Source organism: Nomascus leucogenys, chromosome 25 (assembly GCF_006542625.1).
Source record: "Nomascus leucogenys isolate Asia chromosome 25, Asia_NLE_v1, whole genome shotgun sequence".
In the NCBI taxonomy this organism is placed as follows: Eukaryota; Metazoa; Chordata; class Mammalia; order Primates; family Hylobatidae; genus Nomascus; species Nomascus leucogenys.
The window spans coordinates 28,303,753-28,373,452 of NC_044405.1; the positions used below are offsets into that span (position 1 = coordinate 28,303,753).

The following is a 69,700-nucleotide window of genomic DNA, read 5'->3' on the forward strand; positions in this document are numbered from 1 at the left end:
AGGCGGCGGGCGGGAGACAGGCAGCGGGGCACGTCACCATCTTGAGGCAGGTGTTCTCAGTGAAACCTCCGTTTTCACTCTTAAGGGCTTCCTTTGATGGGATGTGTCCCTCCCAGAAAAATCGAGGCTAATCTCCTTCGGGTCATCTGATTGTGGATATTGGGCTCCTCTGCAGGACACCTTCCCAGCTACACCTGGGCTCATGTTTGAGCACTTAGGTACTGTGGCCTGGCCAGGATTACAGGTCATGCAAACCTCATCCTCCCCATTTTGCCTCTCCCATCCTGGGCTTCTCTGCCAGGGCTTCCTACAGGCTGAGCCAGAGGAGGAGAGGGCCTTGGGGGCATGCAGAGAGCTCAGCAGAGCAAGAAGACGTCAGCCAGGCTGGGGGTCCTGGAGACTCAGGCAGGAGCCTGACATTTAATTCCAGTTCTGCAGGAAACCATCTTGAGCTCTGGGCAGGAGAGGGTTCCCTGTGATCAGACTCCGAGCTCCGGGCAGGAGAGGGTTCCCTGTGGTCAGATTCCATAAAAGAAGAGCTTCTTCCTTCCCCTCCCATTCCCAGTCACCCATGAGACCCGTGGCTACCTGGTAGTGGCATGTGGGGCAAACGCCTGTGTTGACCACCTGTGAGGTTTGGTTTCCTCCACTAGAAAACTGGAGAGCTGAAAACATGTCCTTGTAGAACATGTGAAATGACCTCCTGGGGTGCCCGACACTGCCTGTGCAGGCTCTGGTGATGCCTCAGTGGCTTCCTAAGACACACCCTCCTTCACCCCCCACAGTCTCTGGTGCAGAGATGGACGAGCTGGGGGACTCAGTCAATTTCCCCACAAAGTGTTGCAATGGATTGAGAACACCTCCTGGAGTGTCTGAGGCCACCTGCATTTTCAGAAGAAAGTTCCACTTTCTTCTGAACAGATAACGAATGGCGCTTTGACTGCCATTGTTATCTGCCACACCGAGTCAGGAGAGGCTGGGCCATGATGTGACGCAGTAACAAGCAAACCTCCAGAATCTCACAGTTTAATCACGCTACAGCGTATTTCTCTCTAGGGCAAGCAGCACACTGATTGTCAGGGCCCTCCTCCAGGGTCACTGGGTGGCTGGGTTCCCCATCTCCTGGTGCCGCCCTCACAGACATGCCTCCAGGGTCCCACGGCAGAGACGGGCCTGTGGAGGAGGCATGCAGCCTCTGAGTGTGTTGGCAAGCCGACTCATGGTCCTTCTGCTCAGAGCTCATTGGTCATGGCTGGTCACACGGTCCCAACCTCACCTCGAGGGACGCTGGGCCTGAAGGAAAACACACAGAATGTTTAGCGAATTCTCCTGCCCTTCCTCTACGGAAATGTGGGACAGCTGGGCATGTCTAAAATTAATCGGTTTTTAAGAATGTTCAGTAAGATCCCATCCTGGGAAGAAAACCCTATTTAAAAATATATCATATAGAATATATAAAACATATACACATACAGATATAGACTGTGTGTGTTTTCTATTGCCATGTAGCAAATTACCCCAAACTGAGCAGTGTAAAACAACAAACCTTCATTATCTTACAGTTTCAGAGGTTCCAGGATTTGGAAGAAGCCCAGCGGGGTGGCTGTGGCTCAGGATCTGGCATGAGGTTGCCGCCGGGATGTCAGCCAGGACGGCAATACCTGCGTGTGCGACTGGGCTGGGGGATCCGTTTCCAAGGAAGCTTGCTCACATGGCTGCTGGGGAGAGGCCTCCAGTCCTCACAAGGCCATTGGTGGAGGCTGCAGCTCCTCACGGGCTATTGGCGGGAGGCCTCTGTCCCTGGCCTCATGGGCTTCTCCACAAGGCTGCTTGAGCATTCTCCCAACATGGCGACTGGCTTCCCCCAGAGTGACCCCAGGGAGAGCAAGGTGGAATTCACAAAGCCATCTGTGAACTAGGCTTGGACATCACTCACTGTCACACGGGCCAACTCTGATGCGGGAATACCAGGACGCTGTGCTGGTCAATTTCATGTATCCCCTTGACTGGGAAGAGGTGACGAGACATTTGGCCACATGTTCTCTGGGGTATCTGTGAGCTCTCTGGGTGAGATCAGCATTTGAGTTGAAGGACTGAGGAAAGCCCATGGCTGTCCCCTGCGTGGGCGGGCATCCTCCAATACCTTGAAGGCCTGAGCAGAACAAAAGGCTGAGGGAGGGAGAGCCAGCTTTCTCTGCCTGAAGGTCTTCAAGCTGATGGGATTTTGTCCAGCCTTCAGATTTGAACTTGGCTGCAACATCAGCTCTCCTGGGTCTCAGGCCTTCAGACTCAGATGGGGACATGGGCCCTCCTCCGTCTCCAGGTGGCAGATCTCAGGACATCTCAGCTTCTGTAATCACATGAGCCAGTTCCCTGGAATAAATAAACCCGTCTCCTACTGCTTCTGTTTCTCCGGAGAACCCTGATGAATACAGCTATGGAGCCTGGCGGGGAAGACCCCGGAGACATCCTGGAGGCTCCCACAGTGGGGGAGGGGAGGTGCAGGGTTTTATTTCCAGCAGGATTTTTACTAGAGCCGCAGAATTGATGACTAAGGTCCACAGATGAAAACGGCAGAGGTTGCAAGCAACCCCCAACCCCACCACCCAACACAATCTCCACATTCTAAGAAACTCATTAGGCCCAGACACATGGCCTGCGGGGCTGAGCAGGACTGACCCGCCAGTCACCCAGCCGCAGCCCCAGTCTCTGTATAGGGATACGGAGGTCGGAGTCATCAGAGCTGGTGGCTCATCAGGGTACCAGCCCAGAGGGTGGAGGGGAACGAGCAGGAGAGCACACACGCCTCTGTCCCCACCCCATGTCTGGAGAGACAGCAGCCTCACCCCAGGGCAGGGGAGCATGAGCGGGACAGAAGATTCGAGCTTTCAGCTGGGCTGGGCTGCATTTTCACAATTAAAAGTGAGCAGACGGCCGGGTGCGGTGGCTCAACGCACTCTGGGAAGCCAAGGCGGGTAGATCACAAGGTCAGTAGTTCAAGACCAGCCTGGCCCACATGGCGAAACCCTGTCTCTACCAAAAATACAAAACATTAGCCAGGTGTGGTGGTGGGCACCTGTAGTCCCAGCTACTCAGGAGGCTGAGGCAGGAGAATTGCTTGAACCCAGGAGACGGTGGGTGCGGTGAGCCGAGATCACGCCACTGTACTCCAGCCTGGGCAACAGAGCAAGACTATCTAAAAAAAAAAAAAGAAAGAAAGTGAGCAGACTCAGTGGAGTCTGTCCCAGGGGCTGTAAGGGACAAGGAGGGGAGTGTGACGGGGCTTGGCTGAAAGCTGCGATTGGCCAAAAGAAAGTAGTCTGTACTCATCCCAGGGCTGAGGCTGGGCCAGCAACAGCATGTAGACAGCACGGCCCAGGCCGGTGTCAGCGTGTAGGCGGCACGGCCCAGGTCGGTATAGACAGCACAGATGCAGCCAGGCTCTGGCTGCTCGGCCATGTCCATGGCCTGCAGAATTCTAAGAAAAACAATGACAGGTAGTGTGTGTGTTCGTCCATTCTCGCATTACTATAAAGAAATACACAAGGCTGGGCGCGGTGGCTCACGCCTGTAATCCCAGCACTTTGGGAGGCAAAGGCAGCTGGATCTTGAGGTCAGGAGATCCAGACCATCCTGGCCAACATGGTGAAACCCCATCGCTACTAAAAATACAAAAAAAAATTAGTTGGGCATGGTGGTGTGCACCTGTACTCCCAGCTACTTGGGAGGCTGAGGCAGAAGAATCACTTGAACCCGGAAGGTGGACGTTGTAGTGAGCTGAGACTGCACGACTGCACTCCAGTCTGGCGACAGAGTGAGACTCTATCTCAAAAAGAAAGGAGGGAAGGAAGGAAGGAAGGAAGGAAGGAAGGAAGGAAGGAAGGAAAGAAGGAAGGAAGGAAGCAGGGAAGGAATGGAGTGCCTGGGTAATTTGTAAGGAAAGAGGTTGAATTGGCTCATGGTTCTGCTGGCTGTACAGGAAGCATAGCAGCATCACCTTCTGAGGAGGCCTCAGGAAGCTTCCAATCATCGCAGGAGGCAACAGGGGAGCAGGTGTGTCTTCCATGGCCAGAGCAGGAGGGAGAGAGAAGAGAGAGTGGGGGCAAGGTGCCACATGCTTTAAAATGACCGGATCTCACGAGGACAGTACCAAAGGGATGGTCCTAAACCATTCATGAGAAGTCCACCCCCATGAGCAAACCACCTCTCACCAGGACCCACCTCCAACACTGAAGATGACAATTCTGCATGAGGTTTGGGTGAGACAGAGCCAAACCTTGTCAGTGTGCATGTATTTGTCTGATTTAAGGAGCTAATTTATAGCCCAGTAAATAAAAAGAGAAGATGAAGAAAGGAGTTAGGAAGGGAAACGTTGAGACAGAGTGGGCTAGAAACCCGTCCGACTACTGCAAACTGGGGCTGGTGCTGTTTCCCCGCAATTACGAGTAGGTGGGGCCTAGGGTGTCTTTGCAATCCTGTCACTGCCGCTCCTCGTGGGGTGGGGGCAGGCTCAGTAGCCCCTGCCGAGCAGAGGGCCTCTCCAGGCCTTCAGAGACAGAGGGCCTTGGGAGGATGCACCCCTAGCCAGTGCAGGGAGGCCGAGGAAGCTCCCACTCAATGGCAACCACATTCATTTGGCCTCATAGTCCACCCCAGGACTTGGGCGGTCCTGTTAGCAATGACAGGCAGCAGAAGGCGTTTCCATGTAAATTCCCACAAAGCTCCAGCTCTCTTGCTCCGGCTTCTATGACTGGGGCCTGGGACACTGATTCAAAGGACCTTCAGTCAGAAAGGGGACCTGCCATCTTCACGGCAGCACCCAGAGAGCAGCTTCCACGGGGCTGGATCCAGGAACCCAAACCATGGCCCTGAGGCTCTGCCCCTCTGCCCAGGCTGACGCCAGGTGTCCTGCCCAGAATAACCAAGGCAACCGGTGACCGTGTCTGGTTCAGATCTGCTCCCCCGCTGTTCCCAAATGAGCTTCGCGGGCCAGAGGTTTTGACTTGGAACTGAGCGAGGTGAAAACTGTGAGAAGGGCCCCAGGGCAAGGAAGCCCTTCCCTCTCCCACGGTCAATTCTGCTGCAAAATCTATTCCTGTCCCTCCAGGCCACCAGCGGAGGGAGAGCCAAGGCCCAGGAGGCTGTGTGAAGAAACCCCGGCCACCCCGTGTCCCCAGGGCCCACATGCTCCACTCTCTTCGGTCCAAGAGTCCCTGGGGCAGCGGCGTGACTGGTCCATAAAGAGTGTGTCCACTTCTGCACCACGCACGAGCAAGGGGCTGGGGATCCCGAGAGCCTGGAAATGCACAACCCTCCATCACAGTGCTCGCCCATTTGGCTGGAGAGGTGCAGACACTGCCCAGCCTCTGTCCTGCCCTTTGCAAGGCAGCAGATAAGTCTCCCTTTTCTATAGGCTGACCCTATTATAAGGAGGCGCCTGCTCCCTTGCCAGCCGCAGTGATCAGTTCTGGGAGCTCACACAGCCCAAGCTACACCACTGGAAGTCCACTGGAAACTTGTCCACAGAGTGAAGGGAAAACCGGCCTCTCCCCATCAGGGCTGCTAAGCTGGGATTTCCAGAGGCCATCCCCCACTGCATGGACAGAGAGCTGACACCCTGAATGAAGTCAAGTAAAGACAAGCAGGGCTGAGACGCCGGGAGAGAGACAGAGCTTTGAGTCCATTATTGAGGTCCTGGATCCAGCCATGCCTACAGCTGCACCTGGGTGAGATAGTTCTAATAAGCCAACAGGTTCCCTTTTGGCTTACGTTCATCTGAATTGAGATTCTGCACCAAGAGAGCTCTCCCTACCACAGATAGAACAGCACTCCTCCAGTAATGCTGGATTAATACAACAGGTGCACAGATAGGGGTGTGCAGATGTGCTGTGGAAATAAGGCGGCAGGCAGGACTCAGGTCTTAAAGGATGACAGCAGCTCTCCAGGCAAAGGCCCTCAGAGGGTTCCAGGCAAGAAAACTGCATGAGCCTCAGGGAGAGGCAAGGGAGCAGGTCAGGGCACACGCAGTTCGCCATGGCCATGAGGGCCGCGTGCAGGCTACAGGCAGTGGAGGGGGCGGTGGGTGCAGGAAGGCAGAGGGTGATGGTGGGAGCAGCACCTCCACTTTCCATCTTGGAGCAGAGAGGTGGTTAAACACCCGTGACACACACTCACAGCAACGAGACATAATTCACAAATAGCCCCTCCTGTGTTCTCTCCCAGCAGTGTGAGGGAGACGCAGAACCAGTGTCTCCTCTTAAAATCCCCGAACCCTCCTGCTCACTGGTCCTGAGCAGCAAAGAGGGGCCTGCCCCTGGTATAGCGCCCGTAGTCACTGCCCAACACTCTTAGAACAACGGCCGTGTTTCTGTTCTGCACTGGGCCCCGAAGCCCATGTCAGCAGCCCTGCCGGCTGCAGGCCTCCCAGATTCTCTGATCTTGACCCATGCTGCAGCCACTCTGCCTGTTTCCTGGGGCTGGTTTACACCCCGAGATGCAGGGAAGCCCCAATTGCGGAGCCCCAGGGAGGCCAGGAGCTGTTCACGACTCCAGGAAGCCACGCTGGGCCTCAGTTGACAGAGGAGGTGACACCTCCGTGTGGGCCTTGCCTGCTGGTCGGTGTCCTCAACCCAAGGGCACAGGCGCCACTCCCAGGCCGCATAGGCAGAGTAGAGCTGGGGTGGCTGGCAGGCTTCAGGGACCCAGCCCCAATGAGTCGCTTGGAAGGCATTTGCCCCAGAGCTTCCCTGGCCACCGCACCTCCTCCTGCCCCAATCCAGCCCCTCCTGGGTCCGAGCCTCAGGAGAGGAGCTGGCAAGTCAGGATGCAGTTCCTGCGCTCTTGCCTGTGTGTGTGGGCCCGGAAGCCGGGCTGGTGGCCGAGGATGGTGAGCACAGCCCCAGCCCCTCGACCTAGCGGGAGCTTCACAGGACAGTGCTCCCCCCACACCGTAGTGTTGCTTCTGTGGCCCCCTTCAGGGCACAGCAGAGGGAAGGGGCTTCTGTAATATTTAACCATAAACCAAGGCTGCGGGGAACCCAGTTTGCAGTAAACTTCCATTTCTCTCCCCTGGATGCACAGGACTCCACTCAGCCAGGTAGAGAATCTGCACTCACCTGGTTTCCGGAGCAAGGAGGCTGATGGCATCAGGGACTACCTCCCCTCAGCTTCCTCGGGCCACGCAGGAGTCCCCGGCCTGCCTCCTCCAAGAGAGTGTGCGCATTTTGCCCGAGACAACACGGGCCTCAGACTGGGTACCATGCCCAGGCACACACGGGCACACTCCCCACCCACCTCTGGGCCATGTCCTGCCAGAGTCCACCCTCCTGGGCACAGGGCAAGCTCAGCTCTCAGCTCTCCTTGCCTGGCTGGCAGCAGCTGCAGGAGGTCACACCAGCAGCTTGGGCTCCCGAGAGCCTCGGGACCCCAGAACCACAGGTGGCCTGGCCTCTGGGGTTGGTCAGGGGCTGAGCGTGAGACCGCAGCTGGGTGGCAGAGGCCCCAGCACGGAGGATTCCAGGCCGTGGTGGCAGGTCCACTACAGGCCGACCTGGGCCAGGAGGAAGGGGCCCGCCGCCCAGGGTGTCTGTTCTAAGGAGTGCAGGGACAGGGTCTCCCCTGCAGGCGAGGCCACAGAGTGGGCCACCTCCTCCTCCCTGCCCCCTCCTCCCATGGGGCTTATCCTCCTCTGCGGGGCTGGCATTACTCCCCCAAAGCCATTACCCCCCTATGTCACCTCCTCCCATGGCCACTTGGAGAAGTGGTCATTGTGGTCACTCCCCACTGTGGTCACCTCCCGCCAGGTCACCTCCCCACCAGGTCAATTCCCCACCAGGTCACCGCCCTACTATGGCCTCCTCTCCCAGGAGTCACTTCCTCCTGCGGCCAGCTCCCTGCTGTGGTCATCTGCCCCCAAATAACCTGACCCTCTCAGGTCATCTCCCCGCTGTGATCACCTCCCCCAAAAGCCACCTCTTCCCGTGGTCACCTCCCACCAGGGTGTCTCCCCCCAGGTCACCTCCCCATCAGGTCACCTCCTCCTGTGGCCAGCTCCCCGCTGTGGTCATCTGCCCCAGGTATCTCCTCATCAGGTCATCCTCCCCTGTGGTCACCTCCCCCAGAGGCCACCTCTCCCTGTGGTCACCTCCCTCCCAGGTCACCTTTCCCCCAGGTCACCTCTACCCCACACTCATGCTGACCAACATGAGGTGCCCTTCTCCTGCTGGGAGCCCGCCCGGTCACCAACACTCCCCCTGGGGCTCTCTGGCTCCTGACCTGGAGTCACCAGGGCCAACCCCGTCAGACATGCCGGACGACTTTATGTGGGTCACTTAATGCCTCTGAACCTCAGCTTCCTCTTCTGCACCATGGAGACAAAAACATTTGCTCTTCAAGCCTGTGGTAGGGACCAGGTCAGAGTAAACAGGAAGACAGCTTTCGGCCAGGCGGTGCACCTCAGTGCCCGTGAGCGTGAGCGTGTGTGCGTGTGCACGTGTGCAGATGTGTGTGGACGCTCTCTTCGAAGCAGCTCCTGGCCCCCTGCAGGTGACCCTCAGCCAGCCCCAGGGCTGCCCCGCCTCTCCCCCCCGTGGACGCCCACCTCATTCGGGGTGAAGTGGGGGGACTAGGGTGTGAGGGGTGCTTTAGGGGGCACACTTCGACCCCTCTCTCTGCAGGCCAAGTCCTGGGGCTCAGTTTCCTCCTCTGTGCCCCGGTGACATGGTGCAGGCCTTGCGAGCGACGGTGAGGGTTCATGACCCAGGTGTGGGCAGCCAGCCCGTCACGGGAGGCCACCCATCCGGCCACAGTGCCTGCGGACTTTAGGTCCGGCACTGCCGATATGTCGCCTTCCACAAGGCGGGCCCCGGTCTGTGCGGACTGTGCACCGGTCCTGGGGCTGGGCAGTTCTGCAGCAGCACAGCCCACACCGGGGAATTTGCGGGCAGAGGCAACAGTGATGCCCGTGTTCTGTGCGGGGACTCCCGAGCTTACAGAACCCAAGACCACAGGGCTGCATCTGCTTGGCCAACTGGGCCAGGCCAGTGCGTCGTGACCCGGACGTCTCTCTCTCGCAGTCCCCTTTCGTCTGGCCAGGGAGCTGCCAGGCTGCACCCTGTGGTGGGGATCAGGAGAGGGGCAGTGCCGCCCATCCCCGGAAGGCTGAGCCTGCTGCAGCCAGGGAGTGAGGAGGCGGGAAGCCGGGGTGCTGCCCTGAGGATGCCCTGACGCGCTCTCCTGGGGCTCCGAGCGGCTGCCACGTGCGTCCAGGGTTCTGGCCACAGGGTGGGCAGGGGCCCTGTGCTCCTCACTGAAGTTCCCTGAGGCTCTGGAACTGAGACCATCCACCCGCCGGCTCCCTCTCTCCAGCTCCGGTACCCCTGCCTACTGTGACTTCCTGCCCCGGACTCGCTCTGCCAGCTTGGGGCAAACCACTTCCCTCTGGGGTTTTCACTTCCCTCTTTCCCAAGTGGGGAAAGACCACCTGTCCCCGACCCAGAAAGGGCCCCTGTCCGAGGGCAGCAGCAGTGCCAAGCTGGCATGTGAGGCTCGGGGCAGGCCCGGCCCCCAGAGGCACAGGGGGAGGCTCTGTGGGATGCTGTGTCGTTTCTAAGTACAAGGTCAGGAGAGGAGCCGCCTGACCCCAGAGGGGGGGAGAGGCAGGGCAGGAAACCGCCACCATCTCAGCCCACAGGGCTGGCTGCTGGGAGTTGCTCATAGCCTGCTCCTCCAGGGCCCCCAGGCCCGAGGCCACGCTGGGGTGTAGCTGTCTGCTAGGCCCTCTGTGCTCCCGGTCGACAGACCCACAGGGCCTGCTTGGCGGAAGGGGAGAGGTGTTGAGAATCAGCCCCCATAGGCTGGGCACGGTGGCTCACGCCTGTAATCCCAGCATTTTGGGAGGCCGAGGCGGGTGGATCACGAGGTCAAGAGATTGAGACCATCCTGGCTAACACGGTGAAACCCCGTCTCTACTAAAAATACAAAAAATTAGCCGGGCATGGTGGCGGCTGCCTGTAGTCCCAGCTATTCGGGAGGCTGAGGCAGGAGAATTGCGTGAACCCGGGAGGCGGAGCTTGCAGGGAGCCAAGATCGCGCCACTGCACTCCAGCCTGGGCGACAGAGCGAGACTCCGTCTCAAAAAAAAAAAAAAAAAAAAAAAAGAATCAGCCCCCACAGAAAGCATTGCCAGGGGATTTTGTACCAAACCGAATGCACGGGTGGACGGGCAGGGCCTGTGGATGCGTAGGCCAGAGGGAGCGGAGCGATGACAGGGAGCCCCCGGGGTGGGCACGGAGTGCAGTCCTTTCCCTCCCAGCAGGCACCTCCCACAGCCTCCCCACCTGCCCTCTGCCATCCAAGGTCGCCCTGACCCATCTGCTGGGGTCCTCACCGGCAGCGCATGAGTCTGGCCGCCAGGACGAGTGCCTATCAGCAGCCTAGACCCCGGCCGCTGGGAGGTCGGGCCCTGTGGCCCAGGAGCAGTGCCTGGTGTACCAGGAATGAGCCCCTCTCACCACAGCCCCATACCCAGCCCCGGTCACACCACTGGGGACCAGGCTGGCCCCGGACACAGGCCCACCAGTTCCTCCACCCTTGATTAGGCCCTTCTGTGGTTGGGGTGGGGCAAGCCCTGCCCTGCCTTGCCCCAGAGGCCTTCCACCTCCATTCCTGCCCTCCCTGGCCTGCCCTGAGTGGCCAACTCCTCACGAGGTTTGCCCCCTGCTGAAACCCTCCCCATGCCCGGCGGGCACCCCTGCCCCATCCAGCAGGAGCAGCCCCTTCCAGCCAGAGCCTGCTCTCACAGTGGCTTCCCTTGCCGTGTCCAGGGCAAGGCACCCCTCCCGCCCCCAGCAGCCCTGTGAGGCTAAGGTCCCAGAAGCTTGGGGGAGACCCAGGAGCCATTTCCCAGGACGGAGCGGGGGCTTCCGGGCAGCCTGAGGAGGAGGGAAATGGAGCTTGTGTGGGTTCAGCAGGAACAGGCGGCCCGTGTCCCCGCTTGGGTCCAGCCTTCTGAGAGTCCCGCATGCCGAGGCCCCCACCTCCCTGGAAAGCACTTCAGTGCAGCTCCTTGCTGCAAGAGCCAAGAGCCCCCAGAACAGCTCTGAGGAGGTCGCAGGACATAAGAAGCCCCAAGGCTGTTTCTGGGGGCCATGGGGGAGGAGAGCCCAGGGACACCCCACGAAGAGGAGGAGGCAGAAGTGGGCAGGGAAGGGAAGGCTGGGGAGTCGCGGGTCCCGCCCGCAAGCAAGGGCTCTGCGCCCTGTTTTCTGCGTCTCTCCATCTGCCTCTGTCTACCCCAACAGGGAGGATGTGTTTATTTAAGGATGCCGCTGCTCACAGCAGAAGTGTCTGTTTCAAAGCAGAAATATGATCCTGTTTGGGTGGGAGGAGGGAGTCATTCCATGAGGAAAATATTTCTTCTTTACAAAAAGAGGGCCCTGGAGCATGGAGAGGGCAGGAGAGCAGACACCATGGGGCAGCTGAGAACTGGAAGCGGGGATTCTGGGCTCTGGTGCTAGGACCCCAGCCCAGGCTCTTCCCTGATAGCCACTGGTGACTCAATGCGTGGGTCTTTTGTCCTTCACAGACAGGAACTGGCGTGTTTGGGCTTCTTAGTTTCCTGTGGCTGCAGAAATTCATTCCATCACAGTTCTGGAGGCCAGAAGTTCAAAATCAACATGTGGGCAGGGCCACGCACCCTCCAGGGGCTCCAGGGGAAGATCCTTCCCTGCCTCGTCCATCTCTTCCAGCTCCTGGTGGCCCCTGGTAGCCCCTGGCTTGTGGCTGTGCCACTCCAGTCTCCGTCTTCACATGACCGTCTCCCTCGTGCCCATGACTCTGGGTCCCAATTTCCCTTCCTTTCAGGTGTCCCTGTGACAGGACCCCTGTCATACAGGGATTAGGCCCACCTTACTCAAGCATGACCTCATCTTAACTTGATGACATCTGCACAGACTCTATTTTCAAATGAGATCACTGCAGGTGCCAGCGGTTAGGACCTGGACATACCATTCTGGGGGCACAATTCAACCCGTAATACCCTCCTTCTTAAAAAGAAAGTGAAAGTGGAGGTCGACCTTGAAATGCCAAGGCCTTCCTCCTGCGGGGGCGGGGTGGGAGAGGGGCCTGGCCACCTGCTGAGCCCCCCGCTCTCCGGCAGCATCTCTGGTGGTGGGAGGGGCCCTGGGGGGCAGCACAGGCAACAAAACCCAGGATGCCCTAGAGGCCTGTCACTGCCCAGGGGGCTCTGAGGTCTGGTTGCAGGACCAGGGTCTGACCGGCTCAGACATTTACCGCCTCTGTGATCTGGACTGAAGGCTTCAACCTTTAGTTCTCCCTCTGTGAAGTGGGCTGACTGAGAGGCCTTGGCGAGGTCACCAGGAGAGCTTGCCCAGCGAGGGAAGGAGGAAGATGGGGCCGGCCACTCCGCTCAGCTGCAGGACGACACCCTTATGTACTTCCCAGCTAACCTGAGACCTCAGTTTCCCCATGTGCATCCCTGTGAGGACAAAATCTCTGCTTTGCTCCCCACCTTACCCACGCATGAGGCCTCACCCTTTGACACAGGAAGATGAGCCCCAGGAATGGGAGGTGGGAGAAGGCAGTCTAGCCAGCCTCTACGTCCAGAGGCCCACACCCCCAGCCTTGCATCTGGGGAACGTCCCAGAGTCCAACCATCTCCCATCTGAGGGGCTTGGGGTCCTGCAGCTGCAGACGACTGCACCCTCAGGGCCAACACCCGCCCTGGACGGGCAGACGTGCACCCCTGCTTACGCCAACTGCTCCATCTGGGTGCTGGGCAGGGACAATTCAGCCCTATCACAGGAGCACTGCTGGGGGCTCCCACCCACCTCTGGTCCCCCGGCCACGTGTGCCTCAGTTTCCTGACCCATAAAGCAGGGAGGCTGCGATGACAACCTCAGGGCGGAACATCCCCAGGGGCCTGGGCACAGTGGCATTCAGGACATAAACCACTGTGGGCAAAGCCTCTGCGACAGGCCTCTGAGCATGTGCAATCAGGAAAGTGGGGAGAGGCCAGTCGCTGGGTCCAGGAAGCAGAGGGGAGGGTGCTGAGGCCACCTGCTGTGAGTGCTTCCTTGGGGTAGAAATGAGACCAGAAGCCCCTAGGGATGACAGCCTGGCCACGGCAGGGGCCCTGGGATACAGATGGATCCCACATGCAGAGCCTGTCCCCGAGAGACCCCAGACCTGGACGGTCAGCAAGGCCTGGGGTGAGAAACAGCTCGGTCCCAGGTAGGAGGGGTGCCCAGAGCCACCACAGGCTCTGTGATGGGAGGGCCAGGCAGCCATCACTGCCCACTGGGCTGAGCCTGCCCTGCACTTCCCGCTCCTGCTCCTGGAAACTGCCCGGTGTGGAGGCCAGAGAGTGACCCAATTGCACTGTGGCCCAGGACACGCGAAGGCAAGCTTCACCCCGCTCGGACCACTGCTCCCGACCGTGGCCAGCCCACATCACTGGAGCCCAGGCTCTTTCTCCCGACTGGGGGCACTGCTGGGGTGTGTGCTGGGGTGCGCCCCCGTCCCCCACAGGACCCGGCTGTGCGCTCCACTCACTAAGGTCAGCTCCAGCCATCCCCTGCAAGCTCTGCTGGACACCCCCGCTCCCTCACCCACTGCTGTAACCTTTCCACCACTCTTGGTGCCAACCCTACACCTGGGAGCCACAAACGCCTCTTGGATCCCAAGCCTCCAGGCAGGATGGTTCTGAATGGGGTAGCATCTCCCAAGCCCTGGCCAGCCCTGAACCCCCTGCACCACCCCAGCAGGGCCCAGGGAGCTGTGGTGCTCTGAATTCTGAGTGGCCGATGGCGCATCATGCCGGTGAGAGGTAATAATCACTGCCTGACTCAGACACGCAGACTGCTGGGCTGTCATGCCTATTTCAGGAAAATTAATTATATCCCATGCCGAGAGCAAACTCGCCCATTAAACGTCTTCAACGCACCTGCCCAGAATGCCATGGCACGGCCTGCCTGCACCCCTGGGCACGGGAAAGGGTGGGCAGAGCCCCCAGGTTCCCCGGGTGTCAGGCGGGCTTACAGGGTGGTGTCCAGCAGGGCTCCAGGCCCTTCCAGCCAGGCCCAACCCCGTCACCACTGACACTGGAAACTGCAACCTCTGCCCAGGGAGTCCCCTTTGAAAGCCAAGCCTTTGATCCAGCTGAGTGCCAGAAAAGGCCTTGGGCTGGCCCTGGGGCTGGCCTGAGGACCTGGCTCAAGGACCCGGCTGGCCCTACTGTGGCATTAGAAGACTCTGCACCAGTAGGCCAACCGTTGCCCACATGGGAAGGCTGCCCTATGCCCTCTGGACAGCTGGCCCTGCTGGCAAGCCCATTTCCTTCTCCCACTTTCTCTATGGGGTCTGCTAAGATGGACAGCAGGCACGTCCAGGACCAGAGGCCGGGAGCTGGGCTTAGCTGCCCTGGGCTGAAATTCAGCCCAGGCCTCTGGGCCCCGAGCTTCACCTTTCCCTGGCAAGAGTTGATGTACACGTTGGCGTAACCAGGCTGCACACATCCCAGGACAAGCTTCCCAACTGTAACTAACCATGGCTCACGTTTGCCTGGGTCTCCCCACCAGGCTCGCCCCAGGCCTGCCCTTGCTATGTCCTCAGACCCCCGGGGGCAGGCATAGCTGTCACCCTCCTGGCAGGCAGAAGAGAAGGGCTTAGAGCAGTTCTACAGCTCAGCGAGGCTGCAGGGCTTTGCAGGGAGGAGCCACCAGGTGCCAGACGTCACACGTGAGCAAGGCAAGTCCTACAGCCGGAACTGGCCGGCCCCTGTGCAGGCTTGGGACTTGTAGGCACACAAACCACCCCATCCTAGAGAAGCTGTCATTCCACATCTACCAACTGAGGCTGTTGCATTTGTTAGTTTTCAAATGTGTTTTGTCATTGTTATCACAAAAATAAATTTTATAAGAAAACCATTCCACCAAACACAGTAAGAGTGATGGTTTCAGGCAAGCCCACAGCCTCCCTAATGCTTGCTGTGGCCCGGCGTCTACCATCTGACCACGAAGACGTGGACGGAGGCACGTGCACCCCATCCCCTTCCCACGTGGAGATACAATGGGTAATTAACGCACAGTCGACCCAGGAGATGACATGAAAAGAGGACATTCCCAGGAACAAAGAGGAGACCAGACAATCCGACTGGACACAGAGCAAGAAACACAGGCATGTCATTCACTACACTCAATGCTAAAAGGGCTTCAGCAACCTACGTGTGGGTAAAGAAACTGTGGTGTATATATATATATATATATACAATGGAATACTACTCAGACATAAGAAGTAATGAAGTAATGGCATTCGCAGCAACCTGGATGAGATTGGAGACTATTATTCTAAGTGAAGTAACTCAGGAATGGAAAACCAAACATCGTATGTTCTCACTTGTAAGTGGGAGCTAAGCTATGAGGATGCAAAGGCATAAGAATGACACAATGGACTTTGGGGACTCAGGGGGAAAGGGTGGGAAGGGGGCGGGGGATAAAAGACTACAAATCGGGTTCAGTGTATACTGCTCGGGTGATGGCTGCACCAAGATCTCAGAAATCACCACTGAAGAATTTCCTCTTGTAACCAAATACCACCTGTTCCCCTACAACCTATGGAAATAAAAAAGTTAAAAAAAGACGGTTAAATGGGCTAAACTCACCAAAGAAAAGCAGAGATGGTCGGACTGGCTAAAAATCAAAGACTTTAAAGTATGGTGTCTGCAAGAATCACACCTGAAAGACAAAGACAGACTGCAAATACGGAAATGGTCAAAGATACAGCACGCAAACCCTGACCCTGGGGCGGCTGGCATGGCCATGAACATCGCAGGCAGCAGAGACTCCAGGGCAAGGAAGATGGACACGTGGAGACAGTTCATCAGTGAAGAAAGGGTCGGCCTGTTAAGGAGACACACAGTCCTAAATATGCACGCACGTGATGAAAAGCTTCAAAATACGCAGCTGGAACTGAGAGCAGTGAAGACACAAATGAAGGCACGAGCTTCGTCCGCCACCTCACACTCTTCCCTCAGCAATGAACAGAGAAAGAAGACAGGTCAGTGGAATGTAGACAGCTCCAAAGACAGCATCTCCAGCTCGCTCGGATGTCTGGAGGCTTCCCCAACCGCAGCAGAGTACGCGCTCTTCTCAGGGCACATGGAGCAGAACCAAGCAATCAGCTGTAAATTAAAAATTAACAACTAAAACATACCTAAAAATGGCTAAGTATTAAATAATTAGAAATGAAACACATTTCTAAGTGACCCACAGCTAAAGAAGGAAATTACAAGAAAACCAGAAAACATTTTGCTTTTTTTTTTTGAGACGGAGCCTTGCTCTGTCGCCCAAGCTGGAGTGCAGTGGTGCGATCTCGGCTCACTGCAACCTCCGCCTCCCAGGCTCAAGCAATTCTCCTGCCTCAGCCTCCCAAGTAGCTGGGATTACAGGTGCATGCCACCACAGCCGGCTGACTTCTGTATTTTTAGTAGAGACAGGGTTTCACCATGTTGGCCAGGCTGGTCTTGAACTCCTGACCTCAGGTGATCCACCTGCCTCAGCCTCCCAAAGTGCTGGGATTAAAGGCATGAGCCACCGTGCCCAGCCTAAAAACAGGAAACATTTTGAACTAAATGAAAATAAAAACACAACACACCAAAACATACAGGATGTAACTAAAGGCGTGCTTATTGAGAAATCAGAGCTTTAAATGTTTATATCAGAAACAAGACATAAAATCAATGACTTGATCTTTTAAAAAGCTAAAGAAGAGAAAATTCAAATCAAAGTAGAAAAGGGTGATAATAAAGAGAGGAAATCAATTACATAGAAAATGAATAAGCAATAAAGCGAATCCATGGAACCCAAGGGTGGATCTTGACAAATTAAAACAAATTGATAAACTTCCAAACAAAAAGATAAAAGAGAGTAAATACAAATCTTTCATATCAGAAACGAAATGGAAGACATTAGCACAGATTCTACACAACAGAAAGGTAATAAAGGAATATTGTGGACCAGGTGTGGTGGCTCATGCCTGTAATCCTAACACTTTGGGAGGCTGAGGTGGGCAGATCACCTGAGGTCAGGAGGTCGTGAACAGCCCCGACAATATGGTGAAACCCCGTCTCTACTAAGAATACAAAAATTAGCTGGGTGTGATGGCAGCCACCTGTAATCCCAGCTACTCCGGAGGCTGAGGCAGGAAAACCGTTTGAACTTGGGAGGTGGAGTTTGCAGTGAGCCGAGAGCGTCCCACTGCACTCTAGCTTGCGCGACAGAGCAAGCAAGACTCCGTCTCAAAAAAAAAAAAAAAAAAAAAGAGAGAGAGAGAATATTGTGGACTTTATACCAATAGACCTGACAACCCGGAGGACAGGATCCTGTGCCGAGACAGACGCGAACTTCCAAACCCACTCGAAAACGAAATCCCAGATCTGAATGGCTCTCAACCTACTGAAGAAACTGAATTTGGGATTCAAAACCTTCTAAGAAACTAGCCCCACATGCCTTCCGTGATTTAAAGAAGCATTTAGGGACTCAAACATTCAAGGAAGAAATAATAACAATTCTACACAAGTAGATAGCGTCAATACAAGGTGCAGAAATTGACAAGCTGATTCTAAAACGTATATGGAAATGTGAAAGACCTAAAAAAGCAAAAATAATTTAGAGAAAGAACAAAATTAGATGATTTCTACTACCTGGTTTCATCAAGATTTAAGCTATGAGGATAATAATAATCAAGACACGTGCTGTGCTGGCCAGGTGCGGTGGCTCACGCTTGTAATCCCAGCACTCTGGGAGGCCGAGGTGGGCGGATCACAAGGTCAGGAGATGGAGACCATCCTGGCTAACATGGTGAAACCCTGTCTCTACTAAAAATACAAAACATTAGCTGGGCGTGGTGGCGGGTGCCTGTAGTCCCAGCTACTCAGGAGGCTGAGGCAGGAGAATGGCATGAACCCAGCAGGCGGAGCTTGCAGTGAGCCAAGATCGTGCCACTGCATTCTAGCCTGGGCGACAGAGCAAGACTCCATCTCAAAAAAAAAAAAAAAAAAAAAAAGACGTGCTGTGCCACAGAACAGACAGATCCGCGGAACACAGCAGAGCCCAGAAGCAGACTCTCAAGTTGATGGTTACTTGATTTCTCACAAATGTGTCATATTAATTCAACGGACAAAGCGGAGTCTTTCAGTAAATGGTGCTGGAACAACTGGTTATCCACAGAAAAAAATAAAAATAAACCTCAACTGCTATCCCGAACCAGAGGCAAAAATCAACTCAAAGTGGACAGAGCTGTAGTCACGAAGGCTGAAAGCATAAACCCACTGGAAGGGCACACAGGAGAGCCCCTAACACTGGGGTAGACGGAGCTTTCCTGGATAAGACACAAAAAGCACCAGCTGCACAAGATAAAATGATCAGCTGGACTTCATAACAATAAAAACCTTCAACTCTTCACTCTTCAAATGAAAGGCAAGTGACAATGGAGAGAAATCTTCTGTGTGTGGAAGGAGGAGGGGGTACAGACACATACACTCATGTGACAAAGGGACTTGGGTTCAGAATATAAGGTCAGAATATAAGGAACTCCAACAACTCAATAATAAGAATTCAAACAACCCAATAAAAATTAGCAAAGGTGGGGCACGGGGGCTCATGCCTATAATCCCAGCACTTTGGGAGGCTGGAGGATCACTTTAGCCCAGGGGTTCAAGACCAGCCTAGGCAACATTGTGAAACCCCTTCTCTACCAAAAATAATATACAAAAATTAGCCAGGTGCGGTGGCGCATGTCTGTAGTTCCGGCTACTCAGGAGGCTGAAATGGTAGGACTGATTGAGCCCAAGAGACAGAGGTTGCAGTGAACCAAGATGGCACCACTGCATTCCAGCCTGGGTGATGGAGCGAGACCCTGTCTCAAAAAAACAAAAACAAAAACCAGCAAAGATGCAAATAAATATGAAAAATAGAATGGCTAATTACAAGATGGTCAACATCACCAGTCATCAGGAAAATGCCAGATAAAATCATGATAAGATACCATGACAGACTAACCAAGTGGCTAAAATTTAAAACACTGACAACACTAAGTGTTGGCGAGGGTTGGAGCAACTGGAGCTCTCGTATGTGGTGCTGTCTCAAAAAACAAAAACAAAAACCAGCAAAGATGCAAATAAATATGAAAAATAGAATGGCTAATTACAAGATGGTCAACATCACCAGTCATCAGGAAAATGCAAGATAAAATCATGATAAGATACCATGACAGACTAACCAAGTGGCTAAAATTTAAAACACTGACAACACTAAGTGTTGGCGAGGGTTGGAGCAACTGGAGCTCTCGTATGTGGTGGGCAGAAATGCAAATAGAAGCAGCCACGTTGGAGAGCAGCTGGGCGGCTTTGGTCGAGTGAATCGCTCTCATGCCACATGAGCCAGCCTCTGCACCTTGGCCTACATTACCCAAGAGAAATGAGACATGTTCACACCAGGATTCACAGCAGCAGCATTTATAATCGCCCCATGCTGGGAACCACCCAACGTTCATCACCAGGTGAGTAGATAAACAAACAGTGGCCTTCCCCACCACGGAACACGACTCAGCAGGAAACAGGAATGAGTTCCTGATGCACGGCACGTGGAGGAAGCCACGTTTAATTACGCTGAGTGACAGAAGCCAGCCCATCAGGAGCACACGCTGTCTGATTCCATTCCTAGGAATTCTGGAAAATGCAAACGCACGCCCAGTGACAGGAAGCAGGTCATCCGTTGCCTGGGGCCGGGAGCACGGCAAGGGCAAGGAGCGGAAAGCCCAGGGGAGCCTTCTGGGTGACAGGCGTGTTCTGTGCGTGGATTCTGATGGTGGTGACCCAGGTCGGTGCCCGGCAGAACTCCTTGAACTTCATGCCAAAGACAATGCATTTGGTTCAGGTCACTGGGAGCTCGGTGGAGCTGATTTGTTCTGGGGCACATTTCTGCTGAGACGGATTTGGACTTGCGTTCTCCCCTGCGCCTCACAGTCTTCCGGCACCGCCCCCCGCCCCCCCCCCCCGCTCCCCCCCGGAACCCAGGGCCCCGGGCTTTTCACTTAACCTCTTGGCTGGAAGGGAACACGGTCTGTGATCACGGGAAGGTACCTTCTCCTTCAAATTTCAAAGAAAAGCCCCTAAAATCTGCTGGGGAAGCCCATTCATTCCAGCCCAGAACACTGCAAAGGACAAAAGGGGAATGGAGCATTTCTGGCCACCTGGTTTCCCTGAGCACTTTTGCTAAGTCCTTTCTTGTTTCTTCTTTCTTTCTTTCTTTCTTTTTTAACAGAAATCACATTCAAATAAGTGAAATAATAATAATTAGAAAAAAGTGAGTCAGACCGAGACCCCAGCACTTCCCCTGAGGAAAGAAACTGAACATTCCCGCCCTCCTTCCTCTCCCTCCTCCCTCCCTCCCTCCTCTCCCTCCTCCCTCTCTCTTCTCTCTCTCCTCCCTCCCTCTTCTCTCCCTCCCTCCTCTCTCCTCCCTCTCTCCTCTCTCCTTCTCTCTTCTCTCCCTCCCTCCCTCTCTGCCTCCCTCTCTTCTCCCTCTCTGCCTCCCTCCTCTCTCTCTCTCCTTTCCTCTTCTCTCCTCCCCTCTCCCCCTCTCTCTTCTCTGCCAGGCAGCCACACCAGCTGCATAGGCAGGACCCGGAGCCCAGCCCTCCTGGTCTCCGAACAGCCAGACCTGGACACCTTCCTCAGGACCCGCCCGGTTCCGAACAGCGGACTCCTCCCAAGATCAGAGGTGGGGCCACACGCAGGGCGGCCGTGCGCACCCAAGCCCTCGCCAGCATGCCGCCTCAACACCCCGGCATTATCAAGAGAGTCAGTTCCTCTTAGGTCAGATTCAGTTCCTGCCTCCGAGGGAGGCGAGCACGTGCAGAAACAGGTGGAACTTCCCTCAGCTCCCTCCAGGCTGGCCCCAGGGACCTCCCTCTGGCTGGGGCATCCCCTCTCTCCCCACCCCCACCCCGAGAGGCCAGTCCCAATCCTGGGAGCCAATATTTCTGGACGGCCAGAAAGCCTTCTTCCTATCCCGCGGCCTAGCGAAGACAGCGCCATCGGTTCAGGCTGACAGAAAGCACACAGGCAGGGCCCGGGCGCCTCCAGGCGAAGAAGGCCTCCGCTCCCACCCCTGCCAGAGGAGGTGCGTCCACAACGGAATAAGCAGGCGGTCAGGTCGCCGACAATCTGGTCAACCGCAGTGCTTCTTCCCTGGAGGGTGTTTGGCCCCGTTCTTGCTGGGGATGGCGCTCGGGGATACCACCGTGTTTCCTCAGGGCCCACTGTGCACCCTGCGTGTCACGTCCTTGTCACGGGAGCGGCCTGCTGACCCGGAGCACGTGTGGCCGTCGCATCAACAACAAAGGGCTGGAAAGCTGCAGCGCCAGAACGCAAACTCAGGTGTGCGGCAACGGAGGCCACGTTCTCAGCCATGGTGCCACTCTGCATGTCAGCTGGCTGGGCGTGCCTCAGTCTTGTATTAGCAAGGACACGGCAGTCACTTGATTTGCTTTGGTTGAAGCTCCAGGCAGTACCTGGCCCCTCACCAGACTGAAAAAGAAAGTCCCAGAACCCCAGAGCCCCGCATGGCTCAGAAGTGCCATCGAGTACTAGGGGTGCGCCAAGGGTGTGCCAGGGCCCGGCTCAGCCCGGCCAAGCCCCAGCAGGAAGGAACATGTCCTCAGCGAGAGCGTCCTGCAGAACGCCCGGGGTGGGTGGGGGACGCTCACGGTGCCAGACCTGGGCAAGGGGCCGCAAAGGACCCTCAGGCGAGGGGCAAACACAGCCATGGGTGTGGCCAGCTCCCTCCACCCATCAGGACCTCCCCAGTGGAGGGATTGAAATGACTCAGGAGCAGATCAAGGAGCCCAGGGCAGAATTCTGGGGTCCTACAAGGCCTGCGGGAGGCTCCCCGAGCGGGGCTCCAACTTTCAACCCGGAAAGTCTAAGCCTCTATCACCATCATCATCGCCATCGTTGTCGCCACCATCACGAGTTCTGGAAGAAGCGCCCAAGCATGGGAGACGCAGGGATGCTTTCGCCAATGCTGTGTGTTAAGGAGCCGCTACCTGCTGGCTGCTTCGGTGCCCTGGAACACCATGAGACACAGCTGTCTCCACGAGGAGCTGACCACTGGGTGGAGGAGCTGAGACACGGGCAGGTCACACCCTGAATTCGCATGTACGACACGACAAGAGGTTCCGACTCGAGGTTCCTGGTTTCTAAGGCTCCCAAACAATAAACACAGGTGCCCTCAGCACAGCCATCCGGCTCCTTGTTCAGCAGATGCCACACAGCCCAACCTCGGTGTCCTGAGGCGGCCCCACTCTGAGCGGGGTGGGGCGACAAGGCTGCCTGGAGACAGAGCAGCTCCGTGGGCCCCCAGCTCCCCTGCCAGATTCCCGCACACAGGCACGGCCCGAGCAGGGGCTTCCACTCGCTCAGGAGTCTCAGCCCTGGTTTGGCCTCCCTGTCAGACGGCCTCAAGCCACTAAGCCAGCGCCAGCCACGGCCAGGACCTCAGAGGCTACTGCTCTGTTAGAGGCAGCAAAACCGCAGAGATGACTCAGAAGACAAAGAGCCCCCTCCCGGCCTCTCCCACCATCCAGCTGCCTGAGGGGCCGTCACCGGGCAGGCTCTCCCAAGGGCCAGGAAGCCCTGTCTGAGCAGGAACAATAAGGCTGGCCCCGGCCACACTTATGCCCAGCCAACCTCAGCACCGACAGTGGCCTGCCCTGTGCCCACCCCTGCCCATGGCTCCTGCCTGCTTTCCTCATGGGAACTGTCGTGCACTCACCGAGCATCTGCCCCCTTGAGAAAAAACTTTGTTTTCTTCTTAAAAACATTGTGGGCCGGGCGCAGTGGCTCACGCTTGTAATCTCCACACTTTGGGAGGCTGAGATGGGCAGATTCCTTGAGGTCAGGAGTTCGAGACCAGCTTGGCCAACATGGTGAAACCCCATCTCTACTAAAAATACAAAAATTAGCCCGGCATGGTGGTGGGGGCCTCTAATCCCCACTACTCAGGAGGCTGAGGTAGGAGAATCGCTTGAACCCAGGAGACGGAGGTTGCCGTGAGTCAAGTTCACGCCACTGCACTCCAGCCTGGGTGACAAAGCAAGGCTCAAAAAAAAAAAAAAGTGGCCGGGCGCTGTGGCTCACGCTTGTAATCCCAGCACTTTGGGAGGCCGAGGCGGGCAGATCACTAGGTCAGGAGAGCGAGACCACGGTGAAACCCAATCTCTACTAAAAAATACAAAAAAATTAGCCGGGCGTGGTGGCGGGCGCCTGTAGTCCCAGCAACTCGGAGAGGCTGAGGCAGGAGAATGGCGTGAACCCGGGAGGCGGAGCTTGCAGTGAGCCGAGATTGCGCCACTGCACTCCAGCCTGGGCGGCAGAGCGAGACTCCGTCTCAAAAAAAAAAAAAAAAAAAGTAAAATACACATAACGTAAAATTAATCGTTTTAACCATTTTCGGTACACAGTTGAGTGGCATTAAGAAGGTTCATGCTGTTATGCGGCCATCACCACCACCCCACTCCAGCACTTTTTATCCTCTTAAACTGCAATTCCCACCCATTCATCTCTGGCTCAGCAGCCCCTCCCCCAGCCCCCGGCGCCCCCCACTCCCCCTTCTGTCTCTGTGAATCTGTCCCCTCTAGGGACCTTGCGTGTGTGTTCTTTTATGACGGGCCTGTTCCACTGAGCACAGCATCCTCAGGGTCCATCCTCGCTGTCAGCCGTGCTGGGCTTTCCTTTTGTACGGCTGAGGCCTATTCCACTGTCCGCATGGACCACATCTTCGTTTGTTTGTTTTTTTGAGACAGAGTTTCACTCGTTGTCCAGGCTGGAGTGCAACGGCACAATCTTGTCTCACCGCAACCTTCGCCTCCCGGGTTCAAACGATTCTCCTGCCTCAGCCCCCCAGTAGCTGGGATTACAGGCACGTACCACCATGCCCGGCTAATTTTGTGTTTTTAGTAGAGATGAGGTTTCTCCATGTTAGTTGGGCTGGTCTCGAACTCCCAACCTCAGGTGATCCACCCACCTCGGCCTCCCAAGTGCTGGGATTACAGGTGGGACCACATCTTCTTGATCCCTTCATCGGCTGACGGCCCCTCGGGCTGCTTCCTAGTCTGGCTGTTATCGTGCTGCTGTGAATATGGGTGTACCAACCTCTCTGGACCCTGCCTTCAGTTCTTCAGGGTACATACCATTAGGAGGAACGGCCGGATCATGTGGTGGTTCTAATCTTTGAGGAGCTGGTACACTGCTCTCCCATAAAGGCTGCGCCATTTGACCCTCCCACCAACAGCGCACAAGGAGTCCACTTTGGTAAGGACCACCTTAAAGGGAGCGAAGAGGTTGAACAGCTTTTTTTAACCAGAATATACGCCAGGTGACAAGATGAACAAATCCTTTGTTCTTATAAAGCAGCAATGTGTGCCCTCTCGCTGGAAGGTGATGAAGCCTTTCAGAGACCAGGAAATGGTTTGGCTGTGAGATTCTCCAACTGCTTAATTTATAACCAGACTCAAGAGAACCTGGCAGAGAATGGGATAAGGATGGATGGTGCCGGCAGCCCCAGGCGGTGCTGAGACTTTCAGTGACTGAGCCCGGCCACCGGGGAAGGGTCCTGAGGAGGGGGCAGACCACGGGGCCACCTGTGGCTGCCGCAGGGGGAGGGGTCCTCTGCAGACGGAAGGCCATTAGTTGCCTGCGGTGAGGTGGAATGCAGGAGTTGGCTCCGTGCTCTCCTCTTTAAGATTTGAAACTTCCACAAGCCTGGAGGATGTGGCCTCTCAGGGAAGCCGCTTGGAAGGAAAGAGCTCCCAGAGAGATGAGAGAGAGGAAGGGAAAAAGTCAAGGTCTTTTCCTTCCAAATATTTTATTTAAATATTAAATTAAAAAACATACATCAACTAATCATTTGGCATACATTTCTCATGTTAACATAAGACATAAAATAATTCAGTTATGGTAAAAAAAAAAACTATGTACATCTCAATCAGATCACGTAGTGTCTTTAAATAGGCTATTGCATTGCCGTCTGTATTACAGCACTGTCAAGAAATCTACAAAACACACATCACACACTCTTAAAAAAAACAAGAAAAACACGCCTTTAACGTCCTCCAAAAGAGGTTCTACAGCAATAAGAAAAAACAAAAACCACCGTGAAAGTAAAGTGCTTGTCATTGCTTCAAAGAGGAAACACACAATGGTTTCTGAGGCCTTTGATCTATGGCATTAGAACAGAAATCATTTTAAAAAGGGGAAGGGGTTTTGTGTTGGAATCAATTGTGCTACCTCTGTAAAAATGAAGGCAAGGGCCTGGCTGCCCCAAGATGGTCTGGATTCTCTCCCATCCCAAAAACTTCTTTATGAGCGAACAGGAGACTTTGGTGTTTTCTCTGCAGCAAGGCACCTGGTCTGCCCTCCGGACAGCCTTTCGCCCAGTCTTTGAAACAGCCACAGAGCAGCAGCAGCAGCAGCAGGAATGGGGGCAGCCAGCTTCCCTGCGGCACAGCACAGGCGCAGCCCCCGGTGGGCACCAGCAGGCCAGGGATGCAGCCTCCTGCACTGGGCCCGCCTCCCTACCCTCAAGTAACTGGGTCAATCTTTGGCTTTTAAAAATACCCGCCTTTCCCCTTTCTCAATGCCTCTGTTTAACACTGCAGGGTGTAAGAAGCCGAAGTAGCTGAAGGCACCTGGGCTGGGTTTGGGGGCGGGGACTGGACTCAGGGAGCAGCATTGCCTTTGTTGCCTTCCAGAGGCTTCTGGCTGGTGGAGCCCCACGGAGTCCACCTGCCAGAGGTGCGCCGGGACCTGCCAAGTAAGGGCCGCCCCTTCCTGCTGCCTCCACCCCAGTGCTGAGGGAGGGAAGGCCCCGGGGCCCCTTCCTCAATGCACACCTGTGCTGACAGGGACGCTTCTTGACAACAAGAGTGAGGGAAGCTTAAACCTGGAACACAAACGTGTAGTACAAAATGTAACAAATAAGTAGTGTCTACCTGTCTCCCGTGTAGATACATGTACAGGATTTGCTTTAAAAAAGAACAAAAACTTAAAAACACTGATCTAAACCTCTCACTTTACCTTCCTTGAACAAAAGCCAAAGAACCTAGGTGGGGGTGGGGAGGGGGTTCCCGGCCCAGGGCAGGCACAGCCCTGAGCCATGAGCCATGAGCCTGTCTCCCAGCTGCCCAGCCCTGCAGTCAGCCTCCAATATTGCACAACTTCACCCAAGTCAGGTGTTCTTGTTGGACCCCATCGTGAAATGCATAAACGTCATCAGCAGCGGAAACGGGAGGTGCAGCAGGAAGAAGCTTCTGGGCTTCCGCAAGGGCACCCAGGGGCTCAGGGCCAAGTGACCCTGAGGATGGAGTCCCCAGCACTTTGAAGTCACCTCTGCCCTCTTTGAGGTTCTTCCTGCGTTTCCTCCGAAGAGTCCTGGAAAACTAATTCTTGAGCAGTTGATGAAACTTCTCATCTCAAATAAGAAAAAAATGTCTTCCAGGTTTTGATTTCAGGGGAGAGAATTCCTAGAATCTGTAGATGATCTTTGCCTGGGCTGACCACTTAGAGCTGCTTTAAAACTGATACATGAAGCAGAAAGTTCACAGTTTTCATTAAAGCATAAATCAGGAAGTGGAGAGTGTTGACTGAAGAAATGGATAGTAATCAATGCACACGCGCGCGCACACACACACACACACACACACAAGCGGACGACGATGTGCCTGCTCGTTTCCGTGGACGTCCGAGGTAATCATCTCAACCACGACGAACTCAGAGAGAGGGGCCGAGATCCCCACACCACGGCACTGCAGATGTGTTCCCTCCACCCCGCTCCCCTCCTGCCCCCGCCCCCAGACACACCCCTCAATTATCTTTCTTCCTAAAGTTTCCAGTCCCTACTCAAAGTTGAGGTCACTCAGTGCAAGAAAAAAATAAACTAAAAAGCCAAAACACCTAACGTATTGCTTATTTCACTTCTAGAAAGTTCTTGGCTTTGAGTCCAGACGTCCTCACCTACTCTGAAGTTATTGCTGTAAGAGTCAGTGTCCGCGCCAGGATGCAGGGCTGCCCTCACTGCACCAGGACAAAGGTGCCTAGGGGGCAGGCCGTCAGGTCCTCCATCTCACAGTCCCCCTGCAGCAGCCCCAGGGGCTCACAACCTGGGGCCAGCCTGGCCAGGCGTGGTGAGGGCACAGCGGGGCGGGTGGTGGGGCTGGCGCCAATGTGCAGGTGTGTGTCCAGGAGCTGTGCCGCCGAGGCCACCGGGGAGACGCCGGTCTGCAGGAGTGGGGGCGGCAGCAGCGGGAGCCCCGACATGAGGAGGGTGCTGGGGAGCGGGGCAGCCCCAGGGCCATCACAGGGGGCGATCACAAATGGGGCAGGGGCCGGCTGGGGGGCCTGTGAGCAGCCAGGTGCAGCGGCCGGGTGGTGCTGTAACTGGAGCAGCCTGTGGGAACAGAGGACGGGTGGTCACTGCGCCGGCTCACAGGGTTCTCAGGTTTCCAAGTGCCTGTGTGGCAGGGCCCGCCCGTGGAGCTGCCAGCTGCAGCTGCCGAGGGCAGGTGCATGGCTGATCCCTGACCGCGCCCCACCTTTCAATCGCGCCCCACTTTTCATTCTCCACCTGGTTTCTCAGCAGCTCAGAGATGCGGCCACAAGGCGCTCTCGCTCCCCGCCACCCTCACCCACCCAGGGACTTTAAAGGACACTCCCGCCTGCTGCACCCCCACGGCTCAGCACCTAGGACCTATGCCCCACATATCTCCCTGGCTGGGAGCGGGGTGTGCACTGGGCTACAGAGAGGAGGGCACCACCTAGCAGATGAGCTTCCTCGAGGAGACAACCTGCCGTGTGCCCACCCGGGGTCCCAGGGCGGGGGCAGGCCCTACCTCTGCTGCTCTAGCACCTCCTCCAGCAGGCTCCAGCCCTCCCGGCTGCCGGCTGCGCCGCCATGCAGGCCTGGGCTCTGTGCAGGGGTGTGGAAGGGGCTCAGGCCGCCCCTGCTGGCCCGATTGGCGGGGGCCTGGCACACCTGGCGAGCCAGCCCCTTGATTTTATTCAGTCCCAGAAACCCTTTGGTCCGTGTGGTCTTCCTCAGCTGCTGCCGAAAGGCCTTCAGCCCTGCAGGGAGAATGAATCAGTAGGTCAACGGCCACCTGGCTCTCAGCCCAGTCTCCACGGCCCTTGGCTTAGGGGGTTTCCAAGCCTCAGGTGAGGGGTAAGGAAAGGACGGGTGACACAAGCATGTCTGGACAGGAGTCTGGCACCCAAGCCCCGGGGTGGCGTGGAGGCAGCCGGCAGCCAGGGCCCTTCCCTGACCCCATGCCTCCTCCAAGTCGGAGGTGCTGCCCAGCAGAGAGTCGTCTCCTCTGCTTTCAGAACCAGCCACGGAGGCCACGTGCTCAGGGACCCACGTATGTCTATCCCAGCAGGCCGTGACCCCCCAAGCCACCAGAGCACTGAGCACCCCAGCCTGCCCAGAGCACTGAGGGTCCCACCCAGGCCCGGTGGAGAACAGGGAGTGCCATCTGCCATCACGGACAAAGTCACGTACTTCCAAAGACACACATGATCCCCTGGGGAAGGTGGAGGTAAGTGTGGGAGGAGCGCAGCTCACCTTGAGTCAGTGAGGTGTCCGACGCCCGCCGTCCCTCCTGGAAGCTGACAGGGAGCAGAACAGCTCCTCCCAAGCCCCCCTGAGCCTGCAGCACTGGGGTGGCGGACTGCGACCCCAGGAAGGGTGAGGCCAGCCTGACCGGGGAGCAGGCGCCCAACAGCCCCTGAGTGGCCGGGGTGCCACTGAGCCCCGCAGGACTTTTGCTCGCAGAGAAGGTCAGACAACTGTCCGAGCTGGTTCCCTCTGCAGGACTCGCCGTGGCGGAGGGGGAGACGACTATACCTGTGGGGGGAGGATGGCGCTTTTGCTGCTGCAGTGCAGAGGAACAGGCTCCCCGGGCCACTGCTGGCTGCGCTGGCCTCCCCATCCCTGCCCTCAACCTGGTGGGAAGACGGCTCGATGCCACCAGAACCCAGGGAGCCCCAAAGGCAAGCCGCCATCACGGTGCAGCTGCAGGGGCAGGTCACAGTGGGCCTCAGGCCAAGGGGCTGCCCTCCCAGCACGCAGGGGCGGCCTGGGGAGGACCCTGCTGGAGGCCAAACCCCATGCTGTATCCTCCACTGGAACGACCACATGCAGGGCAGCCTCTAAACATCAACTGTGTGGTGTCAGGGATGAAAACAAATGGCAAATCCTGAGAAATCCAACCTGAGAGGCTGCCGGGCAAAACGTCCATTCTAAACTAGCCCACCCTCACGTCGACTATAAGCCTATCCATTGGTGTCCTCCTGGGCCCCCAGGGACACTTACATGGAGCGGTGAGTGGGGAGAGGCGGGTGGAGACCTCGGCCAGGGTGTGCCTCCGTCCCGTGCTGCTGGGCAGGGACTCCAGCGTGTCCTGCTCCTCCTCTAGGCCCGGCCCCTGCCTGGCCTCCTCGCTGATGGCTGTGTCCAGCAGGCTGCTCGGGGACACGGGCCGGGGCCGGAACACTCCGCTGCAGCTGGCATCCACCGGGAAGAACAAGGGCTGCGTTGGAGAGACACAAGCCAGTGACTTCTTGGGCTCCAGGTGACCCGGGTGCACCGGGGCTGGGCTGAAGCGAGCCCTCTCCACACCCGCTGCGGGCACTCACCCACTGCAGTGAGCTCTGGAGCTCACAGTCCATCTTGGCCTGCAGGACGGACTGCACCAAGGTCTGCGGCTGTGGGCACAGCAAGGCGGGTCGGAAAGGGTCGGTGGAAAGACCTTCCTGAGGCACCTGGGGCCGGCAGATGGGAAAGAGGCCATCAGGGGAGCGACTCCGGGACCACCAGCACCATCAAGAAACAAGCTGGCTTCTGTCTGGAGTGCAAGCTGCCTCGCTGGTGGGCATGACAGCTGACGGAAGGACACTGGCTGGCCAGGCTGGGCTCAGGACCATGTGCTGGTGCTGCGCTGCCAGAAGGCGGCGTGACAGGCCGGCCCCGGGGATGAGTCAGGGACAAGTGGCCTCTGGGCAGAGTCCAGCCCCCAGCAGCTGGCACCCCCTTCCCCACGCAGCCTGGGACCCGCTGCCCACGCAAGGAACCGCCCTCCAAGCCGGTGCCTGACAGGGGAGGGAGCCTGAGGCCCGGGAGGAGACTCCTCCCCCTCACCTCCAAACCGCTGAGGTCCGAGCTTCGAGGCCGCGGCTGCCTGGCAGGCCCAGGGCGGGCACACTGGGCATTCCGATACTCCTTGAGCCGCTCGAGGAGGAGGTAATAAATGGCAGCAAAGTGGTTATAGCTGCTGTTTTGCAGTGACTGGGAACAAGAGGAGCAGAGATCAGCTTGGGGGCGGCGGAGAGCCCCAGGGCCCACCCGCTCCCAGGTTATTCTTGGATGACTGAGAATATCCTTTAGTGGGGTGGACAAGCCGGCCCCTAAATTAGCCTGTGCTCCCGTTTTAACTTGGCTGGTGAGTGCCTGCTTCCCCTGAGACAGCTGCCCAGCCCCTGCGGGTGAGGCCAGGGCGAGTGTGGCCAGGCTCACCTCCACCGTCCTCTGCCGGTCAACGCCCAGGCTCTGCATGATACCCAGCACCTGCTCATCGTAGTCGCCCAGGTTGGAGCTGTAGCTGTGCGCGGAGAAGGTGGGGCAGGCGGGTCCCGGCAAGCAGGGCTCAGCCCGCATCCACCGGTGCTGCCGGATCTGGGCGATGCTGATGCGCCTGGCGGGGTCCACCACCAGCATACGGCGGATCAGGCTCTCACAGTCTGTGGAGGGGCCAGGAGGCTGAGCCAGGGCGGCCGGGACCTCGCCTGCGCTCGCACCCACCGCCCCACATGGTTTGACACACCAGGGGCCAGGAGCAGGGGCCGGGCCATCAGCTCAGTCCTGCCACCCAAGGGGAGCCATCAGCCAGGGATCCAGACCCTGGGGGCCGCCACACTTTGTGTCCACCACACAGAGAACCACTAAGGTTCACCCTTCTGCCGTGCCCCACGCCTGAGCACCAGGTGGACAGGCATCTTTATGACACAGAAAAACCGGGTGAGCCACAGCCAGTGGGTTGGACTCAGGGATGATGCCAGCACCCTGGGTGCGGGTACTGGGCGGGGACGGCAGGTGCGAGGCACAAGCCCGTGCAGCAAGGGCACCCGTCCACCCTAGAAATAGGGCACTGAGAAGGCATCCATGGGCTGGGTTTCTCCCGCAGCCCACAGTAACCTGGGCCTGATTCCCAGACTCAACAAGGACTCCGAAGCCAGCCGCGAAGGGGCTGCAGGAGACACAGGCCCCTGCCCAGGCGAGACCACGAGACTCACCTTGAGACATGAAGAAGGGGATGCGGAAGCGGCCCTCCAGCACCCGCTGTCTCAGCGTCGGCAGGTTAGGCCCATCGAAGGGGAGAGAACCGCAGACCAGGACATACAGCACCACGCCCAGGCTCTGTTGAGGACCACGGAGCCACGTCAGTGCCAGGGCAGCGCCCCCGGGAACACAGCGCCCTCGGGGAACGCGGCCTCGGGAAGGGGGTCTGCGCACACGTGGCTCCTACCCAGATGTCCAGCTGGGGGCCTTCATACTCCTTCCCCTCAAAGACTTCCGGGGCGGCATACGGGGGGCTCCCACACCACGTGGACAGAGGCTCTCCTGACTTGTAGAAATTCCCAAATCCAAAATCTGAGAGGCAAAGAAACAGATGGATGAGGTTAAACGGCAAATGGCAAGGGGCTGTGGTTTCAGCACGTTCTGGGAAGCCGGGGCTGTTCGCGGGCACACTCCCACCCCGGGGCCTCCGTGCCTGCCAGCCTGATGTCCCTGCCCCCACCCCGGGGCCTCCGTGCCTGCCAGCTTGATGTCCATGTTGCCATCCAGCAGGAGGTTCTCGGTCTTGAGGTCCCGGTGGACGATGTGACGGTCGTGACAGTACTCCACAGCCGACAGGATTTGCCAAAACTTCGTCCGCGCCTCGTTCTCACTCAGGTGCCCGTTGGAAGTCAAATAATCTGAGGAGCCACAAAACAAAGCTACAGCCCCCAGGGCAAAGCCTGTCCACCACCCAGGGAGCCCTGGAGAACACCGCGGGGTCCTGGGATGAGTGGCCCAAACAATGGCCGCGCAAATCCAGACACGTTCGTGCCATTGGTTTTCAACAGATATTGACAATGAGTGTGGCTTACCAAACATTTCTCCATTTTTCGCAAATTCAGTGACGATGTAAAGCATATCTTTTGTTTCCATAACCTAAAAAAGAAAGACCTGACATTTAACTGCACAAAAAAGGCACAAGGCAGTGCTACAAACCATCCATCAGAACCCCAGAAAATTTCTAACTTCTCTAGGACAAAGGCATTCATCATTTAAAAATGCAAAGAAAAAGAAAAATTTCTCAAATAAAAAAAAAAAATACAGGAGATCCCTACTCACAAAGACAGCTTTAAAAAATTAGAGGTGAATTCCTCACTGACTTGCCTATCCTGATACACCTTTGCTCTCACAAAAGGTCTAAATATATTAGAATTCCCCTCTGTGGTCATACTTACTTCAAGGCACCTCACATACAATTTGAGGATGCTTGGGCCTGGTAGCTCCCACCTGTAATCCTAGCACGTTGGGAGGCCAAGGCAGGGGAATCAGTTGAGTTTGAGACCAGCCTGGTCAACATGGCAAGACCCCATCTCTACAAAAAATACAAAAACTAGCTAGGTGAGGTGGTGGGCGCCTGTAATCCCAGCTACTCAGGAGGCTGAGGCAAGAGGATCGTTTGAACCCGGGAAGCAGAGGTTGCAGTGAGCTGAGATCGCACGACTGCACTCCAACTTGGGCGACAGAGCGGGACTCCCATCTCAAAAAAGGAGAGTATTCTGAAAGCTACAGAGGAGGAGATCGCTGGAAGTCTGCTGGGCTTTATAGAAGCCTAGTAGGCAACAGATGATTCCAGCCAACGGTGAGAGGGACCTGAGTAATAGAGAACGCACACCCTATTCCCACTCGCTTGATTGACAGGATGGATGAGGCTGTGGGAACCCAGCTTTATTGACAGGATGAATGAGGCTGTGAGAACCCAGTCTCATTCACTCAGCATGTAGCCCATCACTCAGCATGTAGCCACACAACAGCCGTGCCAATATAGTCCTTTGAAGTTTGCTCACTAATCAATAACTTTATTTTACTTAAAAAGATATTTAAAAATATAACTTATGTCTGTGAATACTCAAAAATTTTGGAAAGGATAAGACAATATATTCTTATGAAAAAAGATTTCTTTGGGTTCAAAATATATACAGTTATTGCTTTGTGCTGGAGGCGGTGGCTCATGCTTGTAATCCCAGCACTTTGGGATCACCCAGGCTGATCACTTGAGGTCAGGAGTTCGAGACCAGCCTGGCCAACATGGTGAAACCCCATCTCTACTAAAAATACAAAAATTAGCCGGGCGTGGTGGCGCGTGCCTGTAGTCCCAACTACTTGGGAGGCTGAGGTAGGAGAATCACTTGAACCCAGGAGGTGGAGGTTGCAGTGAGCCACGATCGATTGCGCCACTGCACTTCAGCCTGGGCGACAGTGAGACTCCATCTCAAAAAAAAAAAAGCTTCAAAAATTGCTGCTTTGAGTTATAAGTCTAGTAAGAAAAGTGTTCTATGAATTCTAGCAGTTTGGCAAGAATTTTAACTGCCCCGCCCCTGTGTGTGGTACAATAACTCTAAGACCACTGCTTACCCATCCCCAACTGAAGAAAGGGAGGAGGAGGAAAAGAATTAAAAGTCAAAGTGTTTGAACTTTTTGAAAACTTGAAAAAAAGAGGGAAGTGTCTCAGCAGGGTTCTGGGGCCCCGGCCAGCCGAATGAAAATTAGACGCTAGTGGCTGGGCGCGGTGGCTCACGCCTGTAATCCCAGCACTTTGGGAGGCCGAGGCAGGCAGATCACAAGGTCAGGAGATCCAGACTATCCTGGCTAAAATGGTGAAACCCCGTCTCTACTAAAAATACAAAAAATTAGCTGGGTGTGGTGGCGGGCACCTGTAGTCCCAGCTACTCAGGAGGCTGAGGCAGGAGAATGGCGTGAACCCAGGAGGCGGCAGTTGCAGTGAGCAGAAATCGCGCCACTGCACTCCAGCCTGGGTGACGGACAGAGACTTCGTCTCAAAAAAAAAAAAAAAAAAAAGGAAGAAAGAAAGAAAATTAGACACAAGCGTCAAAACCAGAGGAATAAAAGTCAGTTACACCACTGAATTCTATCATCTCCAAACAGTTAAGAATCACATACAGCAGCAGTAAGAAAATACACCTCCAGAAAAGACCTCCAGCACCAATCACGTGGGCAATTTGTTTCTTTATCGGAGCTAATTCCACACAATGGGCAAAGGAGAAGAATAGGAAGAAAAGGAAGGTACTACCATTAGGGTTCAGCCCTTGAGCAAAGTCAAAAACAAAACCAGCTCAGCCCACTCCTGAGGAAATGGGCCGGGCACGCTGCATAGGCAGTACACCAGTGGCCATGGAGCACACAACTTAAAAATGACAACAGAAACAAAACACAAACCAGGCGCACACGGCATGAATTCTGTGCTTAAAGACACTGAGCAAACTGTCGTCACGGTGAACACAAGTTCCACCAATACTGCTAGTTTTATTTTCAATCTAGTGCAGAGGCTTTTGGGGGATAATTTCAAATCATAATTCTCTCTCCTACCACACTGTACACCGAGCTGTCCTAATTGCACAAACACACACAACAACATCCCAGAGTCATCTCACATTCCATTTCATACGAATCATTACAAGGAACTTCAACCCAACACAAATGGATGAAATAGCACCTGCAAAGAACTTCTTCTGCAGGGAGACTTGATTTCACCTTGCAAAAGTGGTCATTTATCATTAGGGAGGTGTAAATGATTGCTGTGCTGTTCTAATTAAATTAGTACTTATTTCCTGATGATATAATTTATTAATTCCAACATGAGAACAAAAATTAAGTCACAAAATAAACCAACAGACGGACAGGGCAAGGCATGTTCCTAGCGTGGATTAAATGGCAAGCTCCTTGCTCTTACTATGGAAAAGTATTTTCATCTCTCCGTTTTTCATGGAAGAGTTTAAACAGGGAAAACAAATGCACACCTACTGTCCTTGCAAAAATAAACTAATGAAAACCGGTGAGAGCAGCTGGCTTTAAAGCTTAATAATTATCTGCAAAGGTGGAAGTTTCCAGTTTCACTCAAATTTGTCCTTTTATACTAAATGCGTGACCTGTGGCAATACCTACAGATGAGTTTGTTTTCATAGTAAAGCAAATTTACAACAGACCTCTACACATTTAAAACTGGATCAGGTTAGGATACTAAATAAAATTCTAATGAAGCAAATCTCAATTATGATCCAAAAGCAATAATTGTAAATATATCTGCACAGCCTATAAAAATCAATCTATTTACCTTATACAACCAAATGCCCAACTTCCACACACTCCCCAAAAGGGAAGCCACTTTTAGAAATTGCAGACTTACACTGCTGGAAATAAAATATAACACATTTGCCAGGATTAGCAGAGAAAGGCAAGCTGACCCCTTACCTGGTAAAGCTTTATGATGTGTGGATGGTTCAGAAGCTTCATCAGCTGAACCTCACGATAGATTTTCTCCAAATTGCTTGAATCTAATCGTGTTTTATCAATTATTTTTATTGCAACCTACAGATTTTAAAAAGAAAAAGGATATTTTGCGGGTTTTTTAAAAAAAGAAAAAAACCCTCAACCTAATTTACACATTTCATTTTTTGCAAGTTAATTTCTCAACACTCTGTCTCCAAAAGGTCACAAGAAGTTGGGAAAACATAACCAAAGTAACCACTAATGTTATTTTAAAATAATCAGAGTTAAGTAAGTGCCTTAAGTATTTGCAGGCTCACTTTACAGGGCTTAGCTCTGAGTCCATGAACCACTGCATCTCAGGTTGGTCCTTTTTTTGCCATTATCCTCTCTGCTTTCTCCCAATATATGTGCAAATTATGCAGCAACATAATATAAAGCTTTTTTTTTTTTTTTTTTTTTTTTACCGAACTAAAAACGGTTACTGTTTACCCACCACGACAATCAAGCCTGGAGCACTGAATCTGCATGGGGTCCACCCGCCAAAGGTCGGGTCGCCCCGGGCCCAGTGGGGAGGCCCCGCCGGCTGGGTCCCGCCGCCCCCACGCACCTGTGTTTTGGTGACTCGATGCCGCGCCAGCTTCACCACAGCGAAGTTGCCTTTGCCCAGGGTCCGCTCGATGTCGTAAAAACCCACCCGGAGGGGCTTCTGCTGGCCCTGGCCCTGGCCCGCGGGGTCCGCGCTGAACTCCGACATGATAACCATGGCTCCGCGCGCACCTGCGGGGCCGCACAGAGCTCAGAGCCCACCAGCGCCCCCGCCGCCCGCGGTCGGCTCCATCCGTGCCCGCGGAGCCCCCAGTCCCCACGGGACGCAGGGACCTGCTCCCACGCCTGTCGCCCCCACTCTATCCACGGGCCCCTCCAGCCCTTGGGAGGTGTGGACCCGCCCCCGCCGCCCGCAGTCCGCTCCACCTGGACCCCAGACCCTCTTCAGCCCCGCGGGGCGCGCAGACCCGCTCCCATACCCGCCCCTGCCGCCCGAGTTCGGTTCTGTCCCGATCCCGGGACCCCCTGAGCCGGGCTTCCACACTCGCCTCCCGCCGCCCGCTGCCGGTTCCGTCCCCACTCCCGATCCCCTTAGCACCTCGGGGCGCGGATCCGCTCCAACACCCGGCCCTGCCGCCCAAGGTCGGCTCGATCCGGATCCCAGGACCGCCCCCTGCCCCGCTCCCACACCCGGCCCCCGCCGCCCGCGATCCGTCCGGTCCCCACCCCCGACATCCCAGGCACCTCGGTGCTCGCGGACCCGCCCCCCACACCCGGTCTCTCCGCCCGCGGTCGGCTCCAACCCGACCCCCGGCTCCCCAGCCCCTGAGCCCCGCGGACTCACTCTTACCCCGGCCCCCGTCACGAAGGGGAGCCCGAGGGCGGCGGGGCCGCCAACCCCGCCCGCGAACCCCGCGCGCGCAAGGCCAGGGACCCTGCGCGGTGGCTGCAACCCCGAGCCCCGGCCCGGCGCCCGCGCGGAGCCCCCACGGCGGCCACCTCCGCCCGCCCGGAGTCCGCTGCTGCCGCCGCCTCACCTCCGCCGCCCCCGGAGCGCCCAGGCCAGGAAGCCGCCCGCTCGGCCGCTCGCGCTGCTCGGGTGCCTACTGCTCCGGCTGCCGCCGCCGCTGCTGTTGCCTCCGGGGCCGCGCCGCATGTCAGCCCGGAGCCGCCGCGCTCCGCCGCACGCGGCGCCCGGCCCCGCCCCGGCCCGCCCCGGCCCGCCCCCCGTAGTCCCCGCCCCCTGCCCCGCCCCCGCCGCCCGGGCGGGGGCCGCCCATTGACGTCGCTTTGACGCCAGAGCGACGCGCGGCCGAGCGGCGGGCGGAGGGAGAGCGGGAGATCGGGCGGTTGCCAAGAGACTGGCGGCTCTGACGCGCGCGGGATGAGGCCGTTGCCCTGGCGACCGCGGGCCGGTGACGTCAGGGGCGCCCGCCGCCCGAGGCCCGCCCGCCTGCGCTCTGCCGGGCGCCCCCTTCCGGGCGCTGGGGGCACTGCGGGCCCCACCGCTGAGGGCGCGGCCCCCACTCCACGCGCGGGGACTCAGGCTGGGTCCCGCGGGCGCCTTGTGCGCGCTCCCTCCAGGAGGGGACGGCTCTCGGGCAGGGGTCGCCGGCCCCTCCACGCGGCCCGCGTTCGTCCAGGCTCGGAGCCTTGGGACGTGCGGGGGCCCGGGGGCCTCGCGGGCTCGCGCGTGGGGCTGGCGGCGCGGAGGCCCTGGGGCGCTGCAGGGCGCGGGGCCACACCCAGGGCGCTCCAGGCCCCAAGAGGCCGCTTGCCCGCGGGGACGTCAGCCGCTTTTGCTGTTAAAATCTGAAATGTTCAGCAAGTTAGAAACTTGAAACCTAAGGAAGCCTGACCCGCCGCTCTGGAAGCCCCCGCCGCGCGGCCGGCCCCGGCCCCGGCCCTCAGCGGCGCTGGCGTCTGCGCGTCCCGGGGCTGCCCCCCGCAGCATGTGGGGCTGGGACCCTCTTCCCGCGTGGGTCCCGGGCGGACGCTGCGGGCGGTGACGGAGCCAGGCCGGCCGCCTGGGGAGGGGACGGGGGCGCGGGACCACTTGCTTGCCCGTGGCCGCTGCCTCATCCGAAGGGAAAACGTTTTCTTCAGGGGAGACAGAGGCTATGGGCGAACGCATTTTTTAAGCCTGAGGACCCATTTGGGAGTTAGATTCTGGATCGAGCCTAGGATCATTTTTCCTTGTGTTAAATAACACTGCTTCACAGAAGGGGGAACGAGAATTCAGGGAAGTTGGCACAAAACTTGGAACCCTTCTGGGAGGCTTTCCTGCCTGGGCGGACGCCTGGGAGGAGGGCCCGGAGAAACTAGGATGAGCTTCTCCTCATTCGCCCGACGGTCTGACCACAGATTTCCCAATCGCCACACACACACACACACACACACACACACACACACACGGGGGTTGTTTGGGAGTCAGTTGGTTTTCAAAGACTTTCAAGGAAATGAAGAGTCCCAAAGTTTTCCTTAATCGTTCAAAGTGCTTTTTCTTTGTCCCAGGTTTATATACCAAGAATACGGGGGAATATTTTTAGTTCCTTTCAGCTGAACAGTTTACAACTGCTTTTTTTCCTTCTGGAGGTCCCAACACCCTGTTAATCTGCTCCTAGGAGAACTAAACAAAAACAAGGCTGGACGTCGTGGCTCCCGCCTGTAATCCCAGTGCTTTGGGAGGCTGAGGCAGGAGGATCAGTTGAGCTCAGGAGTTTGAGACCGGCTTGGACAACATAGCAAGACCTCACCTCTATAAAATATTTTAAAAATAGCCAGGTGTGGTGGCACACGCCTGTGGGGCCAGCTACCTGGGAGCCTGAGGTGGGAGGATGGCTTGAGCCTGGGAGGCTGAGGATGTAGTGAGCGGTCACTGCACCACTGCACTCCAGCCTGAGCAAGAGAACAAGGCCCTGTCTCAAAAAAGCACAAGGATAAAAGGCGGGGTGGGGGAGAAACCAGGCCCCTGATCACACTCACCATTCAGTCCCTCAGCCTGTGACTTAAAATACTGCCCCCCTCATCCAGGAACCAGTCTTCCCCACCCCTCCCACCCTAGCCAGAGTCTTCCAAAAGGTCTTAGGTATTTGCAAACACCTGGCTGGCTGTTGGAAACATTTCATCACCCCCAAATATAAACTGCAGCCAAAACTGCCTCCGCAAAACAGGTCCCCAAACTCAGGTGCACTTGACCTTTTACCCCGACCCAGCCCTGAGCTTCCAAAACCCAGAACAGCCCTGTGCCAACCATGGCCATCCTGTTTTCCCTTCCCTGGCCCCGTGGGCGAGGAGCTCACTCTGCAGAGAAAGGCAGGAAGCACAGAGGAAAAGGCCAAGCTTGGAACGGCTGTCCCATCTCCCCAGTGGGGGAACCCCTGGCACCCTCATAACTAAGTATGTGCTTCAACCTGGCCTCTGCTACCCAATGTCTTTTGTTGTTGTTTGCGTCCTTGACCCCCAGAGGTTGTATTTCCTTTCAGAAGCTTTGACTTCTTTTCTGTTTTCTGGTCTTCCATGCTTTTAACACACGAGGAAAAATAAAACACATGGTGTGAGTCTAAGGATTGTACAAGCAAATGATTCGAGAAACTCCTCACTGAACGCAATGGAAGGAATGCTCCCAAAGTCTGCAGGAATGGTACTTTATTATTATGGTTTGCATATTATTACAGATTTGTGGAAAACGGCAAGTCAGTTTTCCTTTCCACGTGGACTTCCTTCAGCTCATCTTATGATTACCGTGTTTCTGGAGTTCATCTTGTTTTTTAGGCCTTAAGACTGGAAACCCCAACAGGAAATGGGTCCGTTTAATATTCATAGTTATAGTGCTGGCCACTGGCATGTCATAAAACTCTCAAAATCAATTGATAAACAGAGAATGGAGCATGGGGCAGCATTTTTACAAAGGGATGGGTGCCCAGCTGGCCCCAGTGCCGCCCTCGGTGAGGAAGGAATCTCCCAGTGCAGCCAGGAGTCAGACGAGTTCCTCTTCCTGACCCTACCCTCCCATCTTCAATGCCTAAGGCCCTTCCCTGTCTTCCTGGCTTTGCTTCAGGTGGTTTTGTACTTTTTAAATTTTGTTTTGGTTTTTTTAGGCTTCAGCCTAGTGGCTTTAGGTGCCAGAAAATCAGATTAACCACTGCAGCGGCATCCTTCTGAGGGACCCAGGGGCCACGTTGGTCATTTTGCCCCATTGTATCTGGAGAGCTTGACAGACACACATGTGCGCACTAGGTCAGGAAGCCATGGCCCTGGCCTGGGAAGGGCAGGTAAGAGAAAAGCCCCCAGCCCCCTCCACCCTCAGGGAATGGCCCAGTTGTCCACAGGTTAAGAACCCCCGGTGAACAGGTCAAACCAGAGACTGCCCAGTCCCAGTGTCCACCCCCAGGGCATTGCCTCCTTGGCCTCCTACACTGAGGCTCTCTGTAGTTCCGTGGCTGCCACCGTTGTGCGGATCCTACCGGGCCCTGGGCCCCTCCCCATCTCCGACAGCACCCACTTTCAGGCCAGGCCTTCCACGGGCTGCTTAAATGGACCACAAAGGCTGGCAAAGCAGCAGAAGCGTGCCTGTTCACGGGCCAGTTGGCCCTCCCCGCTCCCGCCCTCTAGGGTTTCTGGTTCCGGTTTCTGTCGCTGCCGTTAGTGAGGAATTATTCATGTGGCCAATGCGTTTTCTTGATATTTAAGCAGGGCTGTGGCCGAGATCAAGGCCGAGGACCCAAGAGGCCTTTGGGTGTCTGTGTCCCTGAGCCATATGCTGAGGTCGGAGGGCAGGGGAGGGGGGTGCAGGAAGGGGCCAGCCCCAGGGAGAGTCAGCCAGGCCCCAGACAGAGCCAGGGGTTCCCCCGGGGGGGTGCTCACTTAGGAAGAGCACCATGGACAGCCTGGCAGGGGGTCGCCCTGTGCTGAGCAGGCAGCTCTGGAGTAAACCACCTGCCTCTCTGCAGGAAGAAGGAAACCGCATCCGCAAATGGAACAAAGGTCCCCAGAGGCAGAGCAGAAGCCTCTGGGATGCTGCAGCTTCGTGCAGACACGGGGGACCAGGACTGGGGCCCAGAGCAGGCTGCAGGTGCTGGCCGTGCCCTTTATCCTGGGCACTCTGCTAGGGCCACACAGAGCGTGGCTCCCGGGAGATGGAGAGAGATGGAGACGTCTGAGTGGCGGCTCAGGTCTCGGTGTTTCCAGGTGACATGCTGGCTGCTAGTGTAGAGCACAGTAAACCATCTTTTTTTTTTTTTTTTTGGTTATTATTTACTTATGCAAAATAATGTGAGTTTCTGCCATTTACAAGAAGTGTGCCAGCTGCAATGAGTCAGCGGGTGGACATGGGTGAGCATGGCCAGACTGTGCCAGGACATGGTGGCAGACAGACATGCTTCAAAGTTCACCATGGGAAGGGACAGGTCCCCAGAGAGAGGTGAGACGGTGCAACGCGAGGGAGAGTTCGGAGTCGTCCTCCAGATGTCCATAAAGGCTCGAGAGGCCCTCTTGTGTGTCAGGCACTGCGTGAAGGTTGTGGGCACAGTAGGAGGGACACAAGACACCTTCTCTCGAGGACCGTCGGTTCCAGTTACGGAGACAGTAACAGCATAAGATGATGAGTAAGAAAAGAATGCTGGCAGGAAAGTGGCCATGGAGGGAACTGCTTCTGGGCCTCTCCGTGGGATTTGCCAGGTGTGGACTGAGCGAGGACCTTCCCTGAGAACACCAACTGCTCCAGGAGAGGGAAGAGGTGGGGGCCCGCGGGGGGCATGGGGCAGGAGGCAGCCACCCACACCTTCCCTCTCTGTATGCTGAGCAGAGGCTCTCAGCAGAGGGGAAAGAAGAGCAGAAGCCAAGACGGGGAAGACAGACCCGGTGGGGGTCCTCGGTGCCGGCCACATCCATCTGCAACCTGCTGCCCAGCGCCTGCCTGCCTGCCCGGGGTGTGCGCAGAGCAGTGTGTTCTGTCCTGGCTTCACAGCGCTGGGCACAGCCAGGCAAGGATGACAGGGAAAGGGAGGCAGGGACTTGGGGCTGTTGGAGCCAAGCTGAGGAGGAAGGAGCTGGGATGGGAAGCGGGTGGCAGGAAGGAGCGTGAGGCCTGTGGGTGGAAGGTCCCTGGCCTTGGAGATTGAAGCATTTCACTTGTGTGTCTCACAGCCCAGAGAGGCCAAGCCCGGACCATGGGGGAGAGAGGAGGACCCCGTCTTGGGGCGGGCTGAGGAGACGCTCTCTCCACGGCTTCCGGATGGGTCTCCCTCCATTTCGGCTGCATCTATGGGAAAACGGTGAAATGCTCCCTCCACTGCCGGGCCTTCTCTTATAAAGCGGGTTTTTTCTAAGTATAAAAATTCAGGCCGGGCGCGGTGGCTCACGCCTGTAATCCCAGCACTTTGGGAGGCCGAGGCGGGCAGATCACGAGGTCAGGAGATCGAGACCATCCTGGCTAACACAGTGAAACCCCCATCTCCACTAAAAATACAAAAAAATTAGCTGGGCATGGTGGCGGGCACCTGTGGTCCTAGCTACTTGGGAAGCTGAGGTAGGAAAATGGCGTGAACCCGGGAGGTGGAGGTTGCAGTGAGCCGAGATCGCCCACTGCACTCCAGCCCGGGCAACAGAGCGGGACTCTGTCTCAAAAAAAAGAAAGAGAGAGAGAGAGGAGAGAGAGAGAGGAAAGAAAGAAAGAAGAAGAAAGAGAAAGAAAGAAAGAAAGAAAGAAAGAAAGAAAGAAAGAAAGAAAGAAAGAAAGAGAAAGAAAGAGAGAGAAAGAAAGAAAGAGAGAGTAGGGAGCCAAGTCCCTGGGTTGCCAAGGCAATCCGTGGAAGCCCGTGACTTCGAAAGGACACAGGGCCCTGAGGACAGCCCCAGCCCCTGCAGTGTGGCCTGCAAGGGTGTCATTCATTTTGACCTGGCTGTTGTGGTTTTGGGTGGTATTGTTATTTGTTTGAAAAGAAAACACATGGGCTGCGTATGGCATGAGCAAGTACAGACGTCATTGGGATCGGGTAATGAAAATGACAGAGCACTCTAAAGTGACACCTTACAGGGACGCCATGATGTGGGACCAGGCCCAGTGGCACCAGCACACCACCGTCTCACTGGCATTTCCACTGTCATCCCTGTTAAACCAGAAAGAACGAAAGTGTGACAGTTAAAAATAAGTACGTGTTTCTTAGTAAAACACAGCTCATTTCAAAACTACTGAGAACAAGGGGACAGTTTGAAATTGGGCAGAGCCCCTTGGGACCAGCTGGACCTGGAAGAAGGTGCAGTCAGCTCTTCCTCAGGGCCAGGAATCTCTCGGTCACTCCGAGGCCTGGAATAAAGTTTCCAGAACCTTTTTTTGCACAAATGAACGGCAGATCTGAAATCAGCAAGAAGGTTCAGGACCTGGGCCCCCAGGATTGGAACCACAGGAGTCTCAGATCCTCAAACTAGCTGGGTTTGCTTCAGTTTTCTCAGGTGGGACGGGCCACCCTGGGTTTCCCAGGGTGATGTTCCGACAGTGGAGGTGAGATGTCACAGAATGGAGGATGTGATATGATCTGTAACATGGAATCCAGCAGAAGCTCCAGCACTTAGAAGACAGGAAGCAGTGGAGGGCCTGGGTGTCCCAGCCTTCATCATTCCCTCGCCTGGAGCAGTTGGTGTCCTCAGGGAAGGTTTTCATTCAGTCCATGCCTGGCAGATCCCATGAAGGTGCCTGGGTGATTCTGGCACAAGGGCTGGAAGATTCCTTCTTCGATCACTGTCGGTGGCCGGAGGTGGCTCACAGGCCTGGGGCTGCTCAGCGGCAGGGCAGTGGGAGGAGGTGGGCTCTGGGTTCCTTGACTCGGCTCACAGCCCCGCTCCGACTGTCCCTGCTGGGCACCCCTGGTGGTGATGTCATCAGCCTGGGCCTCCGTTTCTTTTTTCTTTTTTTTGTTTCCTGAGACGAAGTCTCGCTCTGTCACCCATGCTGGAGTTCCATGACACAATCTTGGCTCACTGCAACCTCTGCCTCCCAGGTTCAAGTGATTGTCCTGTCTCAGCCTCCCAAGTAGCTGGGACTACAGGCACGCACCACCACACCCACCTTATTTTTGTATTTTTAGTAGAGACGGAGTTTCGCCATGTTGGCCAGGCTGGTCTTGAACTCCTAACCTCAGGTGATCTGCCCACCTTGGCCTCCCAAAGTGCTGGGATGACAGGCGTGAGCCACTGCGCCTGGCCTCCATTTCTTTATGGACAATGTGTGGTCCCAGCATCCTGAAGTTGGTGTGAGGTGCAGGTGGGGTGGCTTTGGGGCAGGCCACCATGGGAGAAGGGCTGGGCTGCCAGGAACATCCCAGGGCTGCGGGGGAGCTGGGGCCTGGGCAAAGCCCCGGTGTCCTGCCTGGGGGCACCCGCCTTCTTTCCCGGGCCGAGCTCCCCGCCTGGCCCACGCAGCCAGGCTTCAGGCCCAGGGAGGGTGATGCAATGCACACAGGCCTGGCCCGCCACGCCTCGCAGGACCACGGGACAGGGAGGCCCTGGGGAGCTCATCTCACAGCTCGGGGACCCTGGAGGCCTGGCCTGGGCTTCTGCCCTTCCTCCCCTCCAGGAAGGGGCCGCTCCTTGACCCCGGGTCTGCCCTGTGAGCCCTCGGTCTAGGTGTCCCTGGGTTGTCCTGTGTCATCGTCCCTTCACAGTCACGCATTCGCACGTGGCAGGGACGGAGGAGAAATGCAGAATGGACGGAGGAGGAGGGGTCTGCAGACAGAAGCATCGCCACTTCCTATGCCCCAGTGGGGGCAAGCTCCGTGGCTGCGCCACGCCCTGGAGGGCTTTAAAAAGCGGCTGTGTTTACTTTGCCCCTAGATGTCAGTTAGAAACAGTGTGTCCCATAATTGTTTTCTGGGGATTTTTTTGGCTTTTTTTTTTTTTTTGAGATGGAGTTTCACTGTTGTTGCCCAGGCTGGAATGCAGTGGCACGATCTCAGCTCACTGCAACCTCTGTCTCCCGAGTTCAAGCGATTCTCCTGCCTCGACCTCCCAAAGTGCTGGGATTACAGGCGCGCCACGATGCCCGGCAAATTTTTGTATTTTTAGTAGAGACGGGGTTTCCCCATTGTGGCCAGGCTGGTCTCAAACTCCTGACCTCAGGTGATCCACTCGTCTCGGCCTCCCAAAGTGCTGGGATACAGGCATGAGCAACTGCTCCCGGCCATGTCCCATAATTGAATCTGTGCTACCAAATTTATATTTTATAAATATATATTTTAAATATATTCCAGTTTGTAGCAAAGATGGTACTATGGTTTGAAAGTGTCCCCCAAGGTTCATGTGTCGGGAGCTTGATCCCCAACATGGCCGTGTTGGGAGATGCAGTCTCATGGGAGGTGTTTGGGCCGTTGGGGCACGACCCTCACAAGTGGATTAATATTTTATTACAGCAAATATGCACTAAGTTTGTTGGCCTTCGTTGGGCCTGTTTATTACATCTTGGATTTTCAGTGGCTTTTTTTCTTCTACCTTAGTTTAAAACAGTGCACAAGAAAGGATTTGGAATTTTAAAACTTTTTTTCTTGATGATAAAATGGAATATATGATTATTATAAAAATATATACGAAAATAATAATACTAACATAAGAAATAATTCATAATTCTACCACTCAGATGTCATCACTCAGTATTTTGGTGCATTTTTTTTCTAGTTGAATAGATGTACATTTTTAAAAAATAAATTTGGATTGTACCCCATATGAACACTCGTATATCCTCTTTTTCCGTTTGTAGAAAGAGAATTCCATGTATCATCTATAATTTAAATACATTATTCTTAATATCCAGTATCTCATGTTTAACATGTAACATTCCCATTTATTTAACGTTTCTATTTGTACCTTGTTGTTTCTACACATTACTATCAACAGTGTTATTCTGAGCATCTTTCCCAAAACTCTGAATTCCTATGTGAAATTTCTGCCTAGGATAAAGCCTTAAAAATGGAATTACCAAGTGAAAGAAGATAAAGTATCTTAAAGCCTTTGATCTATGTTGCCAACCCCTGACCTTAAACTGTGCCAACATTTAAGAATTTTCACTTTAAAAATATTTTGCTAAGTTCAGAAGTGGAAAATAATCTCTGTATTAGTTTCCTAGGGCAGCCATAACAAAGTATAAAAAACAGACAGTTCCAAACAACAGAGATGTGTCCCCCCACAGTGCTGGAGCCAGATGTCTGAAATCTGTGTGGGCAAGGCCATGTTCCCTCTTCAGGCTCCTGGGGAGATTCCTTTCATGCCTCTTCCAGCTTCTGGAGGTTCTCAGGGACACCTGTCAGTCTTTGGCTTACAAATCCCTCATCCAGTCTCTGCCGCCATCTTCAGATGGGCCGGCTTTTCCCGGGGCCTCCCTCTCTTCTTATAAGGACACCAGGCATTCTGTATTTAGGACCCAGCCTACTCCAGTATGGTCTCACTCTAACTAGTTAATCTACAACGACCCTATTTCCAAATAAGGCCATGTTCTTAGGTACAGTGGGTGAGGACTAAGATACTTTTCAGTGGGGGGACACAGTTCAATCTGTAATAGCATGCATTTATTGTAATGTGCAATTCTTGGATCTCCTTATGGAAAGTGATTCTTCTCTTCTTGTTCATTGGCCATTTGTGTTTCTTTTGAGTGTCAGTTCTTATTTTCTGCTCCATTTTCTATTAGTGGGTCTCAGTCAAGGCTCCCTTTATCGTGAGAGGCAGAAAAGCAAATGAAACTGGTTCAAGCTAAAAGGAGAGTTGGTGGTTAACATGACTAAAGGGCCCAGGATACTACAGGCTTCAGGCCGAGCTCGACCCAGGCTCACACAGTGTTTATCTGTTCTCTTCCCTTTTTTCAGCAGCATCCCTCAGTTCTGAGTCCCTGCCTTGGCTTTGTTCTCAGGCAGGCTCATTCCAATTTGTAGCAAAGATGGTGCTATGGTTTGAAAGTGTCCCCCAAAGTTCATGTGTCAGAAGCTTGATCCCCAACATGGCAATGGTGGGAGGTGGGGCCTAACGGTAGGTGCTTGGGTCACAGGGGCACGACCCTCACAAACAGATTAATGCCATTATTCAAGACTACATTCCTTCTAAAAGGACAAGTTTGGCAAGTTTGGCCCCATCTTGCGCTCTCTCTCCCTTTCTCTCTCTCCCCGTCTCTGTGTGTGTGTGTGTGTGTGTGTGTGTGTGTGTGTTCTCTCACTTTCTCTCTCTTGCCCTTCTGCCTTCCACCTTGGGATGCCACAGCAAGAAGGCCCTAACTAGATGCCAGTGCCATGCTCTTGGACTTCCCAGCCTCCCCAGGACATCTCTGTTCATTATAGATTACCCAGACTGTGATATTTTGTTATAGCTGCACAAAGCAGACTAAGACAGGTAGCTAACATCCTACTAGTTCACCATCGACAGAGAAAGCATATCTTTTCCCTTAGCTAACATCCTACTAGTTCACCGTCCACAGAGAAAGCGTATCTTTTCCCTGATAGTCCCAGCCACGGTCCCAGGCAAGCCCTTCATTGGCCAGGTTTATGTCATGTTTAATCTCTGGAGGTGGGGAATTTAGGCCAGCACACCCAAATAATCTGGACTAAGGGCAGGAGGGGGTGGTTCCTGGGAGCTATTACAAAGGAAGGAGCCACACATTCCTTTGCCTGAAAGATGGGCCCCTAGTACGGAAATGCTTATTTATTCTGAGAACTCTTTATATATTAAAAGCATGAATCCTTTACATCTTTCTTCCGTGTTTTTTCTTAGTTATCTGTCTCTGGGTTTTTTTTACAGGAGGCCAAACGCTGTCTTGTGAGTGTGTCATCGCTGGGGCACATTTGCCGTATAGCGTCACTGCATAATAACGTCCAACAGGGGCATATTGCCAGGACACATTCTCTGGGTGTGAACAAAAAAACAAACCTGTGGCTAGTACTTCAGTCAGTGAATTGGCATTCAAAAGCGTGTCGTCATTAGTACAGACGTCAGCGGTGAATGAGAAAGCAAAGAACCCGTGGCTGCACCTAATAAAATGCCGGCAGGGAGATAAAAGCAACTGTGGTTGTGCAATGATGGGACAGAATGCCCAGGGTCACTGGTCCAGGTGCAGGTTTTGAGTCCTCACTCAATCTTAAAAATGAGATAAGGAATGTGACTTTGAACTCATTAACCTTTTGATCAGGCTATGAACTAAAGGCAAATAGAACAGGTGGCCTGACCCCTGCCAGAGACTGGCACTGCCTGCGAGGGAGGAGCTCCCAGGTGGGCAGGGACCAGAGGTCAGTGGCTTGGTGCACCCTCCACTCATAGGGCTGGGCCGGCAGTTCTCCCTCCCTCCTCTTCTCCTCCCCCTCCAAGGGGGAGATTCTAAAACCCCCAGGAGGATGTCCCTGGTAACACAGCTTTTCCCTTTTCACGATTAGGCCCCAAGGCATGTTTAGATCCCAGGGTAACAGCACTGAGCAGTGGAAGAGCCCTTGCTACGTGGCCATCCAGCCGCGGGCCCAGGGAGGATGCGTTCCTTTTTGCACAGCTGGCTGGAGAAGCTGCTGTGCGTCAGGGCCAGGCCTGTGGCTGGGAGAGCAACAAAGTGTAGGGAGGGTCATGGGGCAACTGTGGCCCATGTTACTGCCCAGACGGTGCCCCCTGTCCTGGAAAGAGGCGTCCCCTCACAGCCCCTGCCCAGGAAGTAGGTGTCAGGGCTGACAGCGGCACCTGGGAGGTGACTTGGAGGGTCTGGGGTTGGGGGGCCGACAAGGGCATGAACAGTTGGGAGGCGGGCAAATTAGAAAGGGGCAACCAAACAAGCATCTTCCCAAATGTTTCAAGGTTTAAGAGGGCGTTGTAACATACAATGGTGTGTGAGTGTGTGTGCGCACATCCCTCTATGTGCATACATCTCTGTGCACACGTGTGCATCTGTGTGTGATGTACACGCTCACACATGTGCTAGCAGAGGAAGCACAGGGAGAGGCTCACAGGCCTGAGCGATGTTGAGAGACAGGTATGGCCCGCAGGGTGGCCTGGCAGGAGCTGGCCTGGTATCTGCCTGGCTCCCAAGCCTCACCCCCTAACCCAGGGTGCAGGCTCCAGCCGCCCTCTCTGCAGGGCAGGGCGGGACACCCTGGGTGCTCAGTGGGCTTCCTGGCCCTCAGTCCCCAGAAGGTGAGGGTCCCCATCCTCCTGGGTGCCCCCACCCCCGCTCCCAAGCCACGTGGTCATGGACTGGGGAAGCAGAGTCCAGACTCTAAGGAGGGGTTTCTTTGTCATCTTCCAACTTAGGACCCTTGGGCCAATCAGAGCAGCTCAGCCTGTTTCTCTCTTCTTCATCTCCTGTGTACTTGAAGGGCCTCCCGAGGGGCCTCCCACCTGTATGAAGTAAACCCTGGCATACAGGTGGGTGGGTCCCTGGAGGGGACAGGCCATGCTAAAGCCACCAAGCCCCCAAAAGTGCGAAAGGATGAACAGGAGGGCCGCAGGGGCATAGCTGGGTACCTTGGAGTGGGGTGGGGGCTGGATTCGGGGGTGGGAAGAGCAGAGCACGTTCCTTGCACAGGGAGGGTGCCCCATCCTCTGCACAGACCTGCCTGCCCCCTCCACTCCGCGTGGCCCAGGAGAGCCAGGCCTGGAAGGATGTCGTGGGCGACACTAGCTCGGAGTGACTCCTTTTATGGGGAAACTTTGGAACTTCATCTGAGAAAGGCTTGTGCTAACCCAGGGCCCCGCCTCTGGCCAGGGCAAGACAAGGAAGCCATCCATAGTCTTCAAGACTGTTGCTCCGCTGGGACAGTGCCGATTCCTGTGGGAGCTTCAGCACTCAGAACTCACCCTGGCATGCAGGAGGCTCACATGACACCCTTGTCAAAGAAGCTGATGGGTGATTTAATTAGTGAACAAATGATTCACGAGCAAAGAACCAAAATCTCTCGTGTGTGCCCGCATCTGTGCTTGCATGTATGTACGTGTTTGTGCATGCTTGTGTGCACTACATGCAAGTGTGTGTGTATGTGTGTATATGTTTTCTTGTGCACGCCTGTGGATTTGGTTATGTGCAGATATTTGCTTTGTGCACATGGGCATGCATAGGTGTGTGCATGTGGGTTTGCTGGATGCATGTGTGTTTGTGTTGTCAGGTGAATGCAGGCATATACTCGTGTGTATGAGTTACTGTGTGCACAAGTGCGTGTGCATGTGTGTGATTTTGTGGGTGCTTGTGTTTGTATATACGAGTTTGTGTGTATGTGTGTGTGTGTGGATCCATGTGTATGCACGTGTGTGGGTGGGTCCGTGTGTGTGCACATGCGTGCCCTCCTTTAAGCTCACCCCTGGCCAAGCCTCTTGGAGCCCAGGGCTGTGCAGGAACTTTGTGGAGCGTTTAGGGGTGTTTCAGTCAAGTTGGAAACAGGGTGGGGAGGGATGGATTTGTTGCGACCTGGAGGAGAGGGTAGATGACCTCACCCAGTTGCACACAGAGGGTGTGGGTTAGGCACCGTGTACTTAAACTTGGCATTGAAGTAGAATGGACATCCTGGGAGGTGACATGACAGGGATTTTCACCCCCACAGACGCTCACAAGGGAACTGCCCCCAGGGAGCCGTCCAGATACCCCTCCAGCCCTCCAGTCACCCCCACTCCCCCGGAAGCATTACCCACTCCGGGCACTTTGTGTGGCCAGAATGGAGAACCCTGCAGCTTCTTCATGTGGCATTTCCTCTGCCCACCCTCCCAGCTCCAGCTGGCCCGGTGCCTCCAGGCACTGGCCCTCAGCAGCACCACGCACTCAAGGGTTCATGACAAACGGGTCTGAGCAGGGCAAAGTGGCCCCAAGGACTCTGAGCAGGAAGGGATTTAACACAGGGAAGGGTTATCACAGGGCCCAGGATGCACTGCAGACTCCAGACGGGCCTCCTAGGAGACTCAGGCACAGAGTGCCGCCCCACCAGGCGCTGTCACCAGGGCAGCCCCCCCAGAGCCGTGCCAGGAGCATAAAGCCACCAGGGCTGCTGCATTGCCACTGCCTTGCACCCCCCGGGAGCTGGGGAACAGACCCGCACAGCCGTGACCACCTGAAAGCCAGATGAGCCAGGGGAAGCAGCAGCGCCTGCAGCCATCCCCGCTCCAGCACATGGAGAACGCGGCAGGACAAGCTGGTGTCTCTGTGGGGTGCCCCCGTTGTCCCCAGTCTCACACACACTCGCCTGATGGGTGGCCTTCCCCACATCCCGGACCCTGGCTAGAGTCTGGGAGGCGGCTGCCATAGTCCTGGCTGCCCCTGATGAGGGAGGCCGGCAGGGGATGCACGGCGAGTTCTCTCGGTGGTCGGCCGGGCCCCAACCCCCTGGGTGCAGCGAGGGGACCCTGCGAGCCTGCTGATGGCCGGTGAGCCGCGGTCCTCTCGTCCTAGCCGGCCTCGGGTCTGTGGTCCTCCGGGCAGGAAGTGTCTGGCAGGCCAGAGGCGGCTCCTGTGTGCGCGGAACAGCCGTGTTTACAGGGGCGTCGGCTCATGGAGCTGGCAGGGCTTCTGTCGCACCAGCCCTCGGCCCGCGGCGAATGCCGAACGCCGGTGCTGGGAACGGAAGTGGGAAATGACAAGCGGGGGCGGGGGGAGCGGCCCTGACGGGGATGTACGGGGATGCATGGGGGTGCGGGGACTTAAGGAGGAAGCGGCAGAGGGAGGTGTGTGGATGTGTGTTTGTGCGTGACTGGGGTGTGAGCGTGCCCACTGTGTGTGTGGCTGTGTGTGTGGGGTGAGTGCAGGCGTGAAGTGTGTGGGAGTGGAAGCGGTCATGAGTGTGTGCCACGGGCCTGCTGTTGGGTCCTTGGAGGCCAGGGTTGCCCCTGAAGGGCCTGCAAGCTCTTTTTTGATTTGTAGTTATTTGAGAAGTCTATACAGGAAGAAAATTAAACCGCATTTACTAAATACAATAAAATTACAGGAAGACAGAATTGTCCCCAAATTACAAACATGTGGCCCGAGTTGCTCCACGACAGCTCAGCCCCAGACCATGCAGTGGAGATGGCAGCCCGAGCCCCGGACCCATCTCCTGCTCCCCACTGAGGTGACACAGGACCCCCGTAAGTCAGGACCCCAAAGCCCCACGCAGCAGGGGGGGCTGTGTGGGGGGAGGGACCCCTGCCTGCTGTCCCTGCCCAGCCTGTGGTCCCACCCCCACTGGGCAGCGGACCCTGGACTGCTCGTGACCATGGCCTCATTTGGGAAGCTGCTATGGGCTGGTCCGAGCCTCTTCCCTCTTTCCGGGAAATCTGAGGCCCACCAGCAGCGGGCAGCAGGTCATGGGTATGGTCTCGGACTTGCAGGCCCGGGAAGCCCACCAAGGAGCAGGAAGGGCCGTGTCCTGGGATCAGAGCCCAGGCCAGAGACCCTCCCCAAGGCTGTCACCCAGGAGGGAGATGATGGGAGGTGACAATGGGGCCCAGGCTGGAAGTGAGAGGGGCCAGGCCTGTGGCAGAGTAAGAACTGGCACGGAGTGGGCAGAGGCCAAGGAGGCCGGGTGGGCACCAGGCTCAGGAGATGCTCTGCCTCACACCAAGAAAGGGGGGGGCACTGGGGCCAAGTGCCCACTGCCTGGAGAGCAGGGCTCGGTCCTCAAGGGCCCCCTGCTTTTGGAAGTTGTGCAGCCCCTGAAGCTGAAGCCTAGTCGCCCCAGCTCCACGGTCCCTGTCCAGACTCCCAGCAGATGGCCGCCCCGACCACCTACTCTGAAATCCAGGCACATCCTGGCCCCACCTGGCCAAGAGCCCACATGGCCCCGGGGCATTCATCTCACTGGGCAGGGGCAGCCTCTGACCTCATCCCAGCTCAGTAGGTGCTCACGGTGCCCTCCTAAACGCCAGCCATGAGCTTGAGCAAATGCCAGTGTGTCGTGAGGCTGAGCACAACCTGGCCCCTCCACTCCAGCTCCTGGTGGCTGTCTGCTGTGTCCCCTATGGGGGAAGAGGTTTCTCTTTGGCCTAAGCCCCCCTGCCCCTGCCTAAGGGCGCCCTTGGCCACTATGCTCAGCCCGTTGGAAACCTTAGAGCTCATGTCCACGACAGGGCCAGCCAGTGGGGAGAGGACCCGGGGCTCCCCTTGGAGGCAGGGCACTACTGGTTCCCATGGCCGCTCGGCCCCGCCTGCTCCCTCCACCCCAATTTCCCACTGGGCTTGCAGGCATCACCCCAAATACACTCCATCACCCAAGCCGTGCGCCTGGGCCTGCCTTTGGGTGTGGATGGGGGCTGCCTGGCAGAGGGTGCTCTGAGCACAGGAGCAGACGCCCAGGCTGCCCGAGGAGGGCAGGGCATGAGGACTGGGACAGCCGCGCCCCTGCTGCTTGGCACAACCCAGTGAAGAAATGACGCCCGGAAGGGCCACGTCTGAGCTTGGGGTGGGCGGTGCCGGTGGAGGGAGAGGCAGAGGCTGTCAGCCTCTCCCCACCCCTGCCTCACCTGGCCACGCCCGACGTCACCAGGTCTTTCTTTGTGAGAGCTGAGTCCACCGACCCCACCTTGTTTAGATTAGGTCGGAAGTCACCTGGGCTGAGCTGATGGCTGATTCCATCAGCAAAAAGAAGCGTGGAACATACTGGCACTTGGGCCGGTGTGAAGCCACCCCCCTGCCATGAAAAATGGCTCTTCCCTGCCACAGCCGGCCTAGCGGGAGCCGGGTCAGGGCCTAGAGACCCAGCGCTCCCCACCGGAGCCACTGCCAGGCCCAGCAGCACCTGCGGAGAATCCCGCCAGCACCCACGCCTCCCCCCGCGCCACCGCCCCGGCTTTCTGCAAATCCACCTTACGGAAGCCTGATAAGGTGAAGTCCACATTTAATTAAAAGTGAGTTACTGAGGGTTACTTTCTTTGCAGAGTGGTCCCCTAAAGGATTCCTTTAAACATGATCCAGTCAGCCAGTGCTCACTTATGTTCACCAAGTCACGTCGGTTTGGGGTGGCAGGAGCCCAGCATGCCAGGCGCCCGCGGGAGGGGAAGATGCTGGGTGGGGCCCTGCTTTCGACACTTTGCATCTTAAGCAGGTGAGCAGACAGGCACATATTTGCTCACTTAGTTCCCTGGGGTAGCTCTGATGGGCAAGGAAAACACAGCAAGGGCCAATCGTGTGGCACCGACTCGCTGTCTCTCTGTTGTATTTTATAGAAATGGTCTCACATTTGCCCAGGCTGGAGTGCAGTGGTGCAAGCACAGCTCATTGCAGCCTTGAACTCCTGGGTTCAAGCCATCCTCCCACCTTAGCCTCCCAAAGCACTGGGATTACAGGCATGAGCCAACACACCTGGCCGGCACCAACTCTCAACCGTGCTGTCGCAGACAGCGGGACCCCTGCTTGCTGCTGGATGTCACCTCCCAGCCCTGAGAGGCTGGGGATGGGAGCCGGCAGCACTCCTGTGCACAGAGCACCACAGGAAGCACTGGAATCCGGAAAGAGCGAGGGTGCCGTGAGCAGACTTCCCCGCAGGCGTCAACCTCCTGTGTGGTCAGGAGTGCAGGCGCCTGGGCAACGTGGCCAAGTGGGCGCGTGTCCTGGGGCTCCTGCAACAAGCCAGGTGGCCTCAGCAACAGACACTGATTCCCTTACGGCTCTGGGGACCAGAAGCCCCAAATTAAGCTGTGGGCAGGGCTGCGCTCCCTCTGGAGGCGCTAGCGGGGATCTTCCTCGTCTCTGGCAGCTTCTGGTGGCCCAGGCGTTCCTTGGCTTGTGGCTGCCTCCCTCCAGTCCCTGCCTGGCCCTCCCGTGGCCTCCACCCCTCTCCATCTGGCTCTCCCTGGGTCTTCTCTTCTCTTAATGAAGGTGCTTGTCCTTCACATCAGGTGGTGTGGTCCAGCCTGACAGCCCAGGACGATCACGCTGCCAGGTCTTGACCTGATTATATCTGCAAAGACCCTTTTTTCAAATAAGGTCATCTTTACAGGTTCTGGGACACAGACAGATCTTTCTGTGGGGACACCATTCAACAAAGAGGGGAGGCCACAGCCAGAACCCCCTCCGCTCAAAGGCTTGCTGCTTCCTAACTATGTTGCCTGCCACACTCGTGTCTATAGAGCTGGGACAGTGGCAGTGCCTGCCAGACCCCCCTCCGCTCAAAGGCTTGCTGCTTCCTAACTACGTTGCCCGCCACACTCGTGTCTATAGAGCTGGGACAGTGGCAGTGCCCACCTCAGAGGTCACCGTGCAGATTAAATTCATCCCTAGACACAAAGTGCTGGGTGCAGGCACAGAGAGCTGGAAGGAAAGGTTTCCTTTGACCGTGTGCTCCTTCTGCCCTTGGCTCTGCTGTGCTCGGCGTGGGCGGTGATGAGGATGTCAGTGGGTGCACAGCTGGCCCCGCAAGCTGCCCGGACCCCAGGCCTCCCCTCTTTCCAGCCAGGACGTTGTGCTCACAGCCTCTCAGGGCCACAGGTGCAGTGACTGCTGCTGTGTGCTTATTTGCTGCAGACTCCACTGGGGCCAGGCTGAGCAGGGCTCCCCAGACACATCCAGAGGTCCCTCGAGAGGGCCGCGTGGCAGGCACAGGGTTGAGGGGCCTGGGTGGCACGGCCATGGCTCACCTGGGAGTGCAGGTGGGACGCCCCCACACCTAGCAGAGTGCAGCTCCTTCCCGCACAGCCACCTGCGCTCCTTGGCCTGACCCCGTAGGGCTCTCAATAAGAAAGGACCTTCCCTCCTCCAGTCTCACCCTCAGTCTCCGCGTTGTCTCCACCCAGCACCTCCTCCTCCGATGCGTCATAGTCACAGGTCCTGGTGAGGAGGGAGCCACGCCAAGCACGGTGGCTGGAACAGGGGCGAGTGGGTGCCCACCCAGAAGTGCAGGCAATGAACTTGTGCCGTAGACCATGGTGAGCTGGGCGGGGGGGGGAGCTGTTTGTGACCGCAGCGTAGCCAAGCCCGTCCCGCCTGATGCGGCCTCTTCATCCAGAGCGGGGGTGACATGCCAGCCCCCACCTCACCGGAATGCTGGGAGGAGCGCGTCCAGGGAAGGAGCTCACTTTGTCAGCTGTAATGTGCTGTGACTATCGTGTGAGTTCCCGGGTCACTGTATAACAAGTCCCACAGCCTGGGGGCTTCAACAGAGAGTGGCTCTCTCACCATTCAGGAGGTGGAATCCAGGGTCAGGGTGCGGCACTGCTGGCTCCTGAGGCCTCTCTCCTTGGCTCCGTCTCCTGCTGCTGTCCTCACAAGGCCATCCCTCTGTGTGGGTCTGTGTCCTCATCTCCTCTCCATATAAGGACACCAGGCAGATTGGGCCAGGGCCACCCCACCAGCCACATGTTACCTTAACCACCTCTGTGAGGACCCCATCTCCAAGTAAGGTCCCTTGTGGAGGCATTGGGGCTTAGGGCTGCAGCATACAGATCTGGGGGAGACACGCGGCCCCTAACAGTATCAAGGGTGGGTGGACCCTCATAGGATAGGACAGCCGCCCAGCGGGGAGACACGTGGCTCATGACAGTATTGAGGGTGGGTGGAGCCCAATAGGATAGGACAGCCGCCGGGGGAGACACGCGGCCCATGACCGTCTCGAGGGTGGGTGGACCCCACAGCACAGCCACTGGGGGAGACACGCAGCCCATGACAGTCTGGAGGGTGGGTGGACCCCACAGCACAGCCGCCGGGGGAGACACGCAGCCCATGACAGTCTGGAGGGTGGGTGGACCCCACAGCACAGCCGCCGGACTTTTCCTCCTCTGCTGGTCTGAAAATCACTGTCTTAGGCACACAGGGAAGAATCGACACTTCATGCCAGGCGAAGGTTCCCAGAGCGCACAGGACCAGAGGATCAAAGAGCAAACGTCACCCTCAGGGTCTAACGTGCAGGTGGCAGGACCCCGGCCCTTCCTGTGTATCTGGTTGTGGGTTTTGTCTCCACTGCGTGCAGGGATGGGTACAGACTCCGTTCAAGGTCTTGACAGGAAGAGAAAACTGCCACTGCAGAGGGACTGGCTGAGGGGCTGGGATGGGGTCCCCGGGGTGCGGAGCTGCACACCAGCCGCTCCCACCGAGGCAGAAGGTCCATTGCCCTCTGCCCCGCAGCCTGCTGTTCCCAGGCCAGCGAGGGCACTCCCAGGCCCGTCTGCAGCCAGAACACGGCCCATTCCATGTGCTTGTCCTCAGAACACATTAGGAATGAATCCATGCCTCGGTCCTGGCCTCCTCCCCGAGGCTGGGTGCTCAGGCGTCCCCTTCAGCCCCTTTCTCTAGACCTTCCGGCTGAACAAACAAAAACATCTCACAGCCCTGCAACAGTCAGGAGCTGCTTGTGGAGCTCCACGCCCAGCTGGAGAGAGAGGAGGCGCCCTGGGCAGCCCGCCAGTGCCCGGGCTCTCACAGCGGAAGCCCGCGTCTTCTCGGGCCCTATTTTGAAAGCTGTTCTTTCCACAATGGCTTTGACAAGAATCGATGTGATGAGCCAGCGTGTCAATACAGGCCAGCCCAGGACTGGCCTCAGGGCCACACTGGGGAGGGTGGCAACCAGGCCCTGGCTGCAGCCCACGTGGGCAAAAGCATGGCCAGGCAGGAGGTGGGGCCTGTGAGCTTGGCTACAGCGACCATGGGCGCTGGGTTCAGGGCTCCTCAGCCCTGAGGGGGGACCCAGGCCCAGGCGGGCTCCCAGCCTCCCGATCTTCTCCCTTTGAGACCTCGCCTTCTGCACAGGGACAGGAAAGAGCCCTGAGTCCCACTTTGCAGGGATGTATTGCATTTCCAGAAAGTTCCTTCTGGGTGCAGAGTGACATGTGAACTCTGGGGACTCGCTCCAACTTGGTATCTGTTTTCTCCACGGAGGACCCAGCAGTCATGGCCGGTGTCTGCACAGCCCCTTGGATCCTGTGGAGGAATTCAGCCAGCCCCTCCCCGTGTGCCGAAAACCATGGAGGCAAAGTCAGGCCAGGTTCAGGTTCCATGCCAAGTGCCCTTTGCAAGGCCCTCCTGTGGCCAAGCCCAGCCCCATGAGATCAGGAGGCCTGGGTGGGGAGACCGCCTGGGTGGGGTCCCGGGTGGGGAGGCCGCCTGTGTGGGGGCTCCCGCCAGCGCCCCTCCCTGCTCATGGAGGCACAGGGACAGCTGTGTGTGCCCGCAGGACGCCTGGCTCCGCCCACTCGCCCCCGCAGCGTGCTAAGGAGCTCGGGCTTTGCTTTCTAGGGTACAGTGAGAACACGGGAGAGGACTGAGAGACCGCCGGCTGCCAAGGGAGGCAGGGCGGGATTCGCACCCCCGTCATCGCTGGGCCCACACGCCGCCGACAGCTTCCGCGTGTGGCCATCTGTCTTTCAGAAACCCTCTGGCAGAGGGACCCAGCAGATGACACGGGGGCCGTTCGCACTCTGAAACCTGCTTGGAGTCAAAACACTGCTGGCGAGCCTCCGTGGCAAACCCAACCCAGACGGTCTTCCCTGGTGGCCCTCAGGGTGGCGGGCAGCCTGCCAACTCCCTGCCAGCCCCTGCCCGCTGGACTCCAGGCCCGGCCGGGCCCCTGACTGGTCTCCTGACCCAGCACGCTGCTCCCCCTTGGGCCCGGCTTCCTCGCCCGCTGGGACTCCCAGGCCCCTCCCGCCCAGCCCTGAGAGCAGGAGCCCCAAGGGAGGCGGCTGCGGAGGCGAGTGGGCCACATGTGGCCGGGAGGCCAGCAGGACGAGGAGTCCCTCACGGTGCAGCACCCACAGCATCACGAGCCACTTCCCCTCCTGGGTGGCCTGGGGGCCCCACCCCACTCTGAGCTGCCCCTTGTTGTGACCTGGGTCCCCCCCCGTGGTGGGCCCGCCCCTTGCCCCTGGGATCCAGCCTCAGCGAGCCTCCATAAGTGTTGTCTCCGCCGGCCAGGCGTCAGTGCTCCACCCAGGACCACACACTCCTATCTCTGCACTTCTGCCCTCCATCCTGCCCCACGCCACCTCTGCTTGTTATTCTGGCACATTCCAGGGTGATGCCTGCTGGAGCCACGCAGCCAGTGCCTCCATCCTACCCCTAACATGACCCACCGGCCCCTTCCGCACGCTGGAAGCCCGCCCGGCCTGAAGTGTCCTCACCTGTCGCCCTATCCTCCCCTCCACCCCAGCCCACCGGTGACTCAGCCCCGAAACCCTCACAGCTCTCTCCTCCCCGAGGGAGCCGGTGACTTGACTCTGATGGTGCCGGGACCCAGCCCCGGCATGTTCAGAATCCCTGTCCTTTAGCGTCCACCTGTGGTCGCCTCCACCTCCCTGCCTGAACCTCCAGGCCCTGCAGAGCAAACACTGCTGCCTGCAGGAGACCCCTGGGGCCTTCTCCGTCCCCTCATCCTCCTGAGGAGGCTCCCCCGCCGCCGTGCCAGAATGTGCCAGAGGAACCGAGGCCCAAGCCTCCTGTGGCCCCAGCGAGGCTTCCTCTGGGGAGGACAGTGAGCCCAGCGCCCTGGCTCTCGACAGGTGGATGGAGTCCAGCTGGCATCGAGCGGGTGCCCCTCTCCACCGGTTTCCACAGTCCTTGAGAGCAAAGATGGTCCCAGCAGTGGAGCAGAGGGCAAGGGTGGGGCATCTAGAGTCTCCAGGGAGCCACTGTTGGTTGGAGAGGGAGCCCGAAGTGGGCTCCAGACCCCAGCGGGGACGGCTGATTGATCTGGGCACACGAGCAGGAGGAGCGGCGCCACCCGGGGCTGACCTTGCGGCCCTGCTCACGTCTCCGGGCATTTTGGCAGACCCACCTAGACCTGGGGGACAGCCTGATTTCCTGCAGCCGTGACCCACAAGGGTGGCAGCTCTCTCAGGCTTGAGTTACCAGGACACAGACCTGGGCCATTTAATGTGCAGGCAGCCCCAAGTCCCGGCAGGGCCAGAAGCGGAGACGGCGGCTGGGGGTGAAAGCTGCATGCTGGTCCCTGGGCCCCCTCACTCTGTGAGCTCCTGAGAGGAAGGAAGCTCCCACGCCCCACTGAGTGGAGTGCTGCTTGGCCTGGGACCCCGTCCAGTGTCTGCTGCCGTGGGGGTGGGCTCTGGGCAGAGAGAGGCCAGACAGGCACCCAGGAAAGCTGGAACACATCCCTCCTGCTTCCCCCAGGGTCCCCAGCGGCGACCTCCCTCCTGCACAGGCGTTTGTCACCCTTACCCACTAGGACATCTTTTCCATGTGCAGGGAACCCCTGGACAATGTTGCGTGCCACTACGCTGGATTTGGGCTGTATACAGACCGAAGCATGTGGCATGAAGCCTTCTGCTGTCAGCGAGTTCCTTGTCCCTCGACAGTATGTGTCCAGGCCGCCCTTCAAGGTGGCAGTGAGAGCAGTTGTCTCTTGCACACTGCGTACAGTTCTGTCACTGACTCTTACACACAGCCCTGGAGACGGGAGAGTGCCAGGAGCATTCTATGCAAGTGTCCTGGCCTGTGCAGGCATCTCCACAGCACAAACACGAGCCGGGGACCACCCCCTCTTCTGCTTCCATGATTCCACCAACTGGGTGGGGCAGAGCGGTGCCAGGGCCGGAGGCATGCCCCGGGTGAGGGCAGGTGGCCATGCCGGTGAGTGCACTGCGTTCTCAGTTAATTTATCCTAAATATTTCTAAGTTTCTTGATTATTGCAGTTGTACCCCAAAGATAATGCCCCCCTCACCAAGTAGAAGGCATATGTGCTCTGATGGCCCCTGCCACACTGGGGTCAGGGCACAGCACCACAGCGAGGCGGCGTGGGGGCTCAGAGGACCTCGGACAAGGCTCGGCACATGGGGCTTCTCCAGCCAGCCAGGGGGAAGCACCCTGCAGACTGCTAACTTTTGCAAAATAGAGTAAAAAAGATCAGCTAGAAAAATAAAACAAAAAAGGAAAGATACAAAATACAAGGCTGTTTTTATTGTTATATTTAACAGTCATCAACTCACTCCGTCTGAGGGGCGTTGGCATCTGTGGACACACTCGGCGCTGAGGTTTGTCCCACTGCGGGCAGGGACAAGCGGCTCTCCTGGGGGGCTGACCCTCGCCCACTCTGCGTGGCTGTGCTGCGTGGGACACTGAGGCACCCGTCGGCTGCTCACTGCCTGGCTGCATCTATGAGGGAGGAAACAAGCTGGGTACCAGCTCAGCCTCTGAAGACCCCACGGGTGCCCTAAGCTGTGGTGTCTGTCCCCAAAGTTCCTTTTGGGTGGGAGTGCTGGGGGTGCAGGGACAGAGGGTTCCAGCTCACCCAGAGCCAGCCCTGACCAGACGGCAGGAGCCAGGGTCTGCGGCTGGATGCAGATGGCAGGCAGATCATTCTGGGGAAATCCCTTTCTTAAACCACATACTGTCCTGGGCTGAGCAAGCCCCCCTAAAAATTCATGTCAAGTCAGAACCTCAGGATGTGACCTTATTTGGAAATAGGGTCTTTGCTGATGAATTCAAGTTAGGGTGAGCTCACAATGGAGTACGGTGGGCCCCCATCCAGTGACGGCATCCTTGTAAGAAGAGGGAAGTCAGCCCCACAGACGCAGGGAGGACAGCCACGTTTCAATGGAGACAGAGACTGGAGCCACACAGCCGCACACAGAGGGACGTCCGGGGCCACCAGGAGCTGGAAGAGGCAGGGAGGACCCTCCCCTTAGGCCTCCAGAGTGGGCAGGGGCCTGAGGATGCCCTGATCTCCAATTCCAGCCTCTACAGCTGTGAGAGGCTCAGCATCTTAGCCCCCCAGCCTGTGGCCTCTGTCAGGGCAGCCTTGGGAGCTGAGCCTGGCCCCTAACTCTCTGGAGCTCTCCTACGGACGGGGTTCTGCATCTCCTGAGCACGTCCGAAGCCCCCTTTCCGCAGGGGCCACTGCTCGCCAGGCTGACGGTGACCACCACCTTCCCTAGGGACCCACCCTCTGTTCCCAAAGGCCCTGCCCGACACCCGGCCGCTCAGCCCTACCCACAGCCACTCAGCCCTACCCCACCTAGCCTGCACGCCCCTCATGTCCACAGGGTCTTCTCTGAAGGGGCCTGGACTTTCGGTGGGGAAGCGAGGCCTCCATTTGAGGGCTGGCCCCTGATTGCTCTGGCATTTCAGTGACGTTGTGCCCCAGGCCAAGGGAAAACTCTGGAAAAACTTCTCACCAAACTCCTCTTCTGCAGAGTTGAGCTGACGGGAAGTCTGTAACTTTCCTGCAAAACGTTATTCTGCCCCCACCAGGTGGGCTGAGATGGCAAGGGCTGACGACAAGGGTCCCGGGAGTCCCCACAGCTGCGGGGGAGGGTAACTGGCACCCCCCACTCCGTGGGGAATAGCAGCAAAGCTTCACACAACCCCCAGGGCCAGTGTCTGCTGCTGAGCGCGGGTCCCACCGGAGCCAGCGTGAAAGCCACAGAAAGACAACCTGAAGTCACCAGTGCCCCTCGGCAGAAGGGACAACCCATGGTGTCTCCCCCTCCCTCCCTGCACAGCCATGAAAAGAAAGGGCCTGTGTGCTCCAACAGCAGGGAGAATAGTCCCCAAGACCCCCAGAGGCTGGGAAGCCAGAGATCACAGGAGAGGTCACCTCTGGGGGTCATGACTCGGGGGAGTCCCTGGGGGGGACCAGGGGTTCTCTGTGGTTCTGGCGTGCTCTTGGAGGGACTCACTGACACGCATGGCGGTTACATGGGTTACACGGGTGCAGACACGCAAAGAAGACCTGAGCACGAAATAAGATTTGTGTCTTTCATGGTACGTCAGCTATACCCCATTTTTAAAGACTTTCAAAAATGTTATTCTGGGCATATGCTTTGAACAGATTGTAACCCCACCCCAGAAGGAGGACCTTGGATGTGGAGCTGGAAAGCTGGAGCTGCCCAGGGCTGTCCGTCTCCCTGTGGCTTCTTCTCCAGGAGGCTCCCGGGAGCAAAGCTGAGTCGGCAAGGCCGTCCACCTGCTGAGCAGGTGTTGGCTGCCTGGGTGGCACTTCCTGTGCTGAGGCTCAGGGCTCTGAGCCCTCATGGCACACAGGTCTTGAGGACAGCGACCACGCAGCCCAATCGGCCGGGCAGGTGGACTCAGGAGGGAGAGCCGGAGGCTGCAGAGTGTGCTCCAAGGTACCCTCCGCCTGGGACTGTAAGAACAAAGAAGGCTCTGGGGCAAGGTGACAGGGACCACTCCAGCAGAGGAGCGGAGGGAGGGGTGGAGACAGCGCGAGATGACCGGAGACCACATGTTGGGTAGTGCCGGGGGGACTATGGGAAAGGGATTGGGCCCGGCGTGAAGATCCCCAGCTCAGCCCCGTGGGGGTCCTAGCAACCCCAGAAGTCCTGCTAAGACCCTGGCACAGGCCCCACTTCCCTGAGACTCAGCTTCCCCATCTTTAAAGTGAAGCCTGGCGCCTGCCTGTGAGTGCAGTGAAAATTAGATGATGGCAGCCACAGAGGCGCTCAGCACAGCACCCAGCACCCAGCGCAGGGCCGGGACCCAGAGTGGACTCTACCGTGGGGCTGCCTCAAAGAAATCTCAGCAAACAGAGGAAGTCAGCCCACCCGTGCAGCCATGAGGCCAGGAAGCCCGTCCTTTACCAAGTCATTTGGGCATTTTTTTCTCTGTGCTAACAGCCCAGACAGAGCCACAGCCTCAACCTCTGTGTGCTGACAACACCAAGCTGGGATGCCGGAGTCATGCAGGGGACAGTGCCCGGCCTGAGGCTGCAGCCTGGGTCTGGATGCCTTTCTAATTCAGGGCCTCCTCGCGGCCTGGCTCCATAAATGGTCAAATGCAGCCTGACGGCACAGCCTCCTATCAGCTCTGGGCTCCATACTGCCACACAGCCCACATACCCCGTTCCCCAGGAGACACCCGCAGGTGGGCAGCGTCACTCCCACTCGCCGAGCACACGCTGTCCCCGTCTCGTGTCCCGAGGAGCCGGAAGCAGCTGCTTCCTCCCAGCCTGAAAGCTGCACCTTGGGCTGCACTCGGCTCCCCGAACCCGCCCTCCGCTGCCCTGCAATTCGCCAAGGGAGCTACACTTCCCATAAAAAAATTTCACCTCCATTTCCTTGTAAAGAAGAAACATTTCTGACATCAAGGAAGATTCTAATTTGAAAAGCAAGTGATTCATCTCCCGGTGCCAAACAGCAGACGCAGGTGTTACCAGTCTGGGTGGGGCGCCCCAGCTGGGGGTCTGGGGTCCTCTGGGATGGTGCAAGAAGGCAGCGATGCTGGCCCCCGCCTCTGTCTGCCCATCCCATCTGCTTCCACACACCACCCTGCCATAGCTGCTCGCAGCCCCTTCTCTGTCGGTTTCCCCATCTTTTGGTTTGGTGATAAATCCGAGTTCCCATCGGGGTTGCCACCCTCTGTGTGACAGGGAGGAGAGGAGACCCTGAGTCCAAGTCCTCCTGGGGGAAGAGCGAAGATGCTGGGACCAGCCCCCAGCCTCAGCTGTCAGGGGCTCTCCAATCCCAGCAGGGAGGCCCCACGCATGGCTAGGATGGCCCAGACCCTAGGGACTGAAGGAAGTGGAAAGGATCCCCAGTCCTAACTAAGGGTTCAGACCCCCCCCCCAACGCACATCCAGGCACGCCCCCACCCCCCAGGCCTGGTTCTAGGTCTGCCAGCTCCGAGAAGGCCCCTAACAAGGATGCAGTCGGAGGGGCTGTGTCCCAGGCTGGGCTCACGCTCAGTCCCGCTGCCCCGGGGGTAGATCCGGCCCCTGGCCCGCGTGCTGTGAAGTCTTGGAGTGTCTGTGCGCCCCTTCCTTGGAGGGCAGCCACTGAGGGACTGTTGTGGGACAAGGGAGCCTCCCGGCAGCAAGTGCTCCCAATGTGTAGCTGGGATGCTGTGATGGGGACAAGATCCTGGCTTTGAAGAAAGCCCTTTCCACCCTGTCCATGTGGGGGTCTGCTGGTGCCCCTGAGCCAGTGGCCCCCTCCTGCAGGCTCCGGAGGGCTCCCCTGCCTGCATGTGGTCTCGCATTTCCTCCGTGACCTCCAAGTTCCCACTGGGGGCACACGGCTGCCCCCCTGACCCCAACTCTGGCCCTGTGCCCGCGGTGGGCAGCATCTGGCATGGGGGAGGCGCCGTTTCTTCCACACTCGCGCGTCCTCAGCCCAGATCTTCCGGTGAAGTTTCCCCAGCAAGTGGCTCCCTCTGCCCCCTCCACCCTGCTAAGTGTGGTCCCTGGGTCCCCGCCTTCCCTTCTCGGCCTCTGCCCCTGGGTCTGGGGCGTGCATCCAGCCATCCATCCCCAGGGAGACCACCTCCTCCCTCGCTCGAGACCACCACAAAGCTGCCCGGGACCTTGTTCCACCCTTTCCAAAAGTCCTCAGGACCTGCCTGTCTATGGAGCTTCCAAAATGCCCTGTGAGCTCTCCCGGGCCCCTCCTCTCCTTGGTAATAATGTCCCACACGGTGCTGCCTGCCTGGCCCCGAAAGAAAAGGGCCCTGGAGTGAGTTCTGAACACAAACTCGATGAAAGTGGTCCCCTGCTCCACCTGCCGAGTCTGCCCCTCCTCGGACTCTCCCCCTGGGCAGGGAAACCTGCCGGGGCCTGTTTCTTCCTGAAACAGCCTCAGGCTGGGAGGAGAGGGATCCACCCTTGGCCACTGAAGCATTCAGCAGGAATCAGCCCTCGGGGGACCGAGACCCTGTGACCAGCCCTGCCTCATAGGCGCCGGTCCTGGGCAGGCTCCCTTGCTCAGGCCACGCTGCTCCCAAGAAGCCAGGGTGAGCAGCTCGCAATGAGCCCCCCAACACACAGAGTGCCACATGGAGGACGGGGGCACCCCAGAAAACTGCAGACACTGCATGTCCTCTGGGAGCCCCGGCCCTGGGAGACGATGTGCAGTGGCTCCAGCTCTCACCTCATGAGCCCAAGCTCCGCCACACACTGGGTCCTGACCTGACCTGGGTCCCGGCGGCTCTCCGGCCAGGCCTCTCCCGGTGCCTCCTGCCCCTGAGGCCGGCACCCAGCATCCAGGCCCCTGTGTGGTCATCCCCTCTTCAGGCATCTGGGTCATAGCTGCAGGATAGGGGCTACCCAGAGCGGGATGTGGAGGGAGGGGCCGCAAAAGCTGGAGAGAATCCACAGGACACTATTTAGCCACCTGCCCTCGATTCTAATTCTCAGCGACAAGATTCTTTGCTCGGCCAAACTTTATCAGGCCCTTGAACCTTTTAGGCCACTCGCACACTTCCTTGCAAAATCTGGTTTTAGCAAGAACACTGCTAAGTGACTTCAGCCAGAACTGCCCCACCCATATCTGATCATCCTCATCAGGGCAGCCTGCTTGTCCTCCGGCACCCAGGTGATGATTGATGACCCCGCCTCCCTTCAGCCAGAATCCCCCCACCCCTGCTGCTTGTTCTTAGTGATATTCCATCCAAGGACCCCACTCTGCTCCTGGGCTATCAACTCTCACTCGCTGGAGCTGTATTCAGAGTGGAACCTAAATCTCTCTCCACCACTGCAAAATCCGGCTGCCCTGGTCCCAGCACCCACCCCACTGGTCCTGAGTAGTCCCCTTCCGGTCTTTAGCAAAGGTCATTGAATAAATTTCCTTTCATGTCAGGCACACCCTTAAATGCAGACACGTGTGTCCTGGGAGGATTACCAACACTCCCCCGGCCCTGCGCATCAGCTGTGAAAGGTGAGATTGGGAAGTGCTGGCCTCCTCGCCAAGGCTTCAGCCTCCATTTCTGCTTTTCAGGTCATGTTCAAACACTGGGGGTCCCAGGAGACCCACCCAGACCAGGCCCCTCTCAGGGTGGGAAGAGCGTGGAGGAAGAGCGTGGAGCAAGAGGAGGAGGCTTGGCCCAGGACGTTGGCCACGGGCTGACCCGTGCAGGGGGCCAGGGCTTAAGACGGCCCCATCTTCCACTCCAAGCATGGTCTCAATCTTGTTAGTTTATGAAAGTCAAGCCTATTGACTCAGTCAGGGTCTTGGCAGGATGGAGGGCAGGGCGCAGACAGAGATAGGGATCGCTCCAGGGGTGTGTGGCCCCGGGCTGTGGGGCAGTCCTGGAGCACCTCCACCCCAGCCTGCAGAACATCCAGAGGGAGCAGGAGCAGAGCTGGGCTGTGTAGGGCTTAGGGGACACAGCCAGCCTGCAACCCCAGCTCCCCTCCATCTGCCTCCAGTTTCCAGCCAGGGCCCCCTCTGCCAAACCTGGCCCGAGGCAGGGGCCAGGGCTCTGTCTACTGGGGCCACAGGGAGGGTGGGGAGGGGGCCGGAGCTCCCAGGGCAAGGGGAGGGGCCGCCCCCACCCCGTCACGCACTTGGAGGAGGAAGAGGAGCCCACACTGCCCCAGCGTCCACCCCACGCCTACACCAGCCCCACATGAGCTTGGGGGTCTCTGGGGGTCAGTGTCTGCAGCTACAGATGTGAGCATGCATTCGTGTGTGCAGGACCTTTGACCGCAGCATCCCATGCACCCCTGGAAAGGTGCCTTGCCTCTCTCCCTCACTCGCCATGTGCAGGGCGGTGGGCGAGTCCCAGCCAGCATAGGCACCCCGCATTTATCTGCTTCTGCAGCCCCGACAGACCAAGGCCCCCCAGGCGGGCTCCAGCCCTCCAGGCACCGCCCCGTGCTGTGGTGCCCGCCACAGGGACTGGTCTCACGGCTCCTCCAGGGCTGGCCAAATCCCCAGGCTCCGCCCCCCCGCCCACGGCGGGTGAGGTGCACAGCACTGACCAGCCCCTGGGCCACTCGTCTGAACTCTGAGTCCTCCTACAGCGGTGATCCCAGCCGGGCAGTTAGCTTGAGCGAGCCGAGTACTTACAGGACGTCACCAAACACAAGGTCCCAGCCCATATTCCATGACCTCAGCACTGCTGACGACGTCCTCCCGAGTCCATGAACTTCTTGACGGTTCTCATGGCCTCCTCCTGTGGACAGGGCAGGGCCGGCAGGTGAGGCACCTGCATGCACACCTGGCTCGACTCCCCATGCCCACCCTGCAGACCCGCAGCCCTCTCCCTCCTTCCTGCCCACCACTCTGGAGACGGGGCCTCTGGTCCTGGCCGCCCCTGTGGAAGAATGAGGGTGAGCGAGGGGCTGGGTCAGCAGCACGGCGGTGGGAGAGCCACCCAGCCTCCCGGAGGAAGCGGCCGGGCAGCACTGGCACCGTCCCACATCCCTGCTGGAGCAAAGGGGCCAGCGTGGCCACCCCACCCAGTGGTCCCCACCTGGCTGAGAGTCCCCGGGAGGCAGCACCCTCTTACTGGGAAGTCAGGCAGGGTTCTATGCATGAGCTGACACTCACAGGGCTACCACAGGCCTGTGTGGACCCCAAGAGCCAGGAAGCCGCCTGCCGATGGTCCCTCTTAGGGACTGGATCGTGGGCAGCTCAGACGGCACAGAGGGCTTCCAGGTCGCAGTGTCCTCATGTTGCGGAGGCCTGAGCTCCCTGGAGGAAAAGCAACACCTTCCAAGCCATGGGGCCGAACGCTGGTGGAGCTCAAAGCCCTGGAGCTGACAGCCCCCAGACAGAGGCGTGGACAGCGTTTCCCTGTCGGACCCTCCACCAACCGCTCCACCAGCGGCAATTTTCCCACCTGTCTCCCAGCCCCCTGGAACTCTCCCCAGGCCTGCCCCTGGCTGTTTGCTGGGCCCCCCGTGGGAGCAGCACAGTGGCTGAGTGCCTGGGCGTGGCCCTGTTGCCTGTGGGTTTCCAACAGGAATTTAGAGTCTGAAGGCTGGGAACCCTAGGGGATCACCCATTAGGGCTGAGGGCTCTGGAAAGAAGTTCAGGACAAAGGAGTTTGGGGAGAGCACTGGACTCACTTTCCTGGGGCAGACAGAACCAAGTGCCCATCACCGTGCAGCTTGAACAGCAGGCGTTCGGCGCCTCTCAGTTCCGGAGGCTGCGGGTCCAAGGTCATGGTGTGGGCAGTGTGAGCCACCACAGCCAGCCCAAGTCCTTTATACATCTTCTCAGGGGGTCTGTGTCTTAAACAGGAAATATTCAAACGCCCTTTCTCTAACTGAAGTAGGTTTTCGGATTACTTTTATGTTTATAAGATCTTGTGGCTACTGATGGTTTATTTTTTGCAATTATAACCAGCCTGCTTTCCCAGGGTCTCCCTACAGGTGTGGGGTGGGGGAGAGCCTCCAGAGGGGGCTGCGGGAAACACAGGGGAGGGAGGCCTGGGGCTGGAGACAGTGGCCGCTCCTCATGGGTCAGGGGCCTCCTTTGGGCCGCCACTGCCTTAGCAGCGCCGAGTTCTCTCTGGGGCAATCGCCGCTGTTGGTTTCATCTTCCAGCACTGCCCATTGGCCGAAGCACCTCCTGCCCCAACACTGCGCTCCTTTCTGTGGTCATTTCCTTCCCTGGGGTGGAGGCAAGTGTAGAGCCAGCTCTTAGAGGCAGGCCGGCCATCTGCAGAGTGGGAACCCTCCTGGGCCCCCTTGCCCTCCCCCCATCCTAACCTGTCCCGTCCCCCATGGGCCCGCGACCCCGCCAGCAACGGCATCCCACACTCTGCGCCTGGCTGTCTCACACACCCCATACTCTGGGCTGACCTTCAAAGGGAAGCTGCTGTTTAAATATTTAATCATCCTTGGAGTGCCTGGACTTTCATTAAGACCCTGAATCA

At 57.2% G+C, this 69,700-nt stretch overlaps 2 protein-coding genes across 2 annotated transcripts; one reads left to right on the forward strand and one right to left on the reverse strand.

The window, feature by feature from the left end:
• Positions 1 to 24,927: 24,927 nt before the first annotated feature.
• SIK1 (salt inducible kinase 1) lies at positions 24,928 to 37,393 on the reverse strand. The gene is made up of 14 exons (XM_030806314.1): positions 37,274 to 37,393; positions 36,298 to 36,467; positions 35,673 to 35,789; positions 32,279 to 32,342; positions 31,943 to 32,104; positions 31,654 to 31,778; positions 31,421 to 31,544; positions 30,645 to 30,868; positions 30,270 to 30,416; positions 29,768 to 29,893; positions 29,445 to 29,661; positions 28,695 to 28,976; positions 27,967 to 28,198; positions 24,928 to 27,524 (listed from the first exon to the last, which is right to left on the reverse strand). Exons 2-14 carry the CDS (start codon positions 36,451 to 36,453, stop codon positions 27,149 to 27,151), a joined length of 2,352 nt encoding a protein of 783 aa, XP_030662174.1. The 5' UTR covers positions 36,454 to 36,467; positions 37,274 to 37,393; the 3' UTR covers positions 24,928 to 27,148.
• Positions 37,394 to 57,320: 19,927 nt separating this feature from the next.
• Positions 57,321 to 57,805, forward strand: LOC101178782. Its single transcript, XM_012501804.2, is given in 2 exon segments — positions 57,321 to 57,624; positions 57,627 to 57,805. Coding segments are annotated over 2 exon segments (483 nt in total).
• Positions 57,806 to 69,700: the final 11,895 nt, after the last annotated feature.

Excerpts from the sequence above, each read along its gene's own strand:
- SIK1 (XM_030806314.1), bottom strand. The coding sequence starts at position 36,453 with ATGGTTATCATGTCGGAGTTCAGCGCGGACCCCGCGGGCCAGGGCCAG. Across the intron at positions 29,894-30,269 it reads CGGACCTCAGCGGTTTGGAG|GTGCCTCAGGAAGGTCTTTC; the intron begins GTGAGGGGGAGG and ends TGCCGGCCCCAG. Across the intron at positions 28,977-29,444 it reads CTCCCCACTCACCGCTCCAT|GTATAGTCGTCTCCCCCTCC; the intron begins GTAAGTGTCCCT and ends CTCCCCCCACAG.